The 72,089-nt window shown below is 33.2% G+C and overlaps 4 protein-coding genes across 5 annotated transcripts in view; 2 read left to right on the top strand and 2 right to left on the bottom strand.

The window, feature by feature from the left end:
* LOC124363078 overlaps positions 1-3,410 on the top strand; it is a 12,000-nt gene extending 8,590 nt beyond the window's left edge. The window contains exons 3-6 of the mRNA XM_046818171.1: positions 355-506; positions 1,641-1,794; positions 1,880-2,050; positions 3,212-3,410. Coding sequence (XP_046674127.1) covers positions 355-506; positions 1,641-1,794; positions 1,880-2,050; positions 3,212-3,345 — 611 coding nt within the window. The 3' untranslated portion in view covers positions 3,346-3,410. The remainder of the gene's footprint in view (positions 1-354; positions 507-1,640; positions 1,795-1,879; positions 2,051-3,211) is intronic.
* Positions 3,411-19,034: 15,624 nt separating this feature from the next.
* Positions 19,035-42,233, bottom strand: LOC124363077 (peptidyl-prolyl cis-trans isomerase sig-7). 2 transcript variants are annotated; one of them, XM_046818170.1, is made up of 9 exons: positions 42,129-42,233; positions 38,349-38,479; positions 35,283-35,415; positions 34,514-34,618; positions 34,033-34,188; positions 30,289-30,385; positions 25,422-25,663; positions 24,544-24,751; positions 19,035-24,387 (listed from the first exon to the last, which is right to left on the bottom strand). In XM_046818170.1, the coding sequence occupies exons 2-9, from the start codon at positions 38,416-38,418 to the stop codon at positions 22,852-22,854; spliced, it is 2,547 nt and encodes an 848-aa protein (XP_046674126.1). In that variant the 5' UTR covers positions 38,419-38,479; positions 42,129-42,233; the 3' UTR covers positions 19,035-22,851. The 2 variants fall into 2 exon arrangements, with proteins under 2 accessions (XP_046674126.1, XP_046674125.1); XM_046818169.1 differs by having other exon boundaries at positions 42,034-42,195.
* A 15,564-nt stretch (positions 42,234-57,797) lies between these two features.
* LOC124363691 lies at positions 57,798-58,544 on the bottom strand. Its single transcript, XM_046818952.1, has one exon. It carries the CDS (start codon positions 58,542-58,544, stop codon positions 57,798-57,800), a length of 747 nt encoding a protein of 248 aa, XP_046674908.1.
* Positions 58,545-61,961: 3,417 nt separating this feature from the next.
* Positions 61,962-71,150, top strand: LOC124363076 (pre-mRNA-splicing factor SYF2). Its single transcript, XM_046818168.1, has 4 exons — positions 61,962-62,230; positions 68,426-68,566; positions 69,328-69,620; positions 70,850-71,150. Exons 1-4 carry the CDS (start codon positions 62,129-62,131, stop codon positions 71,013-71,015), a joined length of 702 nt encoding a protein of 233 aa, XP_046674124.1. The 5' UTR covers positions 61,962-62,128; the 3' UTR covers positions 71,016-71,150.
* Positions 71,151-72,089: the final 939 nt, after the last annotated feature.

Genomic DNA, 72,089 nt, shown 5'->3' with positions numbered 1-72,089 from the left:
TGTGTTTTCATAATTTTATTCATTATTCTCTGGTATCATGCATGGTAAACACAAATTAAATGTGCACTGAATCGACAAAATCTTTTAAATGAATTTGAATGCGAATAGGCAAATTGTATTTCTATTATTTACCAGCTTGTACAAAATTAAATATCCTTTACGAACTCTCCGACCATGTTAGATAAATTAAGTACGTCCAAATTAACAAAAAATTACTACAGATTTTCAATGCGAAATTATCAAAAATTTAATACTTATACTGACCAACATGTGGAATAACTTAGTAAGTAGTGTGTATTTTATACAAATGGATTTTGTTTCGCTGACTTGTATAACGGAGTAAACATTGTACAGATGAGGAAGAAGAAGAAGCAGAAGAATTGCCTAGGAGAAACACATCAACAAGGAAAGCCAAGGAGAAGATTTCACGGTTGCAAGATGACAATGAGTTCTCAGATCCTAGCCTGTCTGGTTCCGACCAGGAATGGACTCCTGCAGAGAAAAAGGTATTTTGCTCATTTATATTTGTTGTTTTCTATCAAAAATTATTTCCATTAATCATCATTTTACAATTTTATAGTACAAAAATTACAAACTTTTATGTTTGACTTTTCGATGACACTTATTTTATTTCATACATGTAAGAACTGCCAAAGTCGTAATTAGTCAATTTTTTCTTTATTTGGTATGTCCAAACTTAGTTATAACAGTTAATAGTTTAGACTTCAATAAGGCACATGAACCACTTACAGCAAAAATTCCCAAAATTGTTCCTCCTATACAAAGAAAAATAAAGTCATAAAGTATATAATATAAAAAAAAGTATAAACAGGGACACGATTAACATCGTTAATAAAAATAACAGCTTTTACAAAGCTGAGGAACATCGTGACAAGTGATAAGACTTAATACTTTCTTTATAAATTTACACAACATGTTAGTCATATGAGTGAAAAGATTAAACACAACTTAAAATTGAACAAATAAACAAAAACAGGCAGTGGAAAAATGCATATGGCTTGGTATTTTTATCAGCAGTGCTGGCAACTGTAGGAAGAGCAATTTTTCTTTCCATGAATATCTGCTTTTAATATTATTAATAATCCAAGGAACTTTTTCAGGTTTCTTTGTACCATTACATTAATATTGAGTTTAGCCCCAATTCAACTTCTTCATAGTGCAGCATCTGGAATCTGACGCTGTCACATACTTAATTCCTGGAATCTGGAGTAATTTTCGTCTGAAGAGATCCAAAAAAAATGTCTGTGATGAAGAAGCTCAAAATGTACTTTTTAAATTGTTTTGAGATCAAACACCTAGATTAAAAAACGTAGTAAAAAGTAAAAAGTAAAGAATGTCTTATTTTACCAGGCGAAGTTAGGGCTAAGAAGCCCTCTCTAACACTTAACCTGGTATAAGTATAATCCTGGTGAAGAGGTATTCTCATTGTCTCATCAGGTGCTTAATTGAGGTACAGATTTCAGATGCTGCACTAAGAGGAAGGTGAACTGGAGCTGAATTCGACATTCATATTAAATCAACCCTTCCCACCACAGCTACGTTATGTGTAGACATTAGTTTTTGTTAATAAAGACATTTTTCATTTAATTCGTTATTGAATAGAGAAATATTTCTTCCAGGAATCAGACAGTGATAAGTCTGGCAGAAGAAGAAGTCTTAGGGGAAAACAGAAGCCACAGCCTAAAGTCAAAAAGCCTCCACCTTCCCGATTCCTGGAATCTTCTGATGAAGAGACCAATGCAGCTCTTGTAGCCGCTATGAAGGAGAGTGGAGGTAAGATGAAGGAATTTAGTTTTCAGTTTTGTCACCCATTTTTAACTATAAAATATTTTTAATGAACTAAATTGCTTTTTTCTAGAAATGTGTGCAGTGTGCAGTTCAGCTTTTGAAGACCCAAAAGACGCAATGAAATGTAGTAATTGTGGAAAGTCGTACCACCCAGGTTGTTGCAGTCTACAGTCGGCACAGAAGCTCAAGAAACGTACCACTTGGAAATGTGACGAGTGTAGACCGCCTTCTGCTGTACGAAGTGAGTACAACATTGGTGTAGACGATTCCAGCTCCATTTATTGCAGATAATACCATTTTTATGTAAGAGACCAAATACTTGTCCTATCAGTGTAAATGTCCTATCAGTGCTGCCTTTTTTTCTTATAAGTGCAACTGTCAAAATTTGTCTATTGACAGAGTACATTGTTTGGTGTGGTATTGGATGTTTAAATTTGGATGTCCCGTAGCCAGATATTTTTTATTTTCATATATAAAACGTCAACTTTTAATTATTTCAACTTATAGACACTAGTAATATAACGTAGTAGACACAACCTGTCAAGTAGCATAGTATCATTGTTGAATTAGTTGGTTACACATAAGTTTTAGTTGGATACAAATTTGAGATTTCACATTATTATAGTAAGAGTCATATATTGCAAGTCAATATATGTTTTATTATATATTACTAATGTAAAGAGATCTCAATTAATAACTTTCGTTGAATTGAATTGAAAAAACTTTATTCATAAGGTATACAGTGGTATACAATGAAAGGTGTCATTAGAATTAACTTAAGCTTAAAAACTAAAATTAAAAAATATATATGTACAATATTGATCAAATATATATAGTGTATTAAAAAGAACTAAATCGTACTAGTGTTATCGCAAGAAAGTAAACTTCTATTCTCGTGTGAATTTTAAACCATAATTTCAGGCCTAAGTGCATCAAGTAACAGTTTATTTGCCACAACCCAGGCTTGTAATGATATGTCTCGTACTGTAACAGGTTTATCGTACTTTGTGAAATATGTTGAAGCTATTAAGTAGATTAAAAAAGCAATGTTATGTCTGTAGCTTACACATTTTTGTAAGAATCTCTCTGTTATCTTGAGTCAGATTTATGGTGTAGCCAAGTTCAGATTTGTCAAAACATTTTCATAGATTCTATGTGACATTTTAAAAATAATGCGTAATTTATTTAAGTTAATTTGGGTTTTACTTAATAGTTCCATTCACAGCAGATACATATGAATAGTTAGAGTATTATCTATTGGAAACACAAAAATTGTATGTATAGTGAATTTTTCAATTTTAGCTTTATCTAACAAAAATGTAGTTCTTATGTGACAAGTTAGATTTCTTTCAGTTACTATCTGGTTTGGGCTTGTTTCTTACTAATATATTTTTCCCCTCAGATGAGAAATCTACAAAGAGGACCAGTGGTCCGAAGAGAGGGCGGAGAGTAATCAAGCCCGATGAAGAGGACGTAACCAATGATGGCGATGAATATTTTCCCTTCAAGGTAAATTATATTAAGTTCTCTTATTAATATTTCATCTGAAATGAATTCCAGATTTACTATTTAATATGACCAGAGATTTGAATAAAGTCCTGTTTAGAGCAATTTAACACTTTCACTGCCGCCTCCTATTTTTGACAACTTTCTTACACTACTGCCCGTTTCAATTTTTTTTATAGTTATAATTTTTTTAACCAATTATAAGAAAACCATGGGACTTAAATTTTTTTTTTAAGCTGAGTTCTTCCTCTTTCTACACAACTGCTTGTGCATAAATATTTTCAAACAGAAATTCTTGTTTTAAAACTAACAAGTGTTGTATAAGGTTCCTGACCAAAAAAATATCATCATGTACTAGTCTATAACATAAATATGTTTCACATTCTTATATGCTTTATTCAGCATTGATATTACTGTCACTATAGCTATCACTATAGCTGTCACTATATTGTCACTGTTGATATTTACATCTGAAATCCACTTATATTTAAATATTTTTTTTAGTATGGTAAGTCTTGAATCGTGGTTCTTTGCAAATGACAATTTTGTACTCGCTACACTGATAGGATGTGTCTCTTCTTACAGCCTTACCTAATTGTTTTTTAGTTATCAAAGAACATAATAAAAGTTATTATTACTATTTTGCGGTGCGGCTTCATAGCTAATCTTTTAGCACCTAATCTCATACCACCTACAGAAAAAAAGTCGTCATTTAGGTGCTGTGATATTAGGCGCTATAAGTTTAGGTACTGTGCAACGATCCACGGTTCGTTTAGGTGCCGTGAGACTGTTTCAAGTTTCAGTGTCACAGCACCTCTCGCTTTGTTCCAAAGGGGCCTTGGTGGGGACAGAGGGGATGGAGGAGAATCCAACCTTGCCCCTCACCCCGCTCCCGACGACCCGCCATTACTGTCCTCTACAGCAGGGCGAGCAGTCGACAGCACAAGGCGAGGCGACACGAGATAGACAATTGTATCCTCGCACAAGAGAAGGGTCCGTGCGCATGGCGTGCGGCGGTTGTTGATTACTAATAATGGCAAAAAAAATTATTTACCTTGAATTTGAATGAATGTTTAGGCCAAACCGCAAATCTTGCACATAATCCAATAATGTAAATTATTTGTTCATCTAATTTCATTGTGTTTTACATTTTTATATAAGTTTTTATCGTCATTGGAATTAAATGTGTTCAAATCGTATATTCCGTGCACTGAAAACCGGTAATAATTTGCATTCAAATCTATATAAAAATAGGCAAAGCCTTAAATCATTCATCACTTATTCTGCAATTTCCCTACGTCAGACAAAGTAAATATTTTATACACGTAAGTATCATGACTTACATAAAAAGCAAATTTATTTGGATTAAAATGTAACATCCATAGGGAATTTCAACCATTAGAAGAACTATAGTTTAGCTTTTTAACCTCCCAATGTTCTATAACAGTGAAATTTGACTCACGAGTTTTATACTTTCAGCCGAAAAATCTAGCTATTTCATGCCAAACTGCTAGATAAGTGTTATAATGAATACAAGTAATATACATATATGATGTTTTTGTGAACCAAATACGAGATTACTTAAAATAACCCGAACGATGTTAGAAGCATTGAAAGACTCGACAGAGTGTAACATAAGTGGTAGCGCACAGACGATTCTTCTTTATCTTAAAATCAATAGAGTTCTTATTTAGACCAATAAGAGCATATGTACCAAGTTTGAAGTCACTAGGGCCTTTATAATAAGAGTTATCGTACAGACGGACGCACAACAAACCATTTCAATAAAGCCTTTCGATTCTTCATAAAGCGTTAATAAATAGGCGGTTCTTTACATTGCATTAAAAAATATATTTATTTTACAATTACTATATAAACCTATAAGTCAAACTGCAATTTGTATAATACATTCCATAAAATAACGAAACTAACCTGAGCTTTTTATAGTAAAAAAGTCAAACTGTACAAAAATGGATTATATTAGTTTTTAATATTTAACTCAATGGTGTTCTCCTCCGTGTTATCAAGATGTTTGTTCTCAATGTAAAACAAATCTACACTTCGTTTGTGCTGATATTTTAGAAAGCACATGGAATCGCATGGGACAAGCACGTCGTGAATCATGGAAGTGTAAGAACTGCTGCTCAGGTAAGAGTAAATAGCAAAAATAAACAATTACTAAGGACATTTTGGCCAAATTGCAAGAAGAAGTTTTGTCAAAATGGAGGATACCGTTAAGGCTCAATTTGAAAAATATGATATTACTTTTAAGAAACAAATGGGTGAATTTAAGGAGCCCATAACAATTTTTTTCTATTTATTTTTGCTTATAAATTTGTAATGCTTATAATTAAATTTTTTGTACATATTGTTAATGCTGCTTTATTCTAAGTAATATATTATAATAATCTCGTGGTATACCATTTATTAGATTTACACTGCTTTTGGCTAGTTTATGAATTTAGTTTTAAGTGAAGACAATGTTATAGAAATATGAATTGGACAATGAACACTAAGATAACTTTATTGTAATTATGATTCAACTGAACTCCCGCACGCGCGGCTTGAGGTGCACTGGGAGGTAAATTGTATTTTTAGATAATAAAGAAGATTGAACTTTAACTTGAACTTGAAAAATTGATTTAAGAATATTATTTTAATATTTTATTAAAAAGTGCATATTGTTGTCTATCAATGGCATGAGTATACATTTTAAAAAGGTGAAGATGTCTAAATTCTTTCAATCTGGCTTATGGGCTTATATGAAATAATATCCATAGTATGATTACAAATAAGACCTACATATTACACATAACAATGAATCACAACATATTCTTATTTCGACAAATTTTTAGTAATCCGTTGAAATGTTAAGAAATGTTATAATAAGAGGTGGATGAAAATAGTTGCCTGGAATATTTTACAATTTGAAAACTATTCTAACATTGTTTTATAATCGAATTTTAACTGAGTATTTAAAAGTTGTTGACACTCAGTTCATGTTCGTAAAACAGGCAGAAACATTTTTAAAATAAATTAAATTTCAGAACGGGGCTTGATCAGTAGATACGTAGTCAGCAAAATTTTTTTATATATATACTTAAATATATATATATATATATATATACTTATATATATACATACTTATATATATATATACTTATATATATATAATATATATATATATATATATATATATATATATATATATATATACTAGCAGTTACCCGCGGATTCTTCATGCAATCTTCTGTTGAAAAACTGTACAATAGATCTATGTATTCTTTTTCTATAACATAATAAACAGTCTAGAGATAATCGATAGTCACTCAAAGCTATTCCAATCTCCTGATCCAATTTAGATTTAAGTTTAAAGAACAAGAGATTTGGGATCCTGAAGTCATAAAGTGAAACAGTTTTTATAAGATTAGTATTTCCCTCCCACATTCCATGTTAATTTATTGACGTTCTTCGATGGCTTCAGTAACAATAAGAGTTAGCCTTTTTATCCCAATGACGAAAGTGTATCGTACAAGTCAAAAATTGCTGCGGTCAATATGGGTCTGTTCTGGTCGTTTAAATTCACCCCCGGTCTAATCTATTTATAGTTCCACAATTGATTTATGCTGTTGCGCTAACCAAAACAATGGTCTCATATGTTGGTTTCGGAATCTAACTTAGATTAAATTTTGATGATTAAGTGATTTTGATATTTTTACCGATCGCTAAATATGTATTAGGGGTATATGCTTCAAGTATTAGGGCAATATTATCTCCATTTGCTTTTCAATAACAATAGTAAAAAGGCCATACACAATGTTAAAGGAACTAACCAGATTAGATTACGTTATGTGCAAACATTCACAGCTTTATACATGTACAGTAAGGTAGTTGTTATAACAGCTAAATAGCATTTCTATTGTATTAGATGGATTATTGATCATTGGCGCAATCTAAATTTAAAATTAAATAACTTCGTATTTGCAATCTACATTGCAAAGCACTGATTAAGCACTTTACAATAATTCAATATTTACTCAAATCTAAATGTAAACACATGTTTCTCTGCCTCTTTGATAAACTTCAGCTGAAAGTGTTAACAGCTACTCTAAGTGTTAATTCAGACCAAAAGCTATACTGGTTCCAAATTTCAGCACAATCCGTATAGCAGTTTCAGCGTGATTCGAGGACAAACATCTTAACGTCTAAACATACAAACATCCAAACATTCAAACTTTCGCATTTATAATATTAGTGGGATATATATCTTATTACAGATTGCGCCAGTAACGCACTTATAAGAGCGTGTCTTGTTTTGGCTGTTCAAAGAAAATAACAACTTGTTATGAGTCTTTATAAAAATTATTAATCAGCCTGCTATCTCTGAATTTTGGTGTATTGGCGCAAATATCTCTCTTAGTAATGATTGCATAACAAATTTAAATTAATGTTTTAAATTACATTGTCAAAGCTGAACATTCATAGATTAAAAAGACCATGTTAAACAAGTCGTGAATCTTAAAAAGATGATGAGGACTATTAGAACATTACTTGAAAAAACTGAGAACAAGTATACAGTAAGGCTTCAGAAGACTCATATAACATGACATACAGTGCAAGACGACAACATCAAAACGTATATTAACACTTTTCTTGCTGGTATATACTGAGTGAGATCGACTACTCTCAGTCCTTCCACTGCGTCGTAAGAAGTTTGCCGAAGTCTACTTGTAGACTGATTGTTGTTAAAATTAATCTTCCTGATTTTTGAGGATCAAAGTTATTAATTGTTTAGGACGCAATCTCAATACCTCTTAAAATGTTCCATATGATACTATTAATAACATATCCATTTCATTGTAATCTATTTATACAGGATGTATTACATAGGAAAGAAATAAAATTTTATAATATAGAACAAAAATAGGCTTTCAATCTCGGTTTTTTATTGTATATAAAAAAAATTATAATTATCAGAATAAACTCTAATTATTATCTGGCTCACTTGCCTACATAACGGGCATTGGAGATTAACCTGGCAACCATGCAGTGTGTCTCAGCACTCAGTGCACTGGCACAAGGAAATACCACATGTGTAGACCTTTGAATCAGGCACACTGCACAGTTACGAGGCACGCAGCAGGAGTGCCTCGTGAAAAATACACCAAATATTGCAATTTGTCTTCTGAGTAATTATAAAATGCCTATTTTGTTTTTTGTTCAATCTGCAATGCTCAATAACAATATTATATTCATTTCTGCTATTATAATTATGCAAGTTGCTATTCAAAATTAATGATGACATGTTTTTTTGTAATATACAATACTGAGTCAAAAATATATAAATTTATAAAAGTTTCCACCAAAGCTTAATAAAAAGTGATTCACAGTGTTCTAGTGGTTGTGATTTTGTTATTATTCTGATAGCTTTGTTTTTCAGGATAATGATTTCATTAATTTTAGCGCTATTACCCAATAATATTAGGCCATACCTTGTTATTGATTAAAAATATGCATAGTATGCAGATTTAAAATATTTTTCAGTAACACAATTTATAATACCGTCTAAGTAAAAAAAATTACTCTACCAAAATATACCTAGAAATTTAGCACAAGAAAAGAAATAATTTGGTGTGTCAATTGTAGGGGTTTGTCATAAAGTAAACAAAATGTTTTGAGTTTTGACTTCATTTAGTAAAGATCCATTTGATTTAAACCACACTGAGGCTTTCTCAACTGATTCACTGACAAGAACTTGTAGTTTGTCAAAGTTTGTATGGATATTCTAAAGAGTTGTGTCGTTTAGCAAAAGAGATTTTTAAACCTAATAACGGTAGGAAATTAATTTATATATAATAAAAACATAATAGGGCCCAGGACTGACCCTTAGGTACAACAATCCCGATCACCAAATTGTTGGATCGAATTTCCATTAATAGAAACAAACTTTTCGCCTGCGGTTAGATAAATAGTCTTTAAAAGAACTCTTTAAAGCCGGATTCCGATTAATACCGTAATAAGTTAAGTTTTTAAGGCCCTGCTCAAGTCAAAATATGTTACCTGAGCAAAGGCTTTAATCTCAAAAGTGTTTAGGACCTCCTTAATTAGTGAATAAATTGCATCAATGGTGTATTTACCTCTTCTATTGTAATAAATTTAGATTGATATTATTTTCCAGATACGCAAAAGGTTCATCATGTAAAACAGTTTCTATTATTACAGGACAGGTAAAATTTATACTGGGCAATAGCTCTCAGGGAAACTCCTAGACCCTTTCTTAAGAATCGGGCAGATATACATATAGTTAATAATGGGTTCAAAAACGTATGGTAAATTCTTTAAAATATATTGTTAGATTTGTTATAAATGTCTTTGCTTTCTGAGTTTTTAACTCTTTTGGCAGCTTTAATGACCTCATCAATTGAGACTTCTACAAAGATAAATGTTTTTCTTTCAAAATATGGTAATTTCTTATTAAGTTCATTCTATTAACATGAGGCTTTTTGATACTACCCTTTATTTGGTGTTAACCGAATTGATAAAACAAATGGTTTAAGTTACCTAGAGTGATATTTATTGATAATGTCGATTGAGATGCTAAATGTTTTGTATTTTCGTTTATCTGCACCGAAAACGCCTTATATTGGCGTTAAAAACCTCTCCCCAGGCCTTATATTGGTTACTGCTATTTTCATATTTTTGCGACATTGTGAGTTCGCATCTTCTACGGACTTTTTAATAACATTTCTAGAGATTTAAATAGTTAACACGAAGCCTGTCACTAGTAGAAAGTTTTGTCGATTTCTCCAAAAACAAAAATTTCTTTCATTTGGTCCAGTTCCCCACTATACCAATAATTTTGATTTCGATCTTTAGTCTCACTAACTGTGGAACGTTGTTTTTTAACTGTAGAGTAAAATGTTTATTTATGAACTGAAATGGAGAAATATGCATGAACGAGTTTTTGGGTAGAGAATACTCTTCCATTACTAAGTACGACATTCCAATCATGTGAAAACAAATGGCTTGTCAGATCATCAATAGAGGATTCTGGAAAAATTAAAATAAAATGTTTTCACTTGTACTTTTGGATTTAGCAAGGTTTTAGATGTTTTCAGACAAAGTATTCTTTATGAATATTTAAAATAAGCCCATTACGATCCGAGAAAGAAAAATAAAGATGTTGCATGAAATAACCTGATCTAGGCAGACTAAAAAACATTATCAAGACAATGGGCTCCCCCCTCCCCCAGTTTACAAAGGAAGTTTACAAGGAAGTAAGGAAGGGAAGTTTACAAAGCAAAACGTAGTTTTTTTATAGCGGGTACTACTTCCATGAAAAACTGAGTAATCTAGGTTTTTATCTTCTTTTAACATACGTTGTATAATAACCAATTTTATATGACGAGAAGTGTGTGTGTGTGTGTGTGTTTGCGTGCGTGCGGTGCGTGAAATTTAAAACTTTTTTCGGATAGCGGGAAGATGAAAAATTAATAATATACTTTTTCTAGGGTTTGCAATTTTATATTTCATTCGCTATGGTAGTTAATCTTCATATAGACGCTATTGATTTTCTGTGAAAGTTATGAGGCATGTGTGTGCCACATTTTTATGTACATAGGTACATAAGGAAGGTCTTCTAAGAATTCCAAGCTCCATTTCTACCCCTATGGGTGGATTATATTAATTAATGAAAGATGTAGTTATTGCTATGTATAATACACTGTATAATTCAAATAAATAAATATTTAAAGCACCTATGAGCAAAAGATATAAGGCAGAAATTACAGGATGGTTTACTAGAAAGGAGTCACTTTAGTTCAGACATGAAAAAATTGAACTTCTAGTGACAGTCAAGCTCCACGCGATTGAACTAATATGGGCTTAAATTAAATTACATATCGCAAAAATAATAAGTCGCTCACTATTAATTATATCACAAAATTTGTAAAAGAAGCTTTGGAAAAGACTACGCCTGATTGTTGGATGAAAGTTGTAGAGAATAAAAAAATAGTTATTGATAACGCTTGAACCAATGAATGATTGCTGGGGGAGGCTGTAGAGAGACTACTAATATTTTGACTGAGGGACAGAAATTCGTCGGAAGACTGTGTCAGTGAACATGAGGTAAACAGTGAAAATATAACACCGATAACAAAGACGATGGTGATAGGATTATGGAAGGTATTCGGTGTCGGACCGCTTCGCTTTGAGGAATATTAATTTCCCTCAAATTATCTGTTAGTGAATTTACAAATATATAAGTTTTAATTAAATATTTGTTTTGGGTAAATGGATAATTTTAATCGCCTTTCCTTAGATTAATATATTTACCAGAATCATACAAGCCTAATTTAAACATTTTCCTGTTGTGGTTTGTGTGAAAATAAAACTGTCGATATTTTTATCTTGTGATTTTGGCATACGGGGCAAGTTGGTATGTGTGTTTCATTAAGCCATAATGTAGTAAGGTTTCCGGCACAGTTTACTGTGTACCTCGCTTGTTCTGCACACCCTCACTCATAAGTAAAGACTATTAGTAATAAGCATTGCGTTGATTTATAAATAAATACAAGTCTAATGAGTTTTCCCAAAAAACTTGTTACGCCTTTAATTATTAACTTTAGAACTCTGAATTATCAGTATGTCGTTCTTTAAGAGACATACAACAAATTATATATTATATTTTTAACTGTAATTATATTTTGAATTAGGAGGAGTTAAATTGGAGAAAGCTTAAATTTAAAAGAAAGAAAACTGTGTTTTTCTTCATATTTTTGATTATCACAATCAATAAACATATCTAAAATGTCTCAATTTTCGCTATATATAGATTAAATACTACCTAAGCCGTCAAACGTTTTCAGATGTAATAAAGAGGGTATATTTTAATGTGGTAGACGTTTTAAGTGAGATGTTTAGTGTGTGTGAGAGAGGTCGCCGAGATCCGGTAAAAATAACAATAATATGTCATAATAAAAATTCCTAAACGAAACGTCCACCGGCTTCAATTCTTCCGGCGAGCGCGTTTATGCAACCCGCACAGCACGTGTCAATAACCAACTCAGAGCTCTCCCCTAACCACGCGACTCAACGGAACGGTCGCGTCCACTGGCCACGGATAGTGGTGGCGGCCTACCCCTCCGGCGATCCCCACCACTCCCTTTTAGGTGGTGTGATATTAGGTGCTATAAAACTCCAGCACGATCTTTAGGTGCCGTGCGACTCTCGGGCATTTCCTTAGGTGCTGTGAGATTAGGTACTATAATAATATTAGGTGCTATGAGAATCGGTGCTATTAGGACGGTTAAATTTTAGGTGCTGTGAGATTAGGTGCTATTAGATTAGGTGCTGTGAACCCCCCACGCTATTTTGCTTATATTTGTTATTTGAGTAAAAAAACAATGTCAACAAATTACTTGCATCTCCAACAAGTCCATCGGTAATAAAATCATGATCATTATATGTGTCATCTTGGAATAAAATCATCACTTTCACTGTCACTTGAAAAATCTGAGTAACTCTTCTTGATTATCTTCAATACTGTCATGATTCGTTTGTAATTTTCTTACTAAACTAAAGTAATAGCAAGCAAAACAATAGCAATGTAGATGACGAATTAGCAGAACGACAACAAAGGAACTATTCCAGATGACTGCCAACAACATTTCATAGATTGTAAATCCATAGAGTAGGACATAAAAACATGGAAAATAGTGAATGACTGTCCAATGCTGAAGTCCAAATATGTTTAAATGCATTCTTATTACTGTAATAGTCGGTGCCGTCAAAAGAAATTGTCGGCAGTCACTATAGAATTCCATGCGCGATGTCAAATGACGTTTTTTGGCAGTGAAGGTGTTAACCAATATTGTACCTTTTACTTTGAATGTGATGAGTCTAAAACATTTACTGAAAATTAATAGACTAACTTTCATTCCTTTGTCCTCAATACATTGTTATCTGTTCATCCATACAGTTGTAGAGATTTTTTTTTGTCCCTGAAGCAGATTCTTGTTCTTCAATTCAGACAAGACAGGATCATTCACTACCTACAGGAATCGTGTGGTGACTGTTTTTGTTTCGTAAATTGTATATACCAAAATTATTTCCTTAACATTAAAATTCTACATGGGTTTAGTTATTCCCATTAGAGACATTAAATGTAATAACTATGGGTGGGGGGGGGGGGGGGTGGGGGGGGGGGGGGGTGGGGGGGGGGGGGGGTGGGGGGGGGGGGGGGTGGGGGGGGGGGGGGGTGGGGGGGGGGGGGGGAGGCTAATAAACACAAACATAGTAGGTAAACTACACCTACCTTTATAATAAGTTCTATTTCAGGGACATCTCCATTTTCTTCGTTGCCGTTTTGATTGTGATCCTCGGACGACATTTTCAAAAAACGAATCGAACTAACACGTATAACAAACACCAAACAGCAAATCAACCGTATACGTTTACCAGTAAAGTTTTGAGTTTGACGTTACCAATAACCCCGAACAAGGCACATCACAGTCACAAGACGTAGTGAAGTGTATAGAGTAATCAACTTTTTAACCGCGAAGTCCAAAGAGGTAAAAGTAAATATTTAAGAGAGGGGAGTTACAAGGAGTTACCAACAAAACAATACTAATATATTACATAAAAATTGTCAAAAATCTTCTGAATGTAAATTACATTACATTGCAATTTTCAATTTGAAGAAAACCTCTGTCTAATGTTTTACTTTAAATGTTACAAACGAAATATGAGTTTTGGTGAATACATTATACTGTATGTGTTATATCTATATGTTTCACCATAAATCTGAATTTTGAGTAACTCTATATTTTGTAGTTACTGTTTGTTTCTTTGTATGGCGCTTTTATGAGCCTTATGATTCAAAGAGCACAAGTTGGTAGTAATTTTTACCAATTTATAAGTTTGGTACTAGCTCTTAGTGTCCAAACACTACTATTATGATAAAATTATCTCCAATCAAAAATATAGAAAGTAAGAAACTGAATAGATTAGAGGTTTAATTGGTGTTGAATCGTATGACTAATGTTTTACTTGGATTAAAGAACTCAACCGATAATCTGTAGGGAAACGATGAGACACTGAATATATATTAGAAAAAAATATATCTAATTATCATACTGATTCTTCTATATGTTTCCTGCTTTAAACCTCACTTCAAATCTTATATATTTCAGTTGATTATATTAGCTTCTAAAACAGGCGCGCGCGCTCTCTCACACACACACACACACACACACACACACACACACACACACACACACACACACACACACACACACACACACACACACACACACACAAGTTGACTATGAAAAAATTTGAACCCCATTCAACTTGAACCCCATATCTTAATATTTTCTTGACATTTTCTCATCAGTAAAAGACTTCGCTAACTCTCACCACCAAATTCCATGAAGGGCCATTGAATCAATCTTGCGGATAAATAAGTTTTAATCCAATTTTAATTTTATAACTCTAAGATATCAAGATATCACTATGGAAAATAGACTTCACTGAAACTCAGGCAGCAGGCGATTGATACACCATCGAACTAGATTTTTTGCCTTTGTAGAAATTAAGTTTAATCGAAATGTCAATCCCTTAGCTCGCGGTGATAAGATATAACCCCCTTTGCTGAGTAATGGGCTTCACTGACAATCTAAGAGATCCCATAGAATAACAAGCAAGAACTAATAAGATCAGATTCGGTCTTTCTTTTTTTAAATGAAGTGCCATATTACATTTCAAGTCTCTAGCTCAATTTGTTCTCGACATATTCGCCTTAACGTAAACAAATACGATGTTTTTGAAAGTGTATACACAACTGTAGTCTGGTAATACAAGATGAACGTTACCATGCGAAGAAAATATAAGTGCATGTTTTTACAAACATTAAGTGGTCATTAGTCAACTTAATGTTGGGCCTAGAAAAAAGGTTTTTATTTTACAACAACGTAGGCTTATATTAATATAGCATCTTATTAATATAAGGTTAATTATAACTTTTTCAGACGTCCGTAACCTTTGATAATTCATCCTTTTATACACACAGCTATTGCAAATAATTCACTATTATAAATTTGTATTCTATTTAGATTTGAAACAAGTGCATTTTGAAAATAGTGTTGTAATATTCGAGTATATGAAATTGTTGTTTGTTTAGTATACCTATAGTCTTTTATTATTTCGCCCTTAAAAAGTATTAATACAGAGCATACGTAATTATCTTATTGGACCAAAATATGGTTTTGAAATATTTCTTAAATAAATCCTTTTTAAGCAAATCCACTTTTACCTTATATTGATTGGTCAATCACTGGTTATGTTGACCATTAATAAGCAAGTTTGGCAAAATGTTACATTTCAAACGTGGAAATGTTTTTCAACCATGGATGCAAAAGTAATACCAACAAACGCCTAATTTTGGTTTTCGTACTTAAGTAGGGGCAGAGCTGATGTTCTCAATAATTTTAATTGCATCAGCTCCTCATCTTTATCCTGCCTTTATAGCTGCTGTAAGACATATTAGCTCTAGTCTATTGTCATCTGGATGCGCCTTTTTCTCATTTGAAAGGAAGAGTTTAAATTTTAGACCCTTCATAATCAAGGACCAGAGTGACCTTTTCAGATTTTTGTCCTTAATGCATTTAAACTGCAAACCGTATTTCTGCTTTAGAACAATTATGTTTATTTTATATTCCTGGTTTTAAAAGAAATAATGAGTACAGTAAGGTCGAATGTGGTAGTAGTTTTGGGTATCTATGTGGTGATGCACCATCAATATCATAGGCGTGTTGAAGATTCTACACCACTCTGATTGAGTTTCCTCAAAATCGTTATGACTGTTGTTAGATGAAATTATGTGTGTGTCTCTAAAATTGAAATATTGTTAACAGATTTTTATTTAAAACTACAATCTGTTAACAAGGTTATATACGCATAGATGTGGTTCTTAACCTCTTCATAAATGGTGAAATCATCGTGATGCAATTCTCTCATTATCTCACTTTGTTCCTGCGTCTTTGGCTTCAGTAAGGATGTATGGCGTCAAATCTTAAGAGTAAACATATACGTAAACATTAACAATTAAACTTTTAATTGATGGAGGTATAATGAAATCACTTACCATTAAGTATATATTAATTCAGCATTGAAATTATTTTTAGAATCACTTAACAGTTGATATGCAGTACGTTTGAGTTGGGTTAATCATATATTCGAATACTTGACTCTGAATGACAATATTGTGTTTTTGAAGTGTACATACATATATGAGTGCCCACATGCATGGCTTTTCTTGTAAGGTAGGAATGAACAGCAGTTTTTGTTAGATAATGTCATTTCGCTTTCCAAGTCAACTGGGGCCAAGAAAACATATGGCCCATACACTGTTAGAACATCCAGCTGAAAGAACAGCTACAGGTCTACAGAGATCTCTACAACACTGGCACAGTCATAAATGTAAGAGCGCTTTTTTGTAGTAAGAAAATTATATCTACTCCAGATGAGTACACTCACACCAGAACTCCATAGGATAAATGAGAGTGAAAAAGGCCTTTATTCAAAAATGTTCAGAGATTTATTTTGGAATAAAAATACAGGCTTATTTTATTCATATTCTGACGTATGGAAAACAACCCCAATTAACTCTGTTGGGAGTTTTTAAATTAGAGTGATAAGTGCCTTGGGTAGTCGTGACAGTTGTCGGGGCAGTGTTTCACTAATGAAAACCTTTTGACTTTGCCTTCACTCTTTATATTTTATGTCTCAATATATACATTCAAAAACCTGCAATATTTCCTTACATATATTCATCTGCATTCCACCAGACACACTCATCATTCCGCACCACCACAGCAACATCTTCAAAGGATCCTTGTCACATGTTGGTTCCAAAATATCCAATGCTCTGTCGCATGGAGTGAAAACTTCAACTGAGGCATCCTTTAAAACGAATTTAAAGCAGTACTTGATAAAACATGCGTTTTACTCTGTGAACGAGCTCTTGGACGGAGCTCCTTAGCCTGTGCCATTAACAGATGCGTGCTTGTCTATCACTTTTAATTTTAACGACATTGTTTGTACACTAGCAATTAATATTTTATGTTATGGTATTTATAAAATATACTACTACTATATAATACAGTTCTAATATACAATAAAAACTATTTAATTACTATGTTCTATGCATCTATATGTCTTTGAACAATAAATATTTTGATTTCATTTCATTAAGTTTAGGAATGAGACATACAGGAATAGAACCCTAAAAGGTATAGTACAAACAGTGACAATCTGTTTAATCCAGTTTTGGATAGGATCCAACAAAAATTCCAGTTTGACTTTATTATTGGCTAGAGCAGCATGTTTAAGAAGAAAAGTGCAATGCAATCTTTTATTCATTGAGATGTTGTATATTTTATCTGGATTATTTCCTTGTCTGAGCGAATACCACCAATAAAATTGGCTCAAGTTTAATTTTATAATATCATTCATTATACTAATTTTATTTTTTAGAGATTTCTATTTTATTTGTAAATCTGATGTTTATAATTAACTAGCTGTTTCCCGCGGCTTCGCTCACTTTTCGTAAACTTTGCCTGTATATGAGCACTTCTGGTTCAAGTGAATTATATTTCCAATGCTGATGTAGAGTTTGTCTTGTTGTCACGACCAAGGAAATTTGTCAAACGTGTATGTTTACAGCCATTGTACACGTACATGTACTTTATTATAAATTGGTCCAAACCTCAAGCTTTAAGTTCAACCAGAAAGTTATTTTAAAGACAAATATACATAATAATTTAGCGCCTTCAAATAGTGTTTGGCTATTTAATATACGTAACTGTCTTGTAATTGCAGTTTATAATGTGCAGGCACTTTGAAAAATTTTATCTATTGCAGTGCCTCCTGGTGGCGAGTTAAATCAATGGGCATAGCATATAAACCTTCTACATGGAAAAATACAATACAAATTTTCATAATGATCGGACAAATAGTTTACGATTCCATAAAGGACAAACACACAATAATTCATTTTTACATATATAGGTATAAAAGAAATTAAGGGAATAATTAAATCTAAATTGCAACTGGTACAGTTTCATGTATCACAATGTTTTGCACAAACTTGCCACACACTACATTGTTGAACCCATGTTTCATCCCGATCTTAGGGTTGGGTGAAAGTAACTAATAAACCAAAGATCATTACTATATTAATATTTTGTTTTAATTTAAATTATTGACATAAAACTTTATGAAATAACTACTTTGATTTGATACCATATTATTATTAGTACAAGTGTATTCTTGGATTTTATTATTTTTCTCAGATGGCTTGAAGGCAGTCTTCTGAATATACCGCTTCACTCATTCTCTCTTGTGCAAAAAAAGTTACAAAATAGATACATATTTTAAGACTGGTTAAAAAAGGTCTTGTCATATACTCTATTTTACAATGCTCTCGATTCTGATTTTGACATGTAAAATTATACTTTGACTGAAATATGTATTTCTGTCAAATATTTTGTTGTCAATTTATTAATTATTCTATTCTGACGTAAGGGGTGAATGGGGAGGATTCAATAATTGCAATGCAGAACACCACTAATTCTAACTGTGGGAATGGTAAAACAATAAAAAAAATGTTCTTTTCAATATTTAAATTATATATATATATATATAAAAACTCCAAGATGTATAATTAAGCATGTTTCTTTATTGAACATTGTGGTGTATTAACGAAACATTATAAATCATTATGATTCTGATATTATGGACTTAAATTAATCATAACCCATGAGTAATTGTTTTTATAATGATCAAGTAACTAAGACTAAAAACAAATATGACAAATGTAAACAACAAATATGATATAGCTCAAGTTTTAAAACTAGAACAGTTGTCATATTATACTACTTAAAACAAATATTCTGTTTTCAATTGGTAAATTTAATTTCATGCAATAGTACTTAGGTTCCAGGTAGAGCAGTGTTTACAATTTACTTTTATAATGAATTTAGTAGAGTACTTTGAAAACACTTAATATAATTCATATTTTATACAAAGACAGTGATTGATCATTCAGTACAATTTCTATTGATTACTCGAACCATTGTTAAGTAAATGAGGTAAAATAATTATATACACAAATATAGGATAATCTAAATTGTATTATGTACAAAATAGAAATATTCACTAAGATCTCAATTGATAATCAAATATATGTTAAAACATAAAAACACTACAGCCCTTTAAGTTATTTCTAAAATATACATTGAAATTCATCTTTACAGAAATATTTAAACTACAAAGAACCATACAATTACTAAATTTAGAAAATAATATTAAAAAATCATAATAGTAATAAATATCTGAGCAATAAAGGTTACAGCATTGTCCTATTTTCAATAAATACAACATTTTATAAAATTATGTACTCTGAATTTACAAATTAAAAATCAGTCTAGAATAATAAAATAGTTATCATAAAATTACAGTCCCTTATGTATTAAATCTATTTACTTGCTGACTCAGCATGTAAATGATAATGAGGGTGATTTAAGAAATACAAACTTTATAACAATTCTATAAGTCATCTCCTGATTGTCTGGGGACGGATCAGCTACTTTGTTTGTTAACACAGTGACTGATAAAATAAAATACATTAAATATCAAGATTATGATTCTAAGAATTGCACTTGGAAAACAAGAATTCCTGCAAAATTGTAATTTGAAAAAAATTAAAATTTAATAAACTAATATTGAACTCAAAGAGTCATATACAACAAAATAACTAAATTATAAGTTTCAGAAATTGCTTTAACCATTTCTCTATAAATTATCACACTATATTGAATCAAAATGTGCTAAATTAATTACCCTGGACAACCAGGATTTAACTGTTAATAACTTAGTTATCACCAAAACATTTTTAACATTATTTTATTTTATGTTTCAAGGAAAACAAACAACTGAAATAAAATTAACACTTAAAATTTTACACTTACTAACACAGGTACCTAACTTTGTGAAAAAGAAATCTATAAAAATATCAATAATTACAACCACTACAGCAGGTAACTTTCTGTAACTGAGATATTGAATAAAATATATATTATAACAAAGGAAAGACGGGAAACAGTAGACAAGTTTATATCCTAAAAGTGACAGTCAGAACTCTTCTGTAGCACATAGAGCTCACACATGACAATTTTGGTAAACAAATATCCCATTATGTAAAAATATTCAATGGTTGCGGTTAGACAAAGTAATTACAATCTGGGATTTTAAAATTACAAAATTTAATAACAATACAAATATTTGTAAATGGTTAAAAGTAATTACAATACAAGCAATCTTGTTTGACATATTTCGAAAATATGAACACTCTTCTTTCTTTTTAGTGCTAGAGGGAATTTTGTTTTTATCAAGCTTTGAAGTGGTAAACTGTGACAAATTTAAAAGAAAATTAATCTTATCTAGATTTTCATAAACTTATGACATCTAAAAATATTATTTATGAATAAAAATATACAAAAATTACTTAATCTGACATGCAATTAAACATTTTATTACTATTCAATAATGATTCTATGATATACATATTGTAAATACCTATCTGGTGAATATAAAAATCCGCCTTTTGTTTGTTTTCTGATAGCATAATTTACACTCGTTTTACAATAATTATTCTGCAGGTACAGTATACATTGAGCTGGCAACGATCGCAAACATTGAATAGTTGTTGCAAAATAATCAAAATAAATGAAATTCCAATGGAATTCAAATAAAATTATATTTATATTCTTTTCGTGTAAATAACATTTCAAAATTATTTTATACTTTGCTTTAAAAGCAATTTCATTCAGATTTATTCCAGTATTAACATACTTCTAAAGGGTGAAATATTTGTTAAGATGGACATTCGAATTAAGTTACAGTTAATTTTATAAAATCTGTATTTCTAAACTAAAATTACTATACAATAAGCTTACTGTTTCTATAAAAATAATAAATAGAACATAAAAACTGAACTTTTCAGTAGTTATAATCCGTAGTTTATACAACTTATAATATCCTCTGTGAAATTTCCAAAGTTACTTGAAATGTGACAATACAGCTTAAGCAGAGTTAATGTCCATACGAAATTTAAAATTTCACAAATTATTGATCCTTTTTATTTTATGATTTTTGGAAAACATGATCTTAAGTTTAAACATATATAAAAGCTTAGAATATCATCTTTTAATTGGTGTGTTTTACCTTTCTTCAGATTAATTTTACTCCTCACAATCGTTCAATATCTAAATACTAATTCCAGTCTTATACATGTTGAGAGTAACCCAAGAGACATTTTTATAAAAAATAACCGTTTAATTTGTTTTGATGCACTTGTTTTGAAAAGTGAATTGTTAGTTTTAGTTTAAAAAAGTATATCAAATTTAGTTAAGTAGATAAAAAACTAAAAACACAATGATATGTCATAAAATTATACAGAACTGAAATTTGAAGTGGTAACAAGGTTGTCAAGTCAAAGTCAAATGACATTAATAATTTGCTATGCATACAAATAATCTATACACCTGTTTTTTATAACATATAATGACAAAAAAATGCAAAATTATGTTTTATTCTTATACTAGCCATATCAAACTCAAACAAATAACTGAAATCACGTATTTACATAATATTACAAGCTAACTCTAATAGTTACTTTGCAAAAAATTGTTTAAATTTGGGTTTACTTGATTATATTTTTGTTTACGAAATATCTTTTGACAAGTGCTTTATTGCGAACACATATTCTTTCCGCTGGTATTTAATTTTTTCTCGTTTAATAGTAAAATAACTTGCTTGTGATGAAAACAATATCTGATCAGAAGTATTACAATATCTTTGAACTTGAACATAATATATTGATTTACAATATTGACAAGTTTTTTGTTTGCTATATAAATCCTACTAATTATTGTGATGTTTATTGACGATACATAGTAATTTTTATGAGAAAATGTTTATCACTGATGACAATTTATTATTTTATACCTTGTAAATTTTATTAAAACCCTCACTTGTTTTTAGTTACGATACTGAAAAACTCTAAATCAATATTTAATAAAAAATATGTTTGACTATTGGGCTACTTTCAAACGTTTTCAACTTTCTAAATGGCTATTAAATTTATAATTTTTTTAAATTTGAACAATATGAAAAACAACTATTGAAATCCTAATGAAAGACTAAGTATTGATGTTTTTACATAACTGAAAGTAAAGTTTGAATGTAAAAAAATCATTATTAACATTCCACATCATAAATTATGTTATGGATATATGCTGGATGGACATTTTCAGGTACAAACATGAAATGCAATTTGCTCATGACACGAACTTTACCTGCTCTACAAGTGCATAAAACAGGAACATTCATATTAAACTTAAAAAAAAGATATTTTTGTTTTGAATAAATTAAATGGAAAACCACAACCAAAATTATTTTCTTCAATGTCACCTGTCACTCACTGGTGGTTGACACAAGACCAGTATTACTACATTTTGAGTTCTTTGACGATTTTTTTTGTTTTCGACTAACTGATTTGTTTCCAACACTATCTTCTGAATCAGAGCTGCTAGAAGTTTCTTCTTTCCTTTTTCTCTTCTTTTTGGAAGAAATATGCTTTGGCTTTTTCTTTGCTTGTTTGTCAATGACTTTTCTTTTCTTTTTTTTGCCTTTGACATCTGAATCTTCTGATGATGAACTTTCACTTTGACTTTCTTCTGATGAGTGGGCAGGTTTTTTTCTCGGGTGCTTGAAAATATTAATGACTTTTTTGTGTTTTTTTGTTTTCCTTTTTCTTTTAGAATCAGAATCTGAAGAGTCTTCTGACACACTGTCTGACTCAGACGAATCCTTTGTTCTTTTCTTTTTCTTTATTTCTTTCACAAGTTTACCTCCGCGGTAGTACCTCTTGGCTACAATCAATTTTTTTTTCTTGCTGTGTCTGTAATCACTTGAATCACTGCTAGATGAAGAATCACTGCTATCACTACTTTCACTAGATGATTCACTGCTGCTTGAGTGTCGCCTTTTCTTCCTTTTCCTACTTTCAGATGCCTTTCTTTTCCTTTTAATCATTTTCTTTTTATCTTCTGATTGTTTATTTTCATCTGGCCTCTTATCACTCTTTTGACTTAACTTATCTTCACCAACATCTTCATTTTCAATATCATCTTTTTGTATTTCTTCATATTTTTTGTCATCTTTGCTCGATCTTCGTGAAGTATTACTGGTTTTTACCTCTGTTATCGGTTCATTTATAGAATGAAATATGGCATGATCTGGGCTTTTCACCACTTCTTCCTCTATATTGGGTAGATCTCTGCTGTCATGAAAACTGTCACTTAGAATATCTTCTTTAGGAATGCTAAGTGAAGGACTATTATATTTGGATCCTCTTTCTTTCTCTTTTTTGGCTTCTAATTTTTCTGTACTTCCCTTAAACCCAAGTTTTTCTACACTTTCACCCTTTATAAAATCTTTCTGTCGGCTATTACTTCTACCATTAATATTTTTACTATCTTTCTCCCTCTTCCGTTCATCTAATCTTTTCTCATCATACTTCTTTTCATCAACTTTCCTACTGTTGCTGCTACTACTACTAACTTTTTTAGAATCATCTTCTCTTTTTCTTGAGCTTTCCATATCTCTTCTTTTACTATCATGTCGTTTATCGTCATCCCTGTAATCATCCTTCCTGTCACGTTTGCTGTCCCGTTTCCTCCAGTCAGATCTGCTGCGGTCTCTGTCATCCCTTCTTCTATACCTATCATCGGTTTCTTTGTCCTTCAACCTCTCTCGTCCTCGGTCGTCTTCCCTCTCCCTATCCTCTCTGCCCCGATCTCGTCCATGCCGATCGTCCTCCTCTCGTTCTCTTCCTCTATCCCTTCTTCTTTCCCTCTCCTCATAGTCTCTATCACGCCTGTTACTGCTTCTGTTCTTTGATTCATCTCTGTCTCTATGAGTGGAAGTTTTCGTATCTTTAGATTGTTCCTGAAAAATAAAAATAGTCTGATCAGTTATTATTGAAAAAGTATCTATCAGTAACTTATTTAGATTCTGTACTTAAAACTTCTGATTACTACTATATGCTTTGAAAACACTAAAACATTACTAAAATATCTATTGAAAAGTACAAAATAATCATACTTTGCCATCAAAGTAGTCAACTCCTCTTCCTTTCCCCCTCCATCTCATCTTTGCAACGCTCTGGCTGAAGTCCACATGTATTCTTCGGTCGTCTATGAGAACGTTATCCATCTTGAAATATGCCTCCTCACATGCTTTCTGGTCCTCGAATTCCACAAAGGCATATTGCAGAGAGTCACCTGTGTTTTTGTCCCTTATCACCTCACAACTAAAACAAATAAATTCTTTCATAAACAAACATTACATATTCTAACATAGTTGTCCAAAATTGAATTTAAATCCTCTTCCATACTATGAAAGTGAAGTTGTCATGTATATTTGAAAGATTCTCCAGTTCAACCTGAATATTAAGTGGACGTAATAAACCTTGCAGAACAGGTATTTGACTGATTTGTTATATTTTATTCTTTAAAATTGTTTTTAAGTGTCGATAAATAAAATAATATAAATTCTAAAAACCAAACTTATAAACCAAATATTTTATATAAAGTGGTTATGTTTCACCATGAACATTTTTATAATTGGCAACAATTAAATTTAATTTCTTCTTCTGTTTAGAGTTTATGGCCTCAATATTTTGTATGGATAGAAAATTGTGATTTCATTACGTGATCTCTAAAAAAACAAAAAAAATCTTTATTTGAATTACAAAAAACTATAATTTAAATCACTCTAAGTTGTAAAAAATGTTTTGATTTTCTTATGATTATCTTTGCACTACATCTCATTTTACATAATTACTCGAACAATTAATTACGAGATACTACAATCACAAAACAAAATCCATTTAAAAATTATATATTTTTTGTTCATCAAAAACCTTTTAATGACTTTTTTTAATTCAGAAAGGCAAAGTTAGTAGTCATTAAGTCTGGAACCTTTTGACTTTGCCAAAACGGCTGAAGATGATCTCGAGGTCATCGTCGGTGGTGACGGGGTTCAGCTTGCAGACGAAGAGGACATTCTCAGGCGGGGCCATTTCTGCATCGGGCAGATCTCCTACTATCTCTAGGATGGTGGCTCTCGCCCGTGCTTCTCGTTCCTGCTTGAGCTCTTCCACTTGTGCAGCTGACAACCCTACAGTCTCATCCACAGCCTCGTCCGCCCCAATACGCCCATTCTGCAAACCCACACACATAAACATCTTCCTCCAGACAAATACCTACAGTAAAATTTTTAAGAGGTGACTCTTTCCCACCCTTACGATATGTGTCTGTTCTGCAAAATGTTCATGATAATACCCTTGTAAAATGCTTTATGTATAACAAAAGAGTGGAAGCCATCATTTTGAGAAAAAGAATTAAAAAAAATATTTACTACAATTTAAACACTTGCTAGGAATTAATTATGGGTCTGGTAGTTGAAAAGCTGTAATGATACATTACAGCTACATTGCTATTTGCACAAAACATTTTACAAAATCTGAAGATTTGTCATTTAACGAAGGAATATAATACACTATAATATTACTTTGTTCAGTAAATTACATGTAGCCTGAGTTTTGTTGTCTCAATACTTTTTTTATAACAACCAATAAAAACAAAAAATGGGGTCATAGGTGATTTTCAAAGTAGTCTCATAAAAAAATACAAAAAAGGCATTTTGAAATATTTCAAATATACAGTGTGCACTAAAAGATTTTGTTGAGATTTAAATATTATATTTTCAATTATGTTCAATTTTTAAGAAACTAGTAGTTTTATGGGCAAGAAAAAATGTCAACCTATTTGTACAGAGTCTTTTTTGTGTTGCATAAATACTAGGCAATATAATTCAAAAAAATATAAAATAAATTTTAACTGTGAAACATCCTATTAAATATGATATACTTACTTAGATGTAATTTTTACTATAAAAATAGTTTACTATTAGATGACTGCAAAGACGACTACTCACTTTTGTCATTTGCTATTGCGGAACCATTTGAAAATCAACTAATCATAACTCTGTTGGCAGATCAGGAGTTCTTAACTAGTCTTAGCATACTGTTTAAGCCAGCTTGTTTGTACTCGATGTGGTGAAATTTCAATAATGCACAGTATTTTACTAAATGCTCAAACAAGACTGAAATATAGAATATATACTTGTATTTAGTAATTCCGATGCCAATCAGAATAAAAGTTTATTTTTTAAAGATCATATTGAGAATAATATAGCACAGAGTATGTATACCATCTAATATTATGTGTGTTAACATAAAACTCTTCGCATTCAAATTTCCTGGACCCTGATATTCTCTTGTAGTTGCATTTAGTGAAAATACGTGGCTTAGAAAAACATATAGTTACTTATTTGAACTATTACATAAATGTTGCTTAGACATTTTGGTTAGCCGTTATATTGAGCACAAATTACCAGTAAAATAAACATTTACATTTGTACTGGGCTTAAAATAAAAGATTCAAGTCTTTAAAAAAAACTGCACATACATGAATTAAAAAAATATATCATCTATTCAAATAACATATTTTTTATTTTTGTGCGACATAGCACAGGTATTACTAGTTGTAAATAAACTGTTACACCAAGTTTATTGATGTCTCTAACATGTACAAAACGTTTTAAAATATATACTTATGTCATCTCTACAGACTGGAAGAGCTTTATGTAGGTTTGTTGTAAGCTGCCATAAATACTTCGCCATTCACAATAGTGACTAGGTCAGGTTGATACTACCTACAATATCCTCCTTAAGACACAACAAGCTCACTTTTCACATATTTTTTAAGAAGCTTCCGATTAAGAGTTCATTTAGAGATACTTTATAAATTTAATTAAAGAATTGCTGTAATTTTAGGGACCTCTTTTTTATTATTGTTTATCAATGCCAACAGAACATCTATCCTGAATTACATTGTTCAACTGTATACTCGGATCTCTCTACCAATTGCCAAAGTATAAACAATTATACTCTACAATCTGCCATTGAGTCCACTGCAAAATGTGGTGTAATCAACAATATACTCCCCTGAACCTCTTGATCTTTAATTGCCCAAAAAAGATTTTTGATTGGTACTTTACAGAGGTCCTTGGTCCATGACTACCTTGAGTTTTTCACAGAGACAAGAGCCACTTAGATATATCACCTAATTGAGGATACTTAGAAGAAATTGGATGGTGAAAACATTGTGGACGGTGTAGAAGTTTTCAGAGGTGGTTGGAGTAAATGAGCAAATGGAACTTTATATTCACAGATTTGTAAGCTTATCGTATTGTGGAAAAACTGGTTCGTTATCCATAGAATATTCATCACAATGAATCGGGCAGAAAATGTGTGCAATAATTTCAGGGTGTACATTTTTTCATTGGATCTTTTTTTGGCATTGTGCTTTTAATAATTATTTTTGTATAATAAATGAAGCAACATGTATGGGACACAAAAATGGCATGTAAGTGTGATGGATTTTCACAGTCAGCTTGTTAAAATATTACCTAATTTTCTTCTACTGGTTGAATGCCATTGGCCAGTGAAAAGAAGAATCAGTGATTGGTTTATGAGTGGGAGCTTCGCTAATTAAACAGATAACAAATAAATAAAAAAAACTAATATAGTACTTTCCTGATGTATTAGAGTTTTGATCTTATATAACACACAAATTTACAAAAATTTATAAAATAAAATTTTTTCATTGGTATTTTTTCATATGGAAAATAAATTGGCAATAAATAAATTTAAACTTGTAAAATGACTTTCACATCACCTGCCATTACATGATACGAGTTACATGTGGTAAAGTAAAATATTTGTTTTTTACTGCATATTTCAACTTTAAAAATATTTAAAACAATGTTTTATATACGAATCTTAACTATGAATAATTATTTTTCGTTTTTCACTTGACCAAGATCACAGCCTAAATTAAGCATAAAATATAGTTACTTACTACAATTCACACATATTTAATGCTAAATAGCTTAGGGATTTTTTGAAATGTAGTTAATATATTAAAAATATTTGTACAACTATAATAAAGTTGCAGTATAAATGGTAATATGATTATAGTCTAGAAATCTCACAGATGCAGCAAATGTATGCTTTTTACTGGTACCTTTTGTTGTACTAACAGAAAATTATACCAATTGATAGAAAATAAAATGGGCTTTGACAAATTATTCTCAAACAATTTTATAAAAACGTGCGGTTTTTTGATGATTTAAGTTTTAGAATATTTAAAATGCCTAGAAATCTCACAGATGCAACAAATGTATGCTTTTTACCTTTTGTTGTACTAACAGAAAATTATACCAATTGATAAAAAATAAAATGGGCTATAACAAATTATTCTCAAACAATTTTACAAAAATGTGCAGTTTTTTGATGATTTAAGTTTCAAAATATTTAAAATGCCACCATTTTTAAACAGAATATTGCTACCAGTTGATTATATGCCGGATAGTTGAAAAAGAAACACGTCTTTTCAAACCATTTCTATTGAATTTCAGTGTATAAAGCTACGTCCTGTATTACATTCACATCCTCTGGTTGATTTCACAACTAGATTCTAAATGAGGCTGTACTTTAAAAAGTACACAATCTTTAGTAAATCTTGTTTAAAATATTACGCATGTGTCCTTAAGTTTTATAAAAGATGTACGTCCATCTATGCAATAATTTTTTTGTACTCCTTCCAGCACTTATCCTTGCATAATCTGAATAGTGTCCAGACTCTGGACACCAAGAGAACTCACAGAGAAATAGTGGCTTATACGACAATGGTTGAACTCAAGATTACTTATAAAGTTTCAACTTACAGCGTTAGCATGGATGTATCAACAGATACAATTTGGTATCACACTGCATTTAGAATCGAGTTAAAAATCAGAACCTAACAATTAAGTTAATTGAACGGAGGTGAGCTAAAAAAATGTGAGCTTTTATTATTGATGCATTTTATGCCACACAATAGTCCAATAATATATTATTTCAATTCTCTTGTTCCGTTTGTTTGATTCTTAGGATTCAATTTACTTTTTTTATTTTCTGAGCCACTACAATCAGACCACAAAATGGTGAGTCCATACTCAGCTAATTGGAAGTCGATTCTATTTTTAATTGAGATTGGGGGAAAAAATCAGTTATCCTTGCCTTTACGAGGAGTACTGCACGCAGCACAAGAGTTTACCATTATATCCTCAGAGAGAAAAAGTGTTGTTCTTAATTTTAATAGTCAAATACAACATTGTACATAGCAAATTTCACCAAACCTCTAGCAAAGCTGGACAAAAATAACCCATAAAGGACCAAAGCTTATTAATGAATCTACTAAGCACCTATCCAAGCACAAATTCACCTTTTGTTCATTACACCTTCTACGTTTTGACAGATCCATCTAACAATGTTAAGAGTAAAAACATAAATATTTTCCAGGAAATTAACTTTGCAGTTTCAAAACGTTTTGTTCATAAAGTTTGTTAGTACAGGTGTACAGCTCTCAATTAAATATTGTAACTTTGTGTTTAAAAACTTTTCAAAGTAATTATTAACTTTGATTTACAAAAAATACTCTCATTTTATTACCAAAGAAACTAGCCTTTTTTTGTTAAAATTACACTGGTATCATAATATTAAGTAATATTTAATGACATAGTATGGATGTAACATTTTCTTGAACATTGTGCCCTCATCGATACATCATCTTGACTTGAGGCTTAGACTAAGAATTGAATGTAATCAATCAATTCAGTTCAAAGCACAATTTATACTTGTTAACACTAAAAGATGATCGTTGAGTGATAAATACTCACGGCAAGCTTCTCCTGAGTTGGTTCCGGTGACATGTCGGGGGCTATCAGTCCTGACGGGTCCTCGAAGGGGTCGTCTATGATGACGGTGTGGGTGATGCTGTGGGGTGACAACAGACAATGTTTATTCTCGTGGGATGGAAGGATCTTGGGGTGTGGTAGTGGGACATAGATGATTAGCAAGCCTAAACATGTCTACTACACAGCACAAAATAACAATTATTAATCCACAAAATGTATTAAATGTTTCACAGTAGTACCATTATACCAATATATCAATTCTATTTTTAATTACCACAAAAGATTTGTGAGGTTTTCATGTGTTTATGTTTATTAATGGTGTTACAATGGTGATCTGTTGAACAATAATGCATATGCTGTAGAAACAAATTAATTTGCTTCTTTAAAACCATGCTAATTTATTAACTGATAACTGAATGCGTGTCTGATATTAATCTAATTTTTTTCTAACACTATAACCCCATTACAGCTACGATACTGAGAAATACCTAACAAACACTAAACATTTCTTCTTGTTGGAATTTTATTAACTGATATATTGTTAAGGACCGACAGAACCTTCTTAATATTGTGTTGTCCGTCCGTCTGTATGATAGAACTCTTGATAGAAAGGTCCTAAACTTGAAACTCTGTACACTGATTCCTATTGGTCCAAGAAAGAACAGCACTGATTTTGGGGTCAGAAGGTCAAAGGGAAGTGCGTCCATTTGAGCCATAAATCTTTTGTCATGTCTCAAAAACAACAACTGTTGAAATGTTTGATACTCCCTCCTTGTATGGGTTTACTTACATCATTATTATATAATCTGGATGAAACAATGAATTTTGTAAGACAAATGAATAATTAAATTCTTGTTATGTGACACATGTTATAAACATAGGCCAAATCTACATACAAATAATTTGTATGGTTTCATAACTAGATCAAACCGGCACTTGATTTCATCGACATAAAATATTCACAGTACTCTTATTTTTTTTCAAAAAGGAAAGAATCAAGTCCCAAAGCATTTGCTTCAGTGTTAAAAACCTCACTGTGCATTTTAATATAAACATTGCATACAAAGTATATATTTTTTTTTATGCGCATTAACATGAGAAATTTTCACAGATATTTTCTTTTGTAGGTCAGTGCTTCATAGTGTTATCATAGCAATTTAAATCAGACATTAAATATGTTTTTAATTATTAACCTCCAACTGTTTTACTAATAAAATGGTATTCTCAGTTTTTGCCCATGTGTAGGGATGTTCCTAATTTTATTGCAAAAGAACACGAGTTTATGGAATTGAATTGTAATCTAAAACAGCTTGTTTTGATAATAATCATTAATCCAGTTACCTAATTTAAAACTCGTTTTATAAGATGATGTTAGTCACTCCAAAGACAACTATTAGCTTCCATAATATAGGATACAGGATTGAACAAATGAATTATATTCCATTGTTTTATTTAAAATTTACATATGTTAGTAGTGTTGTTGTTAAGACGGATTTTCTCCCAACTTGTTGAGGATTTCTTGATTCTGGAACTGCCGTGATTCTTCACATCCTTCCAAGATGCATTTGTCATAACTGGAGTTGGACAGCAACAATAAAGGTGGGGGGAGGAAAACCAACTGCTTTTCTCACGTGGAAAAGCATAATCTTCAACTCGTTCTGCAGATCTAGAAGATTTAAGGAGTTCTAGATGACTGCTTCCTCGGAAACTGAAGATAATGACGGTAAGTGGAACTGGAAGTTACCACGCCTTGTTGAGGTGGAGTCTACCGAAACAAGAAGAGTGGACTCACTCGTGAAAGAAGCACTCGGAAGCGCCAAGCCCAGGTTTGCGGCCTGGAGACAACTTAACCGCAACGTAACTACGCCGGTCACACTTCCCCGTCGACTATTGGGCTTAAAAACAAAAACAGGCATATTTTTACAGCAGTTACCACTAGACCCATGCATCCCCACCTTTACCCAAGGCGATATCAATAAGAATACTTCATAGCAACTGGTGGTTATTAATATCGACTTAGAATTAGATACATTTTTATATCTAATTCATCGACATAGGGAGTTGTAGAGATGTCTTCAGAAGATTATAGCAGGACAGTCTGCGTAGACAGAAGTAATGCTGAAGCTTATGGTGTTTCACGATTCGAGTCTGCGAAGTGATGATCGATGACACTGTTGCTGAGACTTGATGATGATTTCTCGTGCTGATGTTTTCTCAGTATTGGGGGAATAATAATCACCAGTTGCTGTGAAATCCTTCTTGACTGAATTTAGCGCCAAACTATTACCTTACAAAAAGCATGCACTATTCTAGTCAATAAAAACACAATTCTTTTCCAAGATTGCTCAAAATATTTTAAACATACAAATGACTAAGGACAGAATTAAAATGTTGCTGATTATAAACATTAGTAAAATATTCCTTTACTTTGTTTTTGAGTTCCAAACTTTATTTACTGTACAACAAATGATAAGTTTTTCTAAATATTAACGCCTAACACTGTAAAACAAAAGCAAAGCAATTTTTTGTCATACAAAATGTGAAAGTTAAAATCTAAATATATTACGCAGTAAAACCTTTAACAGAATATTAAAAAAAGTATCAAAATTTTTGGGAAATGATTTGATGGTTAAAATAATTAAACAAAATAAAACAAAAAACATTCCCGACCAAGCTCCATATCGCTATGCCTATCTATGCATCAAATCTGTTTTATTATTCTATAATATTCAAGAACCAATATAAGTGACAGCATTGTACAAATATTTGGTTCTTTTTAGGACATCCATCTATTTCAGAAAAAAATGAACAAAAACATAGAAACGTAATTAAAATACACGTGGATTATATGTCTTGATGTTCGATATCCATTACATAGAAGCAAATAATTCATAAGCACATAAGAAATAGTATAAAATATAAATTTATTATTTAGTACCTAATTTGTTAGAATTGTATGGCATATAATAACTAAAAAATGCTTGTTTATTTTGCAAATAAACGTACATTTCTTGAGTTAGTTATTTTTATCAAACAAATTAAGTACATTTTTTTGTGTTTCAATTCTGCTTTTACTATTGTATTTTAGTATGATTCATTTTCTAATTTAAAATAGAAATTTAAAACTGCCACATTTTTATTTTATTTAATTCTTTATTTTTGCTATCAGTGAGGTCCTAAAAAGACTAATATTTGTAAAATGTCACAACAAAATTGCTGTAATCCTTTTTGACTTTTACTTTATAGATTATTAAAAACGTTAAAATAAAAATTAAATAGACTTTTAACTGATAAATAAGGAATACTTAGGTGGAGTTGGATTATAATAGGCCTGCTAGGAGAAACACTTATACATGTGGAATGTTATAAAATTCAATATGATGGCATGGATAACATTCTTCTAAAGAAAAAAAAACACCAACATGTAGAATTATCACAAGATCGTAAAGGCACTGACGTCTCTCACTTATTAATGCTACTACTAACAAATATTTATTAAAGTCTATATAATTTTGCTGAGCAAGTTTCATTAGCCATGTTTTGATGAAAATGAAGAGTTTTTCAAAGAGAAGAAACAGTAATGCTTGTATTTGAATCTTCTTACAAAATAATTAAAACAAACTGATAGCCAACATATTTGTATACTTTAAATACATGAAAATTGTGCCAATCATGGATGGATGTGGTTAATACTGAACTGATATGATTCCACAGCCAGTGGCCTACCGTATGTCCTTGTAAGGCCGGTGTAGGTTGTCACAGATGGCCTCGTTGAGTTTCAGTACGATCTCGACGCCCTCCGTGATCTCGCCAAACACACAGTGTTCCTGGTCCAGAGACACCAGCTCCTCGCCCAGAGTGATGAAGAACTGTGAACCTAACCTGGACAATGGAAATCAAACGAGATATTACTCAACTATCTGGTCCTCACAGTATAGTATTCTAATAAAGCACACTTCACAATAAGTATTTGGAACAAGAGTTTTGTTTTCTCAAATTGCTATCCATCTTCTTACCTTTCAATGTTATTGTCTTCTCTGCTAGAATAACTCGATAGTCTGAATTAATAGCAATATGCAGCCAAAGATTTGAAATCCAGATTTGTTAATTTACCTGCGCATTTGAAAAATCTTCATACCATTTCTTTGAAGATTGTCTTTGTATTCACATGGTGTCATAACTATATCATAACAATATGTTGACTTACATGTTGTTGCCACAATTCACCATGGAGACCAGCCCCGGCTTGTTGTGCTTCAACTTTGGCATCACCTCGGCCTCAAAATACCTGGCGTTTTCCCCGTACAGTAATCTAAAAGCAGCACAAAGAGAAGTCTTAATGAATTATTACAATTACCAAGGCGAATGTATTGTAAAACTCAATGTAAGATGAGCCAACAACCAATAATAAACAACAAGTATTATGTTAATACGTAGAAAAAATAAGCTATAGATTAACCACTTAAAAAAAGAAACTGGGCGATTTTAATTCATGCAGGGTGAGGTAAATACCCCTCCCAGTTTTTCTATAACACTGGAAATTATTAATTAAAATAAAATGATTTATTATTAAAAATCGCAATATTAGTGTGTAACAAATAACCTATTACTTTTAATAAAATTCACACTAATGCATTCATTTGTCCTTTTTTAAAGGGAAGTATGCTGGTATTCAATAAAAATGTGGTAAATTAAACTTAAATAAATATATAGGCTATCTGATAGCTCTTATAACATATCTAGCCAAGCCTAGGTTTTTACAACATAATAGTGTACTACACATTAAGTATGACAAACTGCAGTTTAGTGCCTGATATGGCACCAGCAGTACCAACAACGTTTCAAAGATAAAATTTATTTGATGACTCCTTTTTATTGAAACGTATTTACTTATTTTATAGGTGAATATAGATAAATTCCTCAATAGCTTAAGAAGTGTTAAACAATAAAATGGTACAATCCTGACCCAGCATTACCCATATATGGACTCGCCACCGTTTCCAGACCCCGTCGGATCGCCAGTCTGAGCCAGGAAGTTCGGCTGGACTGAGTGGAATAAGCAGAAGTTATAATACTTCATCTTGCACAGCTTCAGAAAGTTCTTGCATGCTAAAATACCAAAATCAATACATTTTAACTATAAATAAACTAATCAATAATACTATTATTCTAAATACTTTTTTAAATTATAGTTTAAACAGTTTTTTGTCAATAAAACTGTATTATTATCGTTTTACCCTTGATGTTGGAAGTCTAACAAATTTTCATGCACAAAACTTTTGATCATAATTATAATTGTACTGGTAAAATAATTCTTTTAGAGTACTTGAAATGAATATTGTATGCACTTAAAAAACTTCCAATATAAACTGAAACAACAAATTAAATATTTAATGAAATAATATTTGTGCTTTACTTTCCTATAATTAACACATAAGTGCCTGGAGACATCAAGATGACATCATACACATGATACAAGACCAGTACTGACAACAATGCCATATGTGTGTAATAAAAGTTTTAAAAATCCACATATTTGAATTTGTATCTATTTAATATATTATTAAACAGATCATTTTGTAATAATACACCATAAGGAATCTAATAATTTAGCAATGTTAAGGAACAACACTGAAAGAAATAATTTCCAATACACTTGTTTATTTCTTTAATCAAGACAGCTCACTCCCTGTATCAGTTTTTGACACGAACTAATTGTAAGAACTTATCAGTGTTTCCTGCCAACTTATATATTAGTGTGTAAATTACAAAACTGTTGTGTAAAATCAGTCAGTTGCAGGAACTCCCATTCAATTTCACCAGAGCTCTCTTGACTCTTGGAGGTCAAACAAGGCAAACAATCTACATATATGTTACTATAAAAAGATGAGGCACAATACCACATATGAATGGTGATAACGTCATGTAGAGAATTGTTGAATCTATTCAGCTTTGAGGACTTTCATACAAAAAAGTTATACTTTGTTATATAAAAAAAGTTTGTTTAACTGCAATGAGTAATTTTGTGACATTTGCAGTAAATTACTAATAGTCTTAAATGTGATAAAGTGATTTGGTTTAGGAGAAATTTGGAACATTTTAATAAAAAAAAAAGTTAAACCAAGTACAAATCACTGTATGGTGATGAGCTTATCAAAATTAAAACATTTTTTGACAGCTAAAGAAGAGGCTGGATTCAAATCCTCGAAAATTAGTTTTTGGTCGGTTTGTAATGTATTTTAAAGAGCATAGGAAAACAAACACTGAAAACTTGAATATACAATTTTGTTCTCCATGGGTAACCTACACGAATATAGCAAGTGCCAAACAGGTACTTCACATACAATACTTCCAGTTCCCATCAAGACCTGTCACTGGTTCAAAATTCACAGATCACAATTGTAGCATACTCGAGTTATCGAATGTGTGATCGACTGGAGTGGTAGAGAGAGAGTGTGTAACTGACAACCTGGTATAGCTGGATACAGTTTTCTCATAGTCGAGAAATATAATACTACAGAATACAGGCTTTTAATGTTTGTGCAACAGGTCATTCAAACGTGCTAGAGCGTTTAACTAAGTTAAATTTTATCTATAAAACATCATATCAGTGATGTGGAGATGCAAGTTTATAGCTGACCAATCAGAAGTTTTACATGACCAATCTGATTTCTGTAATGTAAAAATTGGTGTACCACAAGGATCAGTATTGGGGACCTTTCTTGTTCATTATAGCGGTGAATGACTTTGCAAATAGCATGCCTTGCAATTCAGTTCTATATGCAGATGATGCAACACTACTGAGCAGGAACAAACAGCTAGACCTTATGTTGGATCAGAGCAGAGCATTAGAAAGAGCAAAAGAATGGTTCAAAGTCAACTCTCTTGTAGTAAATAATGACAAAAACTGAACACATATGTTTCTCCTTAGATTTTAATGTAAGCAATAATTTTAAACCTGTTAAGCAGTTAGGTATATATTTAGATAGTAGGCTAAGCTGGGACTTTCATATTCAAACTATTTGTAAAAAATTAGCTAGAGTAATTTATTTATTACGTAAATTAAAAAGCTGTGTAAGTTCAGAGATGCTGTTGACAGCTTACTATGCATTCTTTCATCCTCATCTACTGTATGGAGTGGTGTTATGGGGTAATAGTAGTGCAGCCAAGCAAGTGTTTTTATGGCAAAAAAAGGCACTAAGAGTAGTTAAGGGTATACCAGAAAGAGAGTCTTGCTACCCAGTTTTTAAAGAATTACATATAATGACTCTGCCTTGTCTATTTATTTATGATTGTTTGTTAAGAGTTAAGGCAAACCTAAGTAAATATCAGCTAAGACAGGATGTACATAGTTACCCAACTCGATATAATGGAAAGTTAGATGTTTTAAGTGTTAGATTAGAGAAAACAAAGAAAAGTCATATATTTATTGAAATAGAATTGTTTAATAAACTACCAAGAATAGCTTGGTCAGTCAGCATGGTGAAATTTAAAAATGTACTGAGGACCTGGTTTAAAGAGAAAGCTTTTTATTCTATAGAACAATATTTGGCAAGTGATACTAGTGATATGAGATTTTAAATTAGGATAATACATTCATTACTGTTGATTTGTTGTAGTTTATTTTAAATTGTTGACTAATTTTACCAATTTTATCTCGATTATTTTAATTCACTAGTTATAGGCTTTTTGTTATTGTTTTTGTTATTCACTGTTAATCTTGTTAATATTTTCTGTTAATTCTTGTTGTTAGTTTCTTGTTACTCTATTTAAATTTGTTAATTAATTATTAAAAATTAAGAAATTGAAAGAAGCTTAAGGAAACTGAAATAAGAAGTTCTTAGTTTAAATATTTTTTAAGCCATTCATATTACTGATGATGTTTATTGCATGTAAATCATGTTTAACAACAAATAAAGATCTTGAATCTTGAATCTAGCTGAAGTAGAATTTCATTTCGCAACATTAAAACCATGTGTGCTTGCTTCAATTAGAATTTGAGCTAGTCCACATAGAGTGAAACAAAACAATTACTAACTCACCTTGAGGCCTGGCGTCTACAAAGAGGTCTATTGTAAAGTCCCCAATAGTGGTCTCGATAACTACTGCCATGATTGGTCACCCAATAAACACTTTAATCTTCTTGACACCACATCAAATGTCCAGTTTACAACTACAAACAATAGTATTACATCAATTAAAATCCAAGTAAACAAACAAAATCAGACTATGGTGACAAAATATGACACAAACTGTTTCTTTCGTAAAATAGAGATTTTATATCGCTGTTTCTATACTTTACAGGGTATCGCTTGTATTTGAAAACAAAATTAATATCAGGCGTAATCTTTTTCGCTAGAGCCAATAAAGAATAATTGTGTAAAAGTTTCATGGTCCAAAGCCTTATAACTTTTGAGGAAATGTGATCACTCAGCAATGGTTAATGGCTTTTGTATCAAATAAAAATCTCAGAATAATTACAATGAAAACATTCTTTAGAGGTATCTTAGGTATGGTATAAATTAATTAGATTTATGTAAAGAATTTTGTCACAATCAGGATCATTATACCATAAGTTACAATTTCAATGAATAATAACATTAATTTTTACCATGATGCAGTTTTTGCCATTCTTGATAAGAGAGTTTTATAAGATCTTGAATGCTATCAAATCTTCCCATTTAGTTAGATTAGTTTTTAAAGCTAATTAATTTCTATTAATTCCAGGAAGACAAAAATTTGTGATTCGTTTCACAGAAAGAAAAGAAAACAACTTGACATATTAGAAATGTAGCCTCTAAAAGGGTTTGATATAAATATACAACAATAAATCTGTTAACACTTTTTATATATTTCATTTGTACAATGTAGGCTACATTTTGAATTCAATGAATCCATTATCAGGTACTTGTAGGTTAGGTGAATGAAGTAAATAAATAATTTAAACCAAATTGTCATATGTTTGTAACTACCTTTGTGGCTAAAATCTTGTATTTAATTTTATATGTGATCAATTTATATAGTTTAAAAGTCTATCGAATAACAATTTTTTTGTTAGAAAATCTTTGTCATTTAATAGTAGGCCTACATTAGGATTAATTTTGACACGTCTGTAAATGTCAAGATGTTCTAAAATTGACAATAGGTGACCTTTTTTGCACATGTGTAAAATTTCAATATTATTTTCAATGTTTGTGTTAATGAATGTATAAAAGCATTTGAAGACATCATCAAATGCAAAATATGCTGACCATTTAAATAACACCGGCCATACATACAAAAACATGAAAGCAATCTAGAAATTTTACATACATAAAAAAAAATCACCTATTGTCCATAAAAATTACGAAACTCAGCTTCAGTTTGAAATGCATTTATTTGTAGTAGCACTTTGGCACACCTTCCGACCCAACCAAACCCTCTCTTTGTTTGGACTGCAGGGGTGGTATTTATACTACTGTACATGTTAAATCAAGTACTTTTTCACAGTTACTTATACCATGCTAGCTTATATAAATTTGTATTGACAATATCAATTTCAATTCATTATTAATCAATGCTAGTTCTTGATTCTTGGTTATTGGTATATTAATGTATTAAAAACAAAGACCCATTAGAAATGGTAATTAATCCTATAACCTAGCCTATGAGATGTTTAGCATTCTGGTGCTATATACTTCAATGTTAGAATCAGCATAACTGTTTGCTATAGAAAGCTGCAGTAAGTATAATAAGCAGCCATCACTAAAATCGAATAATCGATATTCATGATTATCTAAACTGTAGAAACCAAAATGTTGAACCAAATTATGTTATAAGTATTTATATTAACCCATTGACCATTTACCATGGTACCGTCTTGTGACGGCCGACGCGGTACCAAAATACCGATCACGAGACAGTAGCATGATGACGACGTACGTTATTAAATATTTATTTAAACACTAGTACTGTATGGGCTCAAATAATAAAGTTTATGTATTAAAATTAAACTAAAGAACATACACTATACATATAAATGTGTATTATCCCCAGAAAAAGAATATGAATCAAGGTATAATACTATACCCTTTCGCTTTTTTCGTGTTTGCTACGATTTGTGTAAGAACACAACTGTTGCATTTTACTAAAATCAACGTAAAACTTGAAAAAATTAAGTAAATCAATTAAATAAAATTTCTTATAAAATTACATCAAACATCATAATATATTATAACTGTGTTTTGTACTAAAATAATATTCTTGCTTTCAAAATTTACAAAAAAATAAAATGTTTAAAAATTATTCTCGAAATTAAAATAATTCTTATATACTTTAGTGCTTATAAATTACAGTATATTATAGCCTGATTGATTAGCTAAAAAACAATAGCTCATTGTTAATGGCCAGGTGCAGTGCCCAGATCTCCTTGCCGAGATTGACTTTAGAGTTCCCTCCGCTAACACTAGATCTCGAGAATTTCTTGGTCGCAGGCATCACTCCACCAACTTCGATTACAATAGTCCTTTGGCAAGGTTTGCTCGATTGGGTAATTGAATTGCATGTGATTGCGATATTTTCTGGGACAGTACATTGTATTCGTCGTCATTCTTTGACTGTGTTTTCCTCTTAGTGCATCAATTTCTAATAGGCCTATTATGTTTGCTCTACCTAATTTGCATTTTATTTAAATATTTCTTGTCAGTTCCTTGGTTAGAATGCATGGTTATGATTTCTGTTATTTTTTATGCTATGTTACGTTTTAGATATTTATTTGTATTAATAACTTATATTTTTATAAGCAAGTTAAAATTTGTTGTTCTAGTTGGGTTGCATTGTTGTTACCATAAATTTTTTATATTTATATACTGTAGTGACTTAATAGCAACTGCAAGTCTTCTTCAAACTTGCAAATTTTTATCATTTATAAGTTAGCGTATTAATTAATGAATATTTATAAAATTATTGTCGTTTTGCTAACTTGTAATATGCATATGTACTTCTTGTAATGAATTGTAATAATGGCTGCTGCCGTTGGAAATAAATAAATAAATAAGCTCAGTCAACCAAATAGCAATAAAAGTGAATGTTTTGTAAGTTTTACTAAACCCTTGTACGTTTTTTATATTTAATTGGATTCATACAAAGAGGTTTGGTGCAAGAATATTGAGTGGCTGACGGGTTAAAGTGCAGTTTAGACTTGTTTTGACATAATTTTGTACAAGAAGTTATTGTTATTCAACAAATTAAAAAGAGATAGCAATAATGAATAATAACTATAATAAAAATGCTTTTGTATTTGATATTATGTGTAGCCTATTTCTAATCCATAATTTGGTATCCTGATTCGATTGCAGTGGTCACCACTTACTATACTTCAGCCATATAGCCTAGAATGTAGATAACTAAATAAAACCTTGATCATTAACTGGATTGATCTGTAAAAGTTTGGTATTGAAAGAGTAAAGATTTATAGACAAAGACGACATTTATTATGACAAAAACAACCAATCTATTTCTATACAGTGGGGCTAACAGAACACTTGCAACTTAAAAAAAATTCTAATTAGGCTACATTAAAAAAAACTTAATTATTTTACAAACTTAACTCCTGGACTTCCAGCACTAATAGGTTTATTACTATCTGATGAGGAATTAATAATATGAGGAACACATATGGAAAATTTTATGATAGGCCTAAAACAAAACGGACTACTTAGTTTCAAATAAACTAAGTACATCACTTACCACGCAACAATATCACAAAATACACTTCAAAGGCAAATTAAGTGATTTCACTACTTAATCAAACACATTAGCATTCTTATAACCTATAAACTTACAATTCTACTTTAGCGACACAAACACAATTCTACTATTCCAATTTACAATTCCACGTAGGCCTATAAAAATATTACAGGCTAGATAGATAGTTTGGCCCTTGGATTGGTTGATGAAGTAAAAAGAAAAAATGGTAGGATGTAACATAGAGAAATGAATGGTAAGTGATGGTTTATATGTACTTGAATACTTCATTGATTACTTACTGGCTTTATCAGTTAGATTGTGCCATTTGATCTTAATTAATATTCACACACAAACACTAAAATGATAAAAACTAGGTTGGCAGTTGAATGCTTTAAAAAGTGGCTCCTCCTCTAGTTGTTCGAGAGAATACAAACACCTTATTTACAGGCGACTTTAGGGCTAATTTGAAATCTTACGAATTCTGCTTTTTTATACTTTATAGGATGTTGTACAACTTTATAGCTCGGTCTGGGAAACATTGGTGACATTTTCAGTCTGTACCGTGGCAGATCCAGCTGACGTGCTCGGCGGGTGTTATGACCATAGATTTGATCCCGTCTCACGTATCCACCCACATTTCTCTTTTTTATTTTATTTCCAACGGATCAACCATTACAAAAGCGAGCATAATAATTTACAAATTATAGTAATAAGTCAGCAACAATGACTAAACACAAAACTAAAAAACTAAACCCAGGTAATAAGGCACTTAGGGGTATGGCCCTCTAAAGGCACCATCAAAAACCAAACACGAGCACAGGTGTGCGTGCACGTCCGCGTTTGTGCGCGTGTATGTTTTGAAATTCATAGTTGAGTGGTCAAGCACTGAGAAGCACATAGAGCTCTCTTGAAGGAACCCAAGGAAGCGCAGAAAAACTCCATGTGTTTATTTATTTATTTATTTATTTATTTACGGCAATACACCATTTTACATAGAAATTGTACAACTGAAAACAACAAAGAAGAAGGCTGCTGCACAGAAAAGACATTAATAACAATCAAAAGAATGTGCAAGGACTAATAAGTACAATATTATGAATAACAGCTGTTATGACAACAAATCATAGATAACAATAGTAAATAATAATAAAAAATAACAGATTATAAATAACAGTAAAAAATAACAAATTATAAATAACAATAATAAATGGAATTATAAATAACAATAATAAGTAACGATAGTAAATAACAATTATAATAACAAGGATAGTAACAATTAATAAATAAGAATTGACGATTGATAATAGAATAAATTAACATGCATAATGCTTATTTACAGCTTAGTTAAATTAGTAGTATGAAAACATGTTGAGTTACTTTAGGATGAAAGCGAGTGCACACCGCTTGAAAGATTCTGTAGAAGGGCCAAAGAAGTCAAGATCAGCACAGGCATCATTTACCAAGTCTCATTATGCGGGGTAGAGTACTGTAGTAGGTGTAGTTGGTCGGATGGAAAATTCCTTGAGAAAAGCTGAGGGTGACGAGACTGACGATGGTACATGGAAGTTTATCATCTGAAGGATATTCGGACAATCAATAAGGCTATTTAGTAGTCTGTAGAGGAACATGAGATCCAGTAGAGCCCTGCGAGCAGCAAGGAAGGAAGGTGCAAGCTGTTGTCCCATTTCCTCCAAGTTTGTCTCCAAAGTAGCGATATTCCCATCTTCACGCCAACCATCCGTAGAAAGCGTCTTTGTACAGCATCAAGGACTAGAGCAGTGACCAACCTGATGTGGGGGACCATACCGTAAACGGAGTATTCTAGTATTGGCCGAACTAATGTGACGTAAAGTGTTCTTATGGCAGGAATAGCAAAGTGCTGGCGGCAGGTTCGGTTGATAAGTCCAAGAACACGATTAGCCCTGCTGCAAATGTCCGAGATATGGGCACTGGGGTCAAGGTTTGATGTCAGAAGTACTCCGAGGTCGCGAATTCTATCCACTCTTCTGATGGCAGCTTCCTGGAGGTAGTAGTCAAATAGAAGAGTCTGTCTGGCTCTGGAAAAGGAGACGGAAACACACTTGGTTGGGTTCAAGTCCATTTCATTGATAACACACCATTGGTCCACACCGTCAAGATCCCTCTGCAATTCATTTTGTTGTTGAGCTGAGGAAATTTCTCTAAATATCTTCACGTCATCAGCAAACAAGAGAAAGTCCCCGCTGATGTATTCACCAATATCATTTATAAATAAGCTAAAGAGGAACGGCCCAAGGTGAGAACCCTGAGGAACGCCTGATGTTGCATGAATAGGCCGTGAGAGTGCTGATGCATAGCTCACCGGAGTGAGTGCGATTCGAGAGGTAACTGTCAAACCAATGTAGAAGTTGATCCAGCAACACCAAGAGCTTCCAGTTTTCTTCAGCAGGTGGGGGTGACTGATTCTGTCGAACGCCTTAGCATAGTCCAGATAGAAGACAGTCAAACTTGATTACCATTGCTAAAAGCAGAAAGGATCCTGTTGACCAAAGACTGTTAGGTTTGTAACTGTAGATCTTCCATGTCTGAACCCATGCTGTTCAGCAATTACAATATTCTTGAAAAAGGAAGGACATTCTATCTAGCACTATGCTCTCAAACACCTTGGCTAAAGGCTGGTGTTGGATGACTATAGGCCTATAGTTCTTAGTGTCAGTCACTTCACCAGACTTGTAAATAGGGACCAAGAATCCAGACTTAAGAATTGAAGGAAAGGTTCCAACCTTTAGCAGTGCGTTAAAGAAACACGCTAGGTGAGGTGCCAAAGGTTCACTGCAAATATTTCAGGAGACTAGCTGATATATTATCTGGTCCGGGACTCTTACTTATGTCGAGATTCCTAAGCTTTCTTCTCAACTTCAATAGCGGAGACGGTTAAGGTAGCAAGGCTGACATTAGTGCAGAAGGAGTAATTTGGGGCACCAGCAACTTTTGGCTTGAAGATGGAAGAAAAACAATTCAGCAAAGAGTTCACATATAGCTTGGGGGTCCGAAGCAGACCTGTCATCGAAATGAAGAATGCCCTGAGTGGAAAAACGGCTTTGTTTTAGATTACGAATATGCTTCCAGAAGGTCTTAGGGTTTCTGACCAAGCTATTTTTCAATCACTGCAATGTAGTTAGTGTGACATACCCTAGCAAGCCTTTTACATTCACTTCGGGCCTCTCTAAAATTTATTGTTAAACTATAAGACTATTCGAGGCTTTACATCTTCTATGGAGAAAAATTCTTCCCAATCACCAAACTTCCTGAGTTCCTTGGAGAAACCAGACGGGGAAACGAGCTTTTACCCACTCTCTTCAGCGGAACAGTGCATAAGAATGGTGTTCATCAGACTGTGACAGAATCGAGTAATGGACTCTTCGATATCAACATTGGGAGAAGTATCTGGATAAGGTTGGTCCTGAATCCAGTTGTAGGACCCTTTGTAGATTACATCTCCGTATGTCCGGGAGGAGAGTCTGTGGTTGCTTGCCATGTAGACGTCCATTCCACACTTCCAACGTCAAAGCAGGATGGGCTTCCTCCTGGTACACAAGAGGGTCATCAGTGGCCGAAAACAGTCAGCTCTGAATCAGTTGAAAAGACTAGGTCCAGAAGTACTCCCCTTGTATTGGCGATCTTGTTAACCTGCTGCAACTGTAGGAAGTTGGCCATTTCAATTAAATACCGTGAGCCGTTGATAAAGTCATCAACGGAGATACCATCCCAGTCTATATTTGGCTGGTTTCAGGTCACCTGCGATAATTTACCAATGTTCCAGGACTGAGAGACGCGCATACTTCCTCCACAGCATCACAGAAGGAAGAGTAGATTTCATGAGAAGAGTTTGGAGGAATATAAACGGCGCCTATCATGACACTGAGATTAGGTAGCTTCGCTGATACAAAAACATGCTCAACATTATTCACTGATGAGTTAATCACGAATGAAGGGAGATCGTGATGCACTGCGACAAGTACACCCCCTCCAGATTGCTTCTTGCTGGTTTAAAGCGGACCTGTCCTTCCTAAATATGTTATAACTGTCGAGCTCTAGCTCAGGATTTGAGATATCATTGGATAAATTAGTTTCTGTTAGAATAATAATTTTATGCATGCAGACACTGACTGATTCCTTCAGCATATTTAACTTAGTCCTAATACCATTAACATTTTGATAATATAAACTAATGGGTGTGTATTGCCATTCACTCGTTTTTTCTCTGATTTTGGGTAATTACTGGGATGCCATTACGATACTTGATTGTAAGTCCTTTCTCGCCATTATTGGTGCGTCTATCAAGTTCTGAGCGCAGACTCTGCAAGTACTTTCGCTCCTGCAGGGTCCGGTCTCTCGAAATACTGATGTCGGCGAAGACTGGATCCAGTTTGCGTATTGCATCTTCATCAAAGAGTGTTGTAAATGACTGAGCTTCAGCATCATTGTTGAAAATGATCTTCATTGGACGGGGCTTCCTCATGTTAGGTTTACCAACTCTAATTACCTTGACACTCTTACTGCAGACTGGAGCAGCGGCTTGTATTAATTTGTCGACCACTTCTTTATCGGATGCAATCCTGACTTTAACATCATGGCTTTTGCATTCAGGAATATTGTGTAGCAGAACATTTTCGGGCCCTCTTTGCACGATCATTCATCTCCTCTATGATGGTCTCAGATCCGTATTTGGCGGTTACATCCTCATATATTTTCCTGTTTTTTCTCGATAACGTCAAGACGGTCCTCAGTTGCCTTAATTCGAGGTTCAAGTTCCTCTAGTTTCGTGTTTATGGCAGTCAAATTATCGTTGATGGCACCTATTCCCTCTGTAACAGCCTTGATTTTTCATCCCTTGTAGCCAGGCTCGACATTTTCTCTAACATTTCACCCAACTGAGATGACAAAACGGTTAGAGGATTATTATCATTCGCCAAACAGTCAGCACGATCGCACTGCCAGACTTTCCTTGAATTGTTGCGTATTTGTTGTATTCCGGGTCTGGCAATTCCAATACATTTAGCATGAAAACCATCTCTGGCATTCCTTTTCACATTGAATTCCCCTTTCGCTATCCAGAACTTTTCTTCAAGCAGCAGGGGACAGATATCTTTTGGAAAAAGCCATAATTTGAATAGCTATGCTTATGTTTACCACATGCGATAAAGACTACCAATGTGTACAAGATTAAATACCAAAGTTACATGCGATATAGCTCTATGATTGTTTTCATGCGCACCAAGCAGCAGTGGTTGATATAATTTAAATAAACAATCACATTCAGAAAATCTAAAGCAATGACAATGGGCAATGTCATACAGTACCATGCGAGACGGCAAAAACGTTGAATCAGAAGGCTGTGGATCTGTAGACAAGGGACGTGGGATCATGCATACAGTAGCACTGAAGCAGACGATATAAGATGTCATTCAGCCAGAGATAAAAGTGAGGTTAGCACATGCGGTACGGTTTTAGGTGTTATTCTTAGTAAATGAAATATTACCAAACAAGATTTATATCTGAGTCACTCACTGTTACAAATGTAATAACGTCTTGTCAATCACCAAGTTATTAGATTACTGATCTTGAGAATAACTTAAGAAAACTTCATAATGAAAAAATACTGCGTGTGACAGCTAACACTTCTTCTTCTCCTTCCTGTGTTCTGGTAGCAAGCATCCAAGTCGCTGCATCCTAATCACAGGACTGTTGACTGCGTAGGAGCCAATCTCTTCAGAAGGAGCAGGGAATTCAGTGTATATTGCCCATAAACCGCAAGTATCTTAAGGTCGGTAAATATAAGTATGCAATGTTTTTTACGGCCAACATGGGCAATAACTCAAAGAGCCTTCTTCCGTAAAAGGATAATCTTGCTACATGTTGGCGCATGGTCCATAATATCAAGACATAAGGAATGCGTTGCTTAATGAGTGTGATTAGTTTTGATAACTTTTTATTTTTCTTATCTTTATTTTTTAACACCACTGCTCTGCGGCACGTGTTGGATAAAAGTTCAAATAGAATTAAAGTACAAATATTTGTTATATTAATTATATTGTGGAATATAATAAATTGGACTGATTTAGTCGGTGCGTTCTGAAAATTGTCACATCATGTTGTGTGCAAAGTGCAAATCCGGGTTTTCAAAACCAGAAGAAATGGCCCAGTGCGTTGAATGTAGGTCCGCATTTCATGCGGCTTGCTGCCGACTTCCGGACCGCGAAGAAGTTGCAGAGAATGCGGAATAATGACTCTTCTAGGTGGCGTTGTGATGAGTGTTCTGAAGACTCATCGTCCCTCCAGGGTCGTTCCGATAGTGAGGACTCCAACATACTGAAGGTTTTTAAAAAAATATACAGGACGACATGGCACAATCTCGCAAAGAAAACTCCAAGAGTTTCGCGACTCTGGAAGCCACCATGACTTCCGTCAAAGAATCACTGGATGACGTGAGAAACAAGCTGTCAGCGGTGGAAGCCGAGAATGCTGTATTAAAGGCGGGACTGCGAAGTCTTGAAGGCCGAAAATAGGAATCTTTCGAAAAAGGTGTTTGATATACAATGCGAGGTACACGAATTGCAACAGTATTCACGGAATAGAAACATAGAAATAAGAGGTGTTCCGCCGACAGCAGGTGAGAATGTTTATGCCGTTGTAGAGACATTAGCTAAAGTTATTGGTGTTTCCTATACTAATCAGGACTTTAGTATAGCGCACAGGTTGCCAGGGCGTAGCAATTCCATTGTAGCGCAGTTTATTTCAGATCTCGGCGAGCAGAATGGCTGGCAGCGGCGAAACAGAAGAGGGTGAACACAACAGATCTGTCGCGGTCACTTCCGCCCGGCCCCTGTTTTTATAAATGAGCATTTAACTCCCCACAACAAGTCGGTGTTATGGATGGCAAGGTCTCTGGTGAAGGAAGGAAGAATTGGCCTACGCCTGGATTAAAGACGGCAAGATACTTGTGAGGAAGACTCCGAGTTCCAAAGCGGTCCAGGTGTGGTTCGACCGGGACGTCACGAAAGCCCGCCTTTCCCCGAGACTGCGGACGAGAGTCAGGCCGAAGACAGCCAACGATCAGCGCCGAACAACAACAGCAGCATCAGCCCCCCAAAAGGACAAGTAAATTAGTAAGATACATTGGGAACTTAATTAATAAAAATAGTAATAGCTGCTCAGTGTTTATTATTTTTATATTCTTGTTTAGTTAAAAAATACTTTTTTTTTTTTAAGTTTCGTATGTATTTAACGAGTGTACGTTTACTTTGGTTGATTGAATAAGTATCTGTTATGGTATTGGACAGACACAGTCTACCATTGTATATGTTGCACACAACTTTGTAACTAACTGTATAAAACCTGAATGTTTAGTTTCTCAACATAAACATTTTTAGAGAAAGCTTTTTATTTAGTTAATTAATGGAGACTTTGTTTGTGCTTTTAAAGTACACGATAAAACTTAATTATTTATCTATTTTTAATAGTTTACTATTTGTTTCTTAGTTTTTAAATAAGATTTATTTTTCTTTACAAATGCAACATAGTTTCATTCATTAAATGGAATAGAAGTGGGTTTTTTTTATTTATTTATTGATAAAGCAATGATACAATAATATTTATTTACCTTATATGTATCACTAGAGTTTTGTTTTTAAATATGAAAGATATATTTTATTTGTGTATTTTGAATAAGAAATATTTTTTAAAGTTTATTTTCTTTAACAAGTTACTTAAACACTTAAAATTAAATTGTAATGTTTATTGTTTTAAATCTATGCATAAGGAACATATACACACAATTGTAAGGATGATGATGATTGTAAATAATTCCCCTTATATATGTGTATATGTGTATGTATGGACTTGTATTTGTGTGTGTGTATATTATAATTATATTGACATTGTTATGTCACAAATCTGATATAATTTTCTATGTTTGTTCATGTCAGAGGATTTAATATCCTCTCATCGTTAATATTATCTTATTAAATTCAAATTAAGTTATGTTATAGTCAGATATCATTATATTACCCCAGAAATAAACAGAAGTATGCAGTAACCAGATATTATATTTGAACCAGTAATACATTTAGTTTTTATACTACCAATGGTTAACATAATTAATACTGAATAGAAATGTAAGACTTGATTTTAATTCATGTAGTTAGTTTTTTTTTTATAGGATTAATAGAGTATGTTTGTTGTAAGGTGTCCTCTAGCATGCTAGTGTGTATATGTTGTTAGTGTTATACTAGGGCTCAGTGTGTGCTTGGGAATGAGAGAGATTGCATGACAGTACGTTGTGTGTGTTAGTGAGTGAGTGAGTGTGCGCGAGTGCGTGCGTGTGTGCGTACGTGAGTGTGTGTGTGTGTGTGTGTGTGTGTGTGTGTGTTTGTGACATTCTATTTATGCGATGATTGGTGCTTATTTGTTAATAAAATACCAATATTATATCATTTGTTTATATCAGTATAAATTATCTGTGTATAGTGCACTTATTAGACAGCACTTATACTTATACAACTGTATAGAAGTTTATAATGAGTGTTATTGTATTATTTTTATAGTTTAATGTATATTCCATTTCTAAGTAGTTTCTAAATTGATAATTATGAGTTCGGAAAAAATATAGGTCGCAAAACATAGCGGATCGGTGGGAGGCTACTAAATAAATGGAGTCACCTAACGACTTGGATATTTCTAGTACTGTTGAATGTCTAGAGTTTGAAAATAGTTTTGATTTTTAAATATTTTTTTTTCTAATAATTTAAATAACGTAAATTTAAAAATTTTCCATTTGAATATAAGAAGTTATTCAAAAAATATTGATAGTTTATTGGTTTATTTGGAATCACTCAACAGAGATATTGATATTATCGTTTTAAACCGAGGCCTGGGTTGGTGACGACATGATAGTGTCGCATCTCGACGGTTATGAGGTAGTGAAGACTACAAGGAAAAGAAATCGTAACGATGGTACTCTTGTCTATGTGAAGAGGTCCTTATCTGTCGTGTCCGCTGAGGTAGCAATGGGTGATGTTTTATGGGCTTACGTTTGATTTTGTTTTTTATGGTAGGAGATGTAACTTAACTGCTTTATACAGAACACATGACAGTGACACTGACCTATTTATTAACGAACTGGAACGGTATTATAGTAGTACAACAAAGAATAAAACTTATATCTTTTTTAGGTGACATAAATTTAAACTTACTGAACACTGATATGTATGCAGAGCGTTACCTTAAACATTTTGACAGAAACTGGTTTTGTGAGTTGTATAAATATACCCACACGTGTGACGGGTGACAGGGACAGTGGCTCGTGTATTGACCATATATTTGTTAATCATGATAATTTCCATAACGTTCGGGCAGCTGTCTCACACACAGGCATTACGGATCACTACAGCACTGCGCTGGAGATACAGTTCAGTGCTTCAAGAGTTAGGGTGCAACAGACAAATAATAGCTATATAGATACAAGTATATTTCGGAATATGTTAAGAAATGAAAGCTGGAATTCGATCATTTTATCAAATGATATTGAAACTAGTGCAAACAATTTTAAAAAATATAGTTGACGAAATTACGCGCAAGGCAAATAAATCAAATATGGGTGGTTCTCGTCTCACTAAGTTAAAACCTTGGATCACGCCTGGTTTATTAATTAGGTCAATTAGAAAAAGGGACAAGCTAAGCAAATTGTTAAGAAACAAACCTTTTAACACAGAACTTATTAACTATTTTAAACGCTATCGAAATTCCTTAAATAACTGCTTAAAAGAGACTAGGTTGATTTACTATAGAGAAAAAATAAATCAGTGTGGGAATAATTAACGTTTATTTTGGAAGACAGTTAATGAACTGTCAGGAAGAAATAAAAATAAAGATTCTTTCCCAATAGGGAAATATATGCAGGGAACGGACAGTAACATTACTCACTGTGACTATGTGGACATAGCCGACGACTTCAATAACTATTTTTCAACAGTAGGATGTAACTTGGCAACTGCAATCGACTCAAGCGGCCCACCAGTGTTATGTGACGAGGATTACTCTACTGACTCCACTTTTACTTTAAGCACTGTAACTGAGACTGACATTATTGAACAGGTTAAACAACTTACGTGGACTGTCCGCGCCTGGTGTGTGATGGTGTATCAGCCTCCCTTCTCAAAAATAACATTGAATTTTTTTTGAAACCATTATTGCATATCTTTAATTTGAGCATTATTTCAGGCAAATTTCCAATCTGTTTTTAAATTGGCAAAAGTTATTCCGCTCTACAAAAATAATGATTTCCGTACCAAAAGTAATTACCGTCCAATATCATTATTAAGCGTATTTTCTAAAGTACTCGAGAAAATAATTAAAAATCAATTAGTTAAGTATTTAAATAACAATAATATTTTAACCTCATGTCAGTTTGGATTTAGAAAAGATAGAAACATAACAGATGCGTTGTACATGCTGACTAAAGGAATTAACGATGCTATTAGTTCGAATAGGCGTTGCCTCATTGTATTTTTAGATTTGGCTAAAGCATTTGACTCCATTTCACGGAGTAAGCTCTTACAAAAGTTTACATTGTATAGGCTGCCGAGGTAAGCACATACTTATGGTTTGAGAGCTACCTGTCGGACAGGAAGCAATATGTATCGATCTGTGGAGCAAAGAGTAGTGAACAGCAAGTAGACTACGGAGTCATCCAGGGAAGTACACTTGGTCCATTCTTTTCCTAATCTATATTAACAATCTTGCCAATCTGTATGTGGAGGGTGAGTTGTTTCTCTTTGCAGATGATTCCGCAATACTATATGAAGGAAAGAATTGGGGAGAAGTCAAAACTAAGACATTACGTGGCTTATCCATAGTAAAAAAATGGTTTGATCAAAACTTTATTATCTTTAAATGTTTCCAAAACGAAATTCTTGCCAATTTCATTACGAACTAATCATGATTTTATAATGAAAATAGTCTAAAACTTCATTCCTGTGGCAATTTCACGAGTGAAACATGCGGTTGTGACACTATAAGCAGTGTCGATTCATATAAATATCTAGGAATTATGTTTGACAAACGGATGCGTTGGGCAGAGCACATAGATTACATGAAAAACAAATTAAGAAAATTTATTTTTGTATTTAGGCAGCTACGTGAAATTTTAAATTTTAATGAATTGAAACTTGCTTATTTTGCTTATTGTCAATCAATGTTATTTGGTTGGTATTATAGCTTGGGGTGGTGCCTATAAATCAGTATTAGAACCTATAAATGTTGTCCAAAGAGCCATTCTTAAGACTGCCCTGTGTAAAGGTAACCGTTATGCATCATCTGCACTTTTTAATGATATGGGAGTTTTGGGGGTCAGGCAGCTATATGTAAAAAACATTGGTTTTGTTTATGTATAAAAACAATAACACAATTTTTAGACGAACTAACCATAGGTACGGAACTAGGATTTCGGTTTCAGTAAATATTCTAACAGATAGATTAACTAAAAGCTTTACATTAACTAATTCTCATTATATAATGCAAATTTTGATTAGAAATTTTACCGAGACCATTAACTGATTTTTATAATATAAAAATTGGAATATTTAAGAAGCTACTGGTTAATTGGCTTACGGATTTTGGGAGGGGAGGCAACGGAGAACGTTATTGCATCCAATTACAGATAGGATTTTCTTTTTCTTTTACTTCAAGCTCATGTCTGTTACTAGCCTATGCCCCGTTACCTTACTTACTCTTTTTTAGCTCTATTGTAATGGGAGCTAGGTTTATTTATTTATGTATGTACGTGAGTGTGTTAAGTGTGCTACATATCTGAGTTTATATATGATTAAAACTTATCGGCAATGTGGGTCGACCTATCTTTTCAACGACTCGTGCCCACGCACAGGCTTGCCTATGTGGGTACTTTTTTTCCTATATTTTAAGTAATGTTAATGTTTTAATCATACTTGAAAATTACTATAGTAATATATTACTCTATTATGGAACTGTAATTTCTTTATTTGGAAATAAATAAGGTTTTGAATTGAATTGAAATTGAATTGAATTGATTAATAAACTGCGATCAGGTACTGATCCGTGACCACGTATCTCAGCTTCCTTAGGAGGAATATTAAATGAGATAATTTAGTACATACCTGCGATATGTGAATCACAATCAGCCTTGAACCCACCTATAAAAACCCAAGCAGCTTCACCAAACCATCGTCTAGTTTAGGCTCATCCCGCTTTTGGGAACAGAGCAGAGGTTGAATTTATCCTCGTTGAGCTTAAATTTGGTTACTGCAAGCGTTGTTAGCAGTAAACCAAAGCTTGGTATTTTCAAGCAGGTACTCATTGAGTGTTTCATGGCAGGCCTTTCCTCGAGTTAAAAGCGTGGTGTCATCTGCAAAAAGTTCTGCTGGTTAGGCCAAGGTTGTTAATGAGCCCCAGGAAAAGCAATAAACCCACCACTAAGCGCTATGAACACCATGTGGTATAAGCCTTTTCTTAGACTTTGCTCCTTCCGGCAAATACACCTGTCTCCTGTTATTTAAGTAGCTGGCTGGAGTCCTGAGCACCACCCCTCCAACACCATAACAATCCATTTTTTTTGATACGGATGTTGTGAGGCACGCAGTCAAAGGCCTTACTCAGGTCGCAAAGTGTGACTAACAATGAATTCTCAGCCTCAAAAGCCCCAATCATTTCTTCAAACAACGAGAGTAGGACACTAGTAATTGAAATGCCTCTTTTATGTAGTAATATAATACTTGATTAAGTGAAATATAGCGCTACAGCATTAATAGTTTCACCTTTTCCTAGATATGCTTTTGTATATCTCAGATTCCTTAGGAGGTATATTAAGCGAGATAATTTAGCACATACCTGCGATATGTGTGTCGCAACTCAGCCTGAAATATATATAAAGTTTCAAAATCACTATTTTGTAAAAAAAAACTGGTACGGAATAAGTTTGAAACTAAAATTACGATTACTTTAATACATAAAGTTGTCTACTAGCTTCATATATAAATGTTAAATACAATATTTCTCTGAACAGTGATGTCACTCACAAAACTTCAAGTCCAACACATTCAGCCATTCAAACCAAAGGAAACCTATGATACACACCGCAGTCCCGGTACAGTGACTTCACGATACAATTATAAATATATTACAAGCAACTGTTAAACGCTGTTACTAGATTGAATAAATTATGACAATAATAACAACAAATTTAAATATTTTAAATTGAATTCATTAAATTGAGGAAACTACTATGAGACTAAAATGGATAAAAAGTCTAACAAACTTTTAACAACCCAAGAAATTTGATTAACCTGATACTGAGCATTACGTGTATAGCTTAACAACGGACAAGGAATTGAATTGTGCAATTGTGCATTTTATTCCATTATGTAATAGATATTTTTTCATTCGTCGCCATCAGCGCCTGACGGCATATAGGGGCTGCCACAGTCCGCAGATGGCTAGATGCTTTAGTATTAAATCATTTGAAAAAAAAATACTGTCTAACCTTGTGTAAACAATCATAAAGGCTATTTCAGTGGTTTTAGATCTGACACCTCCGGCCATCGGTGCAAACGGCGGCAGCACCTTCGGTGAGTTGTGACCTATCTATAAATTCGGAATATGCTGGTGGAAATTTTGGGTTGTTACTGTAGGATTCAGTTTTTAACTCGAATCCCACAGATGGCTACGATCAGCTGCGATAGATTCCAGAGGTCGGTTGAGTCGATTCGCGTCGTCGCGATATTTTTAGTTCAAAATTTGTTGTCGATAAGTTATTGTAGATTGTTATAAATGATTATTAAGATACTTATATTATAAGTAGATTAATGAGTGCAACTTCTTAAAATAAATCAACTGCTACTACTAACGAATGTACAACTAGTTATATAAATAGATTCCTTAATTGTATGTTATTAAAGAACTTATAATTACTGCTTAATTAAAAAAAGATAAGTTATAGCTTAAACCCTACAGCAGAATGTTTACCATCGTTCGGCTTATTGTAGTAACTTAGTAATATAAGTTATAAGTTTTGCGTTAAAGGTTTTTCCTAACTCTATATTACATAGGAACTTTCAATGTAACACGTTATACATTCTTGCTGTAATGATTTGAAAATTTGGAGGTTGCTTTGAAAGACAAATTTAAAGTGGGGAGTGTTCAGTGTTGCTAATCTGTAGGTATTTAACGAATTTTTGGTAAAATCAAGCCATTTGGGGTCATTTTGGGCTAACATGATATTCGGAGTTATTTTGAGGTAAAACGAAATCCAAGTTGATAACTCCGTACTTAATTATCGATATTTCTTGACCTATCACATCAATATTCTAAGTGTAACTGAACAACATTTTTACTGGTTTTTTGTGGTGACCTTAACTGAACTGCATTTCCCTTTCCAGTATTAAAAAAATAAACAGTTAATAAACGCTGAATTTATCCTTTTAATTGAATTATAATCATTGTTAAGCACTATGGTAATAAATGAAAACCAAATAATTCCCTCATTCTCTGCTCTCACAGTCTCGCTCCCATCTTACCTGAAGATCTGATTGTTGGTATAAAATGTGATAAATATTTATTGTATTATTATTTGAAAAATTTTAAAAACATTTTTGTCAATCATTCACTGTTAAAGATCTTGTAAGACAGCCCAGAGGTCTTTAAAATTAAATTTATCTGTAAGCTTCATACTTGAAGTAGAAATCACATGCTTTTTTAGATAAAGTAAATACATTTTTAATCCATAAAAGTCAGTACCTACAACGATACTGCTTTGTGCACACGTTTTTAAAACAAAAGTTTGTCTCTATTTTCCAATTAGAAATAGAAACTGCGTTTTTTTAAGAATTTTTAGTGTTTTATCTAATATAAAAATTGTCCATAGAAATACAGTTAAAGGTAACACAGTATTTTTCTTGTTTTCTTGTTTTGCCTGTTTTCTTGTTTCACTGAACGATGGCAAATGTCCGGGAATAATTGCATTAAAGACTGTGTCATGCCTTTGAGCCTTCAAAAGTAATGCTGAAGAGCAACATCTAAAATTAGAGGGAAATTCAATTCGTAAATATTTCAGTTCAAGTTTAAAAAAAATGTCACATCAAAGCTGCTATATTTATTTATTTATTTATTTTGTCTTCCAACGGCTTAGCCAATTTACAATCAGTATAGTTAAATCAGGACATTATACATATATAGTAAGCAAAAGTAGCACAATGTTGAGACGGTGTACAAGAGATATACAAGAAATATTAAATTGTACAATTGCAAAAACAAAACAAAATCTTTTCTAAATAATGGAGACAACAACGTGAAGAGTACAATGGCAAAGATTAAGACAAGATGCTGACTTAACGACTAATAAATGACGACTAGTTAAACGTAACAATAAGCTAGAAGTAATAACAAACAACGGTGTAACAGAAAGCAATAACAATTAATAAATACAGCAATAAACTGCAATAACAACAAGCTAATAAAATATATGCAAAAATGAATAATGTGTGGTTAAGCGATAACAATGACACAAACAAGAGATAAACCATGACAATAGCGATAACAACAAAGAATAATCAGTAACAATAGCCTACTAACAATACTAGGCCTGAAATGTAACAAGTTAATTAATACGGAAGCAACCTTGATCAGGCCATGCATAACAAAACCACTTGCACTGGTTGTAGTGGCCCTCTAAAGGCACACCACTCAAGAGCACTTCACTGCACAAGCCAAAGGTGGTCACGTGTCACGATTGGAGGCTTCGAACAGCTGATCTGAATGACGAGGGCGGGGTATGGAAGAAGGTCTAGGTGATCAGGAAGTGTGTTGCCCAGGCGCTGGACTCGAAACAGTGAGCTATTGGCTGCATATAAGGTATTAGTTGAGGTTTTCGCAAAAAGTGCCCTTGACCTCGTGCCAAAAGGTACCCTGAAGTTTATTCTTTCCAGCAAATCAGGGCAATCCAACTCTCCTCTGACCAGCTTGTATAAGAAAAGTAAGTCCTGACTGACACGCCTTGATTCCATGGAAGGTAGGTTTAGGAGCCGTGAGACTTCTTGCACAGGAACATCCAGATATCGGAATCCTAGTCTAACACCAACCAACCTCAGAAAACGCCTTTGGATCTTCTCTATGTTGTCTTTTAGATATTGCTGGTGAGGAGACCAAACAACACTGTTGTATTCTAAGTGCGGTCTCACCAGGCAGCAGTACAAGAGTTTGAGAACGTTTAGATCAGTAAATGACTTAGAAGCTCGGAAGAGGAAGCCAAGGACTTGAAGAGCGCTATTGCATATATGTTGGACATGGAGCTCCCAGCTTAGGGAAGGAGTAAAGAACACTCCAAGATCCCTCACCTCCGATGTTCCGGATAGTGGCACACCTCTGACAGAGTAATCATGCAATATAGGTTTTGAAATGCGATAAAATGAGATGCAAACACATTTGCTCAGATTCAGCGACATTTTGTTAAGACTACACCAGCGATCGACCTTGTTAATGTCATCTTGAAGTTGAGCCACGTCCAAGGCGGAAGATATAACGGAGTACAGCTTCAGGTCGTCCGCAAACAACAAATGTTTGCAAGTCAGGGAAGAAACCACATCATTTATATACAAATTTGAATAGGATGGGCCGAGATGGGAACCTTGTGGGACACCGCTTGTTACTTTGAACTCCTTGGAAAGGACGTTGTTATATTTCACTACCAGCTTCCGGTTATGTAGGTAGCTTTTAAGCCACTGGAGGAAGGGTCCTGAAAAATCCCGATGCCCCCAATTTATTTAACAAATTTTCATGGCACACTCTATCGAAGGCTTTAGAGAAATCCATTTCTATGGTGTCAATCTGCTTCCTTCGTTCAAATGCTTCGATGATATGGCTTTGAAAGAGAACGAGATTGGTGGAGGTAGACCTATTTGAGATAATGCCATGCTGACTAATGGTCAATTTGCTGCTGATCATGAATATGATTCTGCTCAGAACAATCTTCTCGAAGATTTTGGCTAGTATTGGTAAAATGGTAATGGGCCTGTAATTCTTTATATCATTTACTGAGCCTTTCTTGTGGATGGGAACTACATGGCCAATTTTGAAGATATCGGGAATACTCCTTTGATAGTGATCTGTTGAAGAGTGTGGTTAAGGGACGGGCGATTGACGTCAGCACAGTGCTTAATTACTGTCGGTGGGTGGATTGAGTCGGGGCCCGGACCTTTTTTAGTGTCAAGATTCTTGAGTGTCTTCAAAACTTCTGATGGAACTTATGCGGCAAGTAGAAAATTGGTGAATAGATGAGCTGAAGATTCGATTGGATTGAAAATGGGTCATTCGCCGGATTGAAGACTGAGGCAAAAAAGTCAGCAAACATGTTCGCTACATCTCTTTCAGAGCTTGATGAGATGTCGTCAAAATGCATGGTAGTGGGGGTTGCATTGTTATTATTTAAACGATTTCATATAGCTCCAGAAGTATTTTGGGTTATCAGTTATTGAAGTTTGAACTGTATTCATGTACTGGTTGAAACAAGTGTTGGACAATGACTTGTACTGTGCTCTTATTGCAGCGAATTGGTTATAACTAAGCTGGGAAAGGGTCGATTTTTGTAGCGTTGTGGAGAGATTTTTTTCAAGATTGTAAGGCGGATCAACTCCTTAGAAAACCATTTAGGGAAGGCTGACAATCCCATCTTAGTCCTCGGAGAGAATTGAAGTACACTCTTCTTGATTGTGTTGACGAATACGTTGAATGCTTCATTGACGTCTCCCCGAGCAACCGAGTCAGCAAGGTCAAGAGCCTGTAGGTCCTGGAGTACGCTAGCATAGTCACAAAGCTTGACGTTGGCCTGATAAGTTACATTTTTTTGGACATTAAATGGTCTAGATGTAGTCATAGACAGTGCTGGATGGTGAATATCCTCTGGAAGCAGCGGATCCGGGTTATGAGAGACTGTTATGTTTTTGAGAAAGAGGAGAAACATAAGTCAAGGATTACACCTCTGAAATTGGGAATCTTATTGACTTGAGTAAGGCCAAACAAGGTTGCCATATTTTGAAGAACTTGAAAAGAGCCGTCACGTGATGCGCACATCGAGGTCCAGTCAGCATTCGGCAGATTGAAGTCTCCTAGAAGCAAGATGTCCTTGAAACCCATTAATGTTGACAATATCTTCGAGAGAGTCGGAAAAAATCAGTATAACATGCTGTAGGTTTATTCGGAGGAATATAAACGCCACCAAGGGAGCATTTTCTTGCCGTGGGAGAGACAGATAAAGACAAAAATAGCCTCTGATGGGGTGCAAACAGGGACTTCAGCACATTTGATGTTGTTAGATATGGCGATTAGTACTCCACCACCACTCTTCTTATTAAGTAGTGTCGAGTGCTCTGTCCCTCCTAAAAACTTGGTAGCAGGTAGGCCGAGTTCACTGGTTGCAATGCTAGGTAGAAGGTTTGTTTCTGTAAGGGACTATTATATCATGTATGCAAGTGGTTAATGATTGACGAATTTCAGCTAGTTTAGTTCCTAATTCCATTTATGTTTTTGATAATAAATAATTCAGTTGTGCTAACCCGTTGGAAGAATTTAGTTTTTTGGCTTATTTACAATTTTTGGAGTTCCATTGACGTAATTTATGGTGAGATCAGATTCGCCGTTCTTAATGCGAGAGTCCCAAAGTTTTTACGTAGGTTGTCCAGAGTCTTACGTTCGCTAGGAGTCCTGTCGTGAGAGATAAAAACGTCGGAGAGTTGTACTCCATCAAGGAGATCAGATGAGAAGTTCCTGAAGAAGAATCTTGCTTCAGCTGGGACCCTGCAGAATGAGTTTGATAGGACGGGATGACTTAGTAAGAGGGTTTGCCGATGCGAAAGAAGGTGAAAATCTGAGAAGTAAGCTTAACTGAAACTAGAATTTTATTAATCTTATCCAAGTCATACGCCTTCTTTTCTGGTAGAAGTGGGTAGTACATTCGGGAAACGTTGAAGATGATAACGTTAGACTGTCTTGAAGTACGATCAACTATTTCCGAGTAAATGTCGTCAGTAGGTAGAGGATCGCTTCTTTTCTGAGACTCTTCTAATAAGTATTTAACTTCATTTTCAATCTTGTTTATACGCGGTTCGATTTCAGAAAAGGCTCTTGACAGCCTGCCGAAGCTATCCTTTAAAGTAGCAATGTCGTTGGAAATAGGTTTAAATATCAGCCTTTGTGGCAAGCGAATCCATTTTCTTAAGGATGTCTTCCAAGACACCTGTGACCGGAAACCGGAGTAGAAACATCTTTATGACAATCCACTCTGTTGCAGAACCATTTTAAGGCAGAATCATTTGCCAGGCGTTTATATTCAGAGGGACTCAGAATACTTTTTAGGCAATCAAAATGGAACCATCTGTCGCAGCTATCGCACTGTATGCTCTTTGTATCGTCGGTTACCTTTACCATACACCGAACACAAACATCGATGTTATTCATGGTAGCTTTTTATGTGCAATTCAATAATGAAATAGAAGATGGATGTTGATGGATGTTGTTTTATATTCCTGGTGATGGGTGACATCTCTGATATTTGTAAATTAAAATATGTTTTTATATATTGTTTCCTTTTTCAATATTTTTGTGTCTATTTATTTAATCTGTGTACTTATATAAAATTAATTTAACCTATTTAATCCTTGTTATTAACTTGACAAATAATAAAACACACACACACACACACACACACACACACACACACACACACACACACACACATATATATATATATATATATATATATATATATATACACAAGAGGTTCATGATCAAGGATTTAGGATAATTTTGAATTAGGTTGGTTATTATGTGACGGCTTAATGTTGGCAGTACTGTTGGTGAAATACAACATAACCTTCTTTGTGTATTAGTTGTAACATCGTAGCTGAGTTAGTTGCGTGAAGTTTGTGCACTGGTGCTTGAAAGTTCTTAAAAGGAAGTGAAATTGTGGTCGTGGACTGTCTAGTGGCTAACAAAATTGAAACCTAGTCAATGCTTGTATAAGTTGAATTAGAATATGGAGACGTCAACTTCTAGCAGCGATTCTGGGAAATCTTTAAGTTTTAGTGAGAAAAATGCAGAGCGATTGAGAAAACTGAAAGAACTACATTTGAAGAGGGTAGGTTTAGAATTAGCCAAGGGGTACGGTCCAATAAGCGGACCCGGTTTTTTATATCGAAATTGGCAAACGATATTACTTAATCATAACCATCGATATAATCAATCGATACTGATGAATTATTTTTAACAACTTAAATAATCTATATGAACAGCTGTAAAACACTTTCAAATAATACAAGGTAATATTTTAAATTTCACGTAACATTGTGTATTAAAATGGCCGTCAATCTTAGGAAGCTTCACGAAATTGCTTTAAAAGACGATAAAATATGTTTTTTTATGGCTTCAGGATGTTGGGTTAGTACCTAAGAATCCATTATGTGATATTTGTGGAAAGGTAACAAATGTAACTGTCAGAGGAGCTAACATGGTCGTCTTCAGATGCAAAAAAAGAAGGTAATGGTGGACACAACTTTAGTAAAAAACGTTTTCGTTCTGTTTCATTTAGTTAAAGTTATGAGTTTCCCTGATTTTGGTTATGTTCATTTATTATTTGTTATCATTAAATTCACATTTTAATTTAAACATATGATTGTTATTACTTTTATATCGATTGATAGTCTATGATTCGATATGCGAATATTAGGTATCGATGATTATATTATTCGATATAAAAAACCGGGTCCGCTTATTGGACCGTACCCTTAGCCAAGATTAATTGAAATTTGTTGACCCCTCGGTTTAAAAAGGCCATTTATATTAGGCCTAAGGCTTTTTTTGTTTAATACCTTAATTATGTATCTAAGTAGTAAGTAAAAAATAATAATGAACCTCACCTAGCCTATTAGATTGCAGTACAATAGGCCTAGTAAGCAGCATGATAAATCTGGGAATTACATTATTAATCAGAAATACTAATCTATTGAATACAAAAGCATTATGATTATAGGCCTAGTTAACTTTTTTATAATGTAGGCCTATAGCTCTTTTTAAAATGTCAATCAATCAAAATGCTTTATTGTTGTATACATATGTAAATGCATGACAAGGGTCAGTTCATACAATAAGGTCTAAAGCAATACAGTCAGCATGATAATGACAGTATTAAACGTAACTTAGTGATTGTCTTCTAAAAAGTTATTTACAGTATAATATTCTTTTTCAACTAGCATTCCTTTTATTTTGATTTTTTCAATATTTACTATTTCTTGCACTGACTATGGTAGCTTATTTAACAATTTAATGCACGAAAATGAGCATTGTCACTCAAAAATGAGGTTTTATGAGCTGGGACCTGTAGCGTTAAAGGACTGTGGTGTAGTGAGAGGTTTTATTGGGGGAAAATTAGTGTTTTTATGAGCAAACATCAGACAGCTAGCCTAAATATGAACAAGGAAGGAGATTTCAAAATATTATTCCTGTGTAAAAAGTACCTCTGCATGACTGCCTTCCCTGCAATCCAAAAATAACTCGAATGGTCCTCTTCTGAAGTTTAAAGAGGCAACGGATTCCTCTCATGTCCCCGAATGGGAAGGCCATAAACCAAGTGCAGATAAAAACAACCAAAGTAAGCAGTAAGCAGAATAGATGTGTTGTTGAAAAATTTGGTAATTCTGAGCAATTACTTGGTCAACCCCAAACTTTTTCATATTTTACTACGATAATCTAGAGATGTATGTGAAATTAAAAAAAAAACACAATTTAGGCCCCGAAAAGTTAATATATGCTATATACAAATAGAAATTACCTTTTAGTAATCGCCGGGTTCAACGTCCTCATCCGAGTCAGCGGCAACTGGATCAGTGTTCTGTTGCGATGGTTCTCCGTCTTAAACTTCACAGATAGCCCGAAACAAATGGTGTAGTCTTTGTTTGTGATCGTTATGTTTCCGTTTGAACATGAAATCAGCAAGGTGACCAACAAAATGGTGGGCTAACCTAAACTAACCTAACCTAACCTAACCTAACCTAGCCATAACAGTAACTGTCACAACTGGTCTTCCATGCGTCTCCCGCAAGCCACTGTTATCGCATGGACTTTGAACCTTCTTATCGCTCAGCAACCTGTAGGACGGCCTTGCGGGGCTTGAATTATATGTTTCTTGCTTTCTGAGAACATCCTTATAACCGTAGTAAAATATGAAAAAGTTTGGGGTTGACCAAGTAAAATTGCTCAGAATTACAGTACCCAAAATTTAAGTTTACAAAGAAGGAAAATAGCCTTGCTCAACTTTTTAGATACCTTGTCTATTCTATTTCAAAATTTCACTATTTCAAAGCACAAGTTGATAGTTAGTTTTATTCATCATTGAATTAGTACTTTTTAAAAGATATAAAACTAGCTGAACTATACTGTGATTTGAAAAACCTATAACGTACTTCGGTTCAATCTTTTGGTCTTTGTAGTTTTGTTAATCATAAATATTGATGATTCGATTATGGTGGTTACCAATTATTCTACAGCATTATGTAGAGTGCAATGAGTGGACCTAGTTTTATATTGCTTAGGATACTCATTGATACTCCCGATATTAAATAATAGAACTATCAATTCATCTAAAATACTAACTAAAAGCCATATGTATGTTTGAAACTAAAAGAGTTGATTGTACTTTGAGATTATACCGACCATACCCAGACATGAATCGTTATTTGACATTTTGCTTCTACTGATTACTAGATTAGTGTAGAACAATATTTCGTCAATATAAAACAGGAATTGTCTTATCGCAAACCCCTTCCCATCCTCAGACAGAGGTCAAAGTCGAGCGGTCTAGTAGATAACGTGATTGCAGAGTCTCGCCGCCCGTTCAGCTGGTGCGTCACTTTGTTGTACTTCCGTGTTTTACCCCTACATTTCTCCAAACACAAAAATTCAACAAAAACAAACATTACCAAACAAAAACTAAACTCTTTATTGAAAAAAACACACAAAATTTGTTTTTATTCTTGATCACTCTCCGCCACCCAAAATGCGAGTGCCTCCGGCCGAAGGTGCTGCCGAAGCCCGCACTGATGTCAACCAAAGAAAAACATCCCTCGAGATAGTACCTATCAGTAAAATATCAAATTCTAGAGGGGCTGATAAGAAATATAAATTGAATTGTAATGGAAAGGCAATTATGTACCGTGCAAATCATGTGATGCTGCGCTGCCTGCCGTAATCGGGATTCTCGATAAAGATAAGATAACAGCGACAACAATACCGATCACAATACCTGGAAATGCTTGTAAGTTTGTAATTAAACAGTTTTTTTTCCGTTCTGTCATGTTTGTTTCTATAAATTTATATTTTTGTGTTCTTCATACTGGTGTGGTCGGTATAATCCCAAAGTACCGAGTTGATTTAATATAGGCCTACACTTTGACATAAGTTTATGAATAGATTAATAAAAAAACTTAGTACTTAGTATTATCCGGAGGCCACTATTTTTGAAAGCTTTTATTATCAAGGACCTAACAAAACTACATTAGTAGAAAAGTTTTTATTTGCCTTACTGTGAAAATGACATGTCCCTATGACGATCGGTTCTTGTTTTCTGCCTCCCAAAAGGAAGTGCTGTATGTGAAAAGGATGCCACTCCGTCCCTATTACTATTAGGCTATATAAGTAGATAAATTCATAAGTACATAATAAAATATAAATAATTAACTAGTACTCACGTGCTCTGAGCTTGAATTTAGGTAATATCTGAAGGATGTTTTTCTTTTTTCTCTAGAAGTGTGGAGTGACACCAAAGGTGCATGGCCAAGGACATGTCTGTTCATAGCTTTCCCGACCTTAGATTATGTGTCAGACTGTCCAGCGTGATCTGACGTTGGATAATTTGGACGAAAATTTTGATACTAATAGTAACATATTTAACACAACCTAATATAAACCTACTTATGTAGTCCAATAACAAATAGTAGATAAGGACATAGTGTGTGTGTGTGTGTGTGTGTGCGTGCGTGCACGTGTGTGTGTGAGAGAGAGAGGAAGAGAACAAGAACCAATGATCATAATGACATCGGTTTGACTTAATTTCCACAGTAAATCAAATAAAGTCTGTTGTTTAACCCTTTGAGGAGTAATGACGTCTTGGAACGTCACTTGGTTCTGTTCCACAGGAGTAACAGCTGAAACATAAAAATACAACCCAGGAGTAAAAAAAAACACATTAAACGTATTTTTTTAAAAATTGATTACAAATAAAAATGTACAAAAGTTGGAATGTTTACATTTTTTTGTGATTTACAATTTTTTTTTTGGTGTGAAATTCCTCAAAACAAGGGTAAATACACAATGCTACATTGCAGTCTGGGCAGTGAAATGTGGTATCCTTCCTCTTCTTTTCACGGGTGGTTGTGTTGTAGTATACATAACACCGCTTTTGAGCTTTCCTTGCTTGACCTTCAGGAGTAGGGAGGGGGCGGGCAAAATGGCGCGCTGTCAGAAATAAGATGGTTGATAATAATGTCTTATTTTCTGATTATTCTGCCTCAAAAATTACACTACCAACTATGGTTTGGTTTAAAATTAGTTTTAAATAACTATATGGTTCTAAATGGATGCAAATAAATAAAAAAAAAAACAAAAAAAATCAATTTCGTAACAAACAATAAATGATGTTCTGGAACGTCACTACTCCTTTTGGCTTGTTTTTCATATGACGTTCTGGAACGTCATTACTATTTTGAAGTAGTTTCGCGTACTACTCAAAGGGTTAATGTTAGTGTTTTATATCTCCGGTAAAAAAACCTTCCAAAAATAATGACCTCCGGATAATATTAAAGTACCAAAAACTTAACTACAAAATTTGGACAGGTTATAGGACAAATGTAATTTAAATAATAACAAAACTAGTAACAACAAAACTAAGACCTCGATAACAATAAAAACACATATATTCATCTCCAATGCTACTTCATTTATTTTTCTATTCAGTTAACAATGAAGTCACTGTTAAACACTGTATAATTTTTATAAAGCTTATCTGAAAATGTGCTTACAGTGTGAGATGATGTAATTATTCAAATATTAATTTATCGGCATAGGTTGATTATATTGTTGATTGTAATTAAGGAATATTCTTTGTTAATATTGTTATAAAAAAAGCCCACTTGTTGTACTCTATCTGCAGCCTTAAATCCTGACTTAGAGGAAAAACCTTTAATAGTATGAAGCACAATATGTTCAGCTAGTTTAGTAAGTTTTATCTGCTACAGAGTGTTGCTGTAGTTGACTTAGGCCGAATTATTTTCATTGTTATGTCTTTTTATTAAGACATCAGATTCTGTCAGGTGCCAAGAACTTTAATCAGCTTCATTGATCTCCCTGTTCAAGGTCTATGTGTTCTCACAGCATCTGCCATTCTCACCCTACCAACTATTAGGTACACGGTCCAGTTTCATGACTACATCGGTTTGATATACAGCTATGTCTGCAGTTTGACATAGCTGTATATTCAGTATTTATTTATTCAGTTTAGGAACACCCAATTTTTCCAATCAAATTGTTCAGAACTCCTCCTAAACTGTGTATTAGTGTAGAAAGGGAACATTTAGGGTGAGGAAACATGAAATGAGGGTTTGGAAATTCATTTGGGTTGCCAGATTTACTCTTGGGTTCATGGTGTTTCCGGGGTGCGCAAAAGGCCCTTGAGGCTTAAGTGCATGGCAGTAGGCCGCCCCACGGAAAAAACAAAAAAAAAAATAAGCCGGTTGGCTTTCAGAGGAATGGCATCACTCTGCAACCCAGAGATGACTGTTTCACCAGTCGAAACACATTCATTGTAAATAAGGTAACTTCCATTCAGTGCCATAGTGAATAAATTATTATATTAACACAGTGAATAGAAACCAGAACAGAACATTTCTGAATGAAATGGTATGGGCTATAAGTATAATATATTTATTTTATATTATACATATTATTATTAAAATAAAGATGAGAAGTCATTCTATGTACACATTGTATACAATTTTGAGGCAAATTATTGTGTGTGAGGTATCATAAACACTCCACCAGTAAAAGAAATTTGACTTCCAGTTCCAGAATTAATTAATTACTGAACAACAGTCTACTTTAATGGTAACAGGAGTATACAGACACCCTGAAATTCATTTTGAACTAAAGGTTTTGGGTTTTCACTCTGAACAATGTTCTTGAACAAAGTCATAACGTTCTTAACCTAAATATCTGGATTGCATTGTATCTGTGTATGGTGATTACTTTTAATGGTGCAAGACAGTACAGTTCTCGGTTGTTACAGAATGAAGCAAGGCAGTTAAACCACAAGGAGGTTGTAGAAGAAGATAAGCGAAACTCTCTACCCTCCAACTGGGAAGCAAGGAAGCGAAAAGCGGAATGGATTCTCAATGACGAGGCTCAGCGCAAAGCAGCTTCTGATAAGGTATTTTATATTTCAAACAATAGGCCATGTATATTGTACATATTTTTATTAACTCCATATAATTTCTAAGCAGGATTATTTTGAGATTTTTTCCCATATATAACACATTACTAAACTGAAAGTTAGTTAAAAGAGACTATTTTTAAGCATATATTAAGATCTGATGTTGAAATTCAAATCTCTTTGATTTTAACTCTTTCCATGCTACCGTTGGTTTGTTAACTAAAACCACCTAGGTATATTTTATTTGTACTGTTGGATAATAAATAACACAGTAGGATCAGATTGTGGTCGATAGCAACTGATTTTGTAGAGTTGATAAAAGATACTTTAGATACAGAAGATAAGGTAGTAGAAGTTCTTTTGGATTTAAATAATGCTTTTTAGAATATATCACGTCATATTGATCAATAAACTAGGTTTGAATTAGTAGGGCTGAAAGCCGAGGATTGTTACTTGTTGAGCAATTCAAATCAAGTTCAATACCTAAATGGGACTATTAGGTTTTAGAGTACTATGGCATTGCCATTTTGGCAATCAGATTTGTAGGAAAATACTCTTTTTATGACAATTCTCTGTGCAATTTTCAATGCGTATATATGATTGAATATAAGTGCATGATTATGCTACAATCCACAGTAAAACATGTTATGGAAAAAAACCAAGAAACACTTCCAGATCTTTGTAGGCAAGTAAACCAGATTAACAATGTAATAAGTCTGGATAATGTTGACCTCATAAATAAAGTGCACTTTTTTCAGGGAGAAGATTATGATAGGGTGAAACTGCTCAACATAAATGCAACAGAGGCTGAACATTTGGACAGGAAAAGGAAGAAGAAAAATCCTGACACAGGTTTTGCGGATTATGAACAAGCCACCATCAGACAGTATAATCGGCTGACAAAGAATTTGAAAGTGGACATGACAGCGTACGAGCACCAGAGGGAAAAGCTTGGGGAGGCTTTCTATGGGGGACCGAATACTATACTCCATGGGCTGCACAAGGACTCTAAAGAAGGCATTGAAAGAATGGTGGAAGATCTTGAAAAACAGTAAGTATTGTATTATTACAATTTGTATTAGAAATTATTTCTAATTTTGTTATGTTTATACTACATATTTAATTTGTACAACATTATTTAAAAAAATTCAGTTTAATTCAGTGGATAACAGTTAACAATTTGAGTGCCAGTTGGAACTTATAGTTACTATTTAAACACATAGCTAGTATCAATATACAGAGGTTTGAGTTTCCTTGCTATTCCATACCAGTATAAATTCTGCTCAATTATTGTCATATTTTATTGGTCAGCTAGGATGACATAGAATCTTTCTCCAAACTGTTACGTAGGTCAGATCTGGGCAACAGCAAATACCCAGATTCGCTACACATCAATCATATCTGACTGGCAACGGTAAAGGGCAGACTGTGTGGACTTTGGGTAATTCTGATGAACTACCAGTGATGTACGATGTTATTGCCATTACAAAGGATGATTCCCATTGTCCATTTACTTTGTCACAATAAGTAAACTTTGAAACTAGCTTTACATCATGTTATTTTATTGGCTAGAAGTGACGGGCAGCATTTATTACTTTTTATACTATACACAATAGTTTACATTACATTATAGATAGTTACATTTATTTTCATAATCTTGATATGGTTGGTTCACTTAACATGGGGATATTCTGAAATCTTCGATAAAAATATCATTTAAACTCCATGATATTCTTTGTTTATTATCTTTGTTATAAATTTCTGATTTATCTCTTCTATAAATAAAAAAGGTCTGTAAATTGTTATTCACCTCAGAATTTTCAGCTTAAGTTAGAAGTTATTGAACAATACTACATACTTACACCACAAAGTAGCACCTGTATTTCAAATTAGGTTTTGTTCCTTGGCAGATATTTCTCAAACAAAATGTAATTTTGTTTAAATTTTTAAAGATTTCAAGTTTGTTTAGATTTTTAGTAGTATTTTCTTTAGTCTAGCAAAAAACAACATGATGGCAAACATATAATTCTTGGCTATACAATATGAATGGCTGCTTTAATTGATTTCTCTAATCTACTTCATATATATTGAACAAATTTCATAAACACGATTAAAATGTTAATACTCATTCTTATCTCATAACTATTTTAATACTAATGGCATGAAGTCGATTTCATTTTGAAGAGTACATTGTATTAATTTATGTAAAATATTATAATAAAAGGATATGATTTTAGTCATCTTGTATGTTATCAGAACTAAAATGAGTTTCTCTTTTAGGGTTGCCAAGAGAGAGAAGTACAGCCGAAGAAGGATGCACAATGATGATGCTGATATTGACTACATCAATGAAAGGAACATGAAGTTCAACGAGAAACTTGAGAGATTTTATGGTCAGCATACAACTGAAATCAAGCAAAATCTTGAAAGAGGAACAGCTGTATAAACTTAGAACCAGTGATGTATTTGGGAACATTCAATGTGTTGTTTGTTTATAAATAAGTGTAACATATATTTTTAATTTTGAATATTTATAAATTATATTAATGTATATTAATAAATAATACATTTGTAAATGTTATTTTATTATTATTTATAAGGGTACCCTACACTTTGAATGTCATTATCAACATAACAATTTTTTTTAAGGAGAGGTCGATCCCCTTTTAAGCCTTATTTTGTCCATCCTCATGGGCCACTGGCCTGTGCAAGGATCTTATCAAACAGAATAAAGGAGAGTGTCAATACAGTACAAGATCAAAAAAAGTACTACAATGATATTGATGAGCATATTATGATAACGGCCATATTATTACAATTATAAGCAGAACATTTTTCACAATGATTCCAGCAGATAATTCAAGGTCAATAACATGTTTGTTTACAATGCAGGATTAGGGTAAGTGACTCATGACACGTAGATGGTGCATGGAAGGGGTTGTGGAATAGTCTGTTCCCCCTCCACACCGCCACCCATACATGGTAAAGGGAGAGTTCCACAATGCCTAGGAGCCAATAATAGACCAAGATATCTGAGTCACCCAATACATCATGCATGGTAACTTGATCTTTGGTTGTACTGGAACAGATGAGGAATTTATCTATGTTGTCAGCACTTGCCCGATTTTTGGCTGCAGGCACAGGTACACGCCTACAGCTCTTGATTCGGAGGTTAAAGAAAGCACAAGATATTATAAACTTTGCTAAAATAAATAAATAAGTTGACACCTTCGTGATTCTGTTTATAAAAATGATTAAAGTGGAATATTTATTGGTGAAATTTACAATCTGTTGAAATATTAAAAAGATTAACTATAAGGGATTACAAAATTTAAGGCGTTCAGCCAGCTGATTTGCTGCAGCGCTTGTAGTTGGTGCAGTACATGAGAGTGTAAGAAATAGTTCTGAGATTACAAAATATATAGATATATAACATTACATGAAAATGATCAGAAAGTTTATTATTTAAGTACATTGAACATTATTCTTTCAATTCTATCAATACCTAAACGTTTAAAGA

Source organism: Homalodisca vitripennis, chromosome 5, assembly GCF_021130785.1.
Source record: "Homalodisca vitripennis isolate AUS2020 chromosome 5, UT_GWSS_2.1, whole genome shotgun sequence".
In the NCBI taxonomy this organism is placed as follows: domain Eukaryota; kingdom Metazoa; phylum Arthropoda; class Insecta; order Hemiptera; family Cicadellidae; genus Homalodisca; species Homalodisca vitripennis.
The sequence above is the reverse complement of the archived record's forward strand: the minus strand, read 5'-3'. Positions and strand labels throughout refer to the sequence as shown.

Bases quoted from the DNA above. Each gene is read 5' to 3' on its own strand.
- LOC124363077 (XM_046818170.1), bottom strand. From the start codon at position 38,418: ATGGCAGTAGTTATCGAGACCACTATTGGGGACTTTACAATAGACCTC. The intron at 34,619-35,282 runs GTAATGCTGGGT...TGCTGCTTTTAG, and splicing joins GGTGGCGAGTCCATATATGG to ATTACTGTACGGGGAAAACG. The intron at 24,388-24,543 runs GTATGATTATTT...TTTATTTTTCAG, and splicing joins TTGACTACTTTGATGGCAAA to GAACAATCTAAAGATACGAA.
- LOC124363076 (XM_046818168.1), top strand. From the start codon at position 62,129: ATGGAGACGTCAACTTCTAGCAGCGATTCTGGGAAATCTTTAAGTTTT. The intron at 62,231-68,425 runs GTAGGTTTAGAA...CGGTTGTTACAG, and splicing joins AAGAACTACATTTGAAGAGG to AATGAAGCAAGGCAGTTAAA. The intron at 68,567-69,327 runs GTATTTTATATT...CACTTTTTTCAG, and splicing joins GCAAAGCAGCTTCTGATAAG to GGAGAAGATTATGATAGGGT.
- LOC124363691 (XM_046818952.1), bottom strand. From the start codon at position 58,544: ATGTCGCTGAATCTGAGCAAATGTGTTTGCATCTCATTTTATCGCATT.